The sequence below is a fragment of the Papaver somniferum genome, chromosome 1 (assembly GCF_003573695.1).
Source record: "Papaver somniferum cultivar HN1 chromosome 1, ASM357369v1, whole genome shotgun sequence".
Classification (NCBI taxonomy): Eukaryota; Viridiplantae; Streptophyta; class Magnoliopsida; order Ranunculales; family Papaveraceae; genus Papaver; species Papaver somniferum.
This window is the reverse complement of record NC_039358.1, coordinates 244,716,820-244,787,752: the sequence shown is the minus strand read 5'-3', so window position 1 is coordinate 244,787,752 and position 70,933 is coordinate 244,716,820. Positions and strand designations below refer to the sequence as shown.

General features: G+C 36.8%; 7 protein-coding genes across 11 annotated transcripts; 1 reads left to right on the top strand and 6 right to left on the bottom strand.

The window, feature by feature from the left end:
- Positions 1-3,351: 3,351 nt before the first annotated feature.
- On the bottom strand, positions 3,352-5,001 carry LOC113323246 (ubiquitin-conjugating enzyme E2 4-like). Its single transcript, XM_026571531.1, has 7 exons — positions 4,842-5,001; positions 4,624-4,671; positions 4,454-4,533; positions 4,183-4,297; positions 3,972-4,024; positions 3,727-3,855; positions 3,352-3,646 (listed from the first exon to the last, which is right to left on the bottom strand). The coding sequence occupies exons 2-7, from the start codon at positions 4,665-4,667 to the stop codon at positions 3,519-3,521; spliced, it is 549 nt and encodes a 182-aa protein (XP_026427316.1). The 5' UTR covers positions 4,668-4,671; positions 4,842-5,001; the 3' UTR covers positions 3,352-3,518.
- Positions 5,002-12,553: 7,552 nt separating this feature from the next.
- Positions 12,554-16,389, top strand: LOC113323225. 3 transcript variants are annotated; one of them, XM_026571520.1, is made up of 5 exons: positions 12,554-12,664; positions 13,000-14,095; positions 14,182-14,956; positions 15,060-15,282; positions 16,007-16,389. In XM_026571520.1, the coding sequence occupies exons 3-5, from the start codon at positions 14,348-14,350 to the stop codon at positions 16,213-16,215; spliced, it is 1,041 nt and encodes a 346-aa protein (XP_026427305.1). In that variant the 5' UTR covers positions 12,554-12,664; positions 13,000-14,095; positions 14,182-14,347; the 3' UTR covers positions 16,216-16,389. The 3 variants fall into 3 exon arrangements, with proteins under 3 accessions (XP_026427305.1, XP_026427295.1, XP_026427300.1); XM_026571510.1 differs by having other exon boundaries at positions 15,368-16,389; XM_026571515.1 differs by having other exon boundaries at positions 12,566-12,867; positions 15,368-16,389.
- Positions 16,390-20,515: 4,126 nt separating this feature from the next.
- Positions 20,516-21,843, bottom strand: LOC113275493 (pre-mRNA-splicing factor CWC22 homolog). Its single transcript, XM_026525007.1, has 4 exons — positions 21,780-21,843; positions 21,695-21,705; positions 20,920-21,493; positions 20,516-20,838 (listed from the first exon to the last, which is right to left on the bottom strand). Exons 1-4 carry the CDS (start codon positions 21,841-21,843, stop codon positions 20,516-20,518), a joined length of 972 nt encoding a protein of 323 aa, XP_026380792.1.
- A 2,727-nt stretch (positions 21,844-24,570) lies between these two features.
- Positions 24,571-25,563, bottom strand: LOC113275485 (pre-mRNA-splicing factor CWC22 homolog). Its single transcript, XM_026524992.1, has one exon. It carries the CDS (start codon positions 25,561-25,563, stop codon positions 24,571-24,573), a length of 993 nt encoding a protein of 330 aa, XP_026380777.1.
- A 3,927-nt stretch (positions 25,564-29,490) lies between these two features.
- LOC113339864 (1-aminocyclopropane-1-carboxylate oxidase homolog 11-like) lies at positions 29,491-31,469 on the bottom strand. Of its 3 annotated transcripts, none has more exons than XR_003355169.1 (3): positions 30,862-31,469; positions 30,615-30,713; positions 29,491-30,208 (listed from the first exon to the last, which is right to left on the bottom strand). XR_003355169.1 is itself a non-coding variant. In XM_026585095.1 (3 exons), the coding sequence occupies exons 1-3, from the start codon at positions 31,074-31,076 to the stop codon at positions 30,189-30,191; spliced, it is 339 nt and encodes a 112-aa protein (XP_026440880.1). In that variant the 5' UTR covers positions 31,077-31,469; the 3' UTR covers positions 29,491-30,188. The 3 variants fall into 3 exon arrangements, 2 of the variants coding, with proteins under 2 accessions (XP_026440880.1, XP_026440873.1); XM_026585095.1 differs by having other exon boundaries at positions 30,615-30,718; XM_026585088.1 differs by lacking the exon at positions 30,615-30,713.
- Positions 31,470-43,958: 12,489 nt separating this feature from the next.
- On the bottom strand, positions 43,959-44,648 carry LOC113275478 (DUF724 domain-containing protein 7-like). Its single transcript, XM_026524985.1, has one exon. The coding sequence runs from the start codon at positions 44,646-44,648 to the stop codon at positions 43,959-43,961; it is 690 nt and encodes a 229-aa protein (XP_026380770.1).
- A 5,925-nt stretch (positions 44,649-50,573) lies between these two features.
- On the bottom strand, positions 50,574-54,818 carry LOC113323217 (potassium transporter 11-like). Its single transcript, XM_026571501.1, has 8 exons — positions 53,977-54,818; positions 53,510-53,735; positions 53,144-53,389; positions 52,785-52,835; positions 52,409-52,660; positions 52,151-52,318; positions 51,802-52,056; positions 50,574-51,677 (listed from the first exon to the last, which is right to left on the bottom strand). Exons 1-8 carry the CDS (start codon positions 54,115-54,117, stop codon positions 50,623-50,625), a joined length of 2,394 nt encoding a protein of 797 aa, XP_026427286.1. The 5' UTR covers positions 54,118-54,818; the 3' UTR covers positions 50,574-50,622.
- Between the last annotated feature and the right edge of the window lie 16,115 nt (positions 54,819-70,933).

The window sequence follows — 70,933 nt, the reverse complement described above, 5'->3', positions numbered from 1 at the left end:
GATTTGTTAATCTATATATTTGATCTAGATGTGTTAGATGAATATTGCTAAAGTCAAGAAGTGTTCATGTATCTAACTACGACTAACTATTATTGAGCCAACAAGTATACACGTTTGGGTACGGTTCATCCATATCTAATTATAAGTATATTTCATTTGTGTGTAACAAGCTAAGAGCATCTAACGATGGAGATTAATTTTTTTATTTCTAAGCAGAGTTAGCTTGAATCTTAAATCAGGAGTTCATCTAACGGTGGATATCAATTGCTTTATTACTAAGATATCTTAGCATTGATTATAAGCAACCCTGATTTGAAAGATTATATAAGGGGGAACTCTAGTACTTAGGAAAACTAATCCCCACACTTCCGTGTGTTCCTAGTTGCAAACTAGAGTCGATTCTTCTTTATCCTAGGTTTTTCCAAAACCATTAGGTTAACAACTTAAAGAATTCATTGGGATTCTGAAGCCAGATCCAACTATTGTCTTTGTAGTTGCATATTCTTATCTTACTTGTTTTATCGTATCGAGTTTTATTGTAACACCCCGATTTTTTAGAATGGGGCATGCTAAAAGATGTGCCATGGCATGAGATGAAGCTTCATCTCAATCTTCATTTCTAAGTAGAAAGTTTATGATCATCATCGTCTATTCCGCATTATATTTTGTTTATATAATTGAAATATCACAGGTTGTGCGTAAGTTCAATCACAGTTGTAAAGTCCGACCTTGTTTGTCGGATAGCGACTTGATTGACACTTGGATATTGGTCTTTAGTACCATCCAAGTTATTCTCATAACAATCAGTTCATTCCTATCTGTTTGATTTACTGATTTGATTGAGAAAGAGATAAAGCTCTTTGATATTTTTCCTGATTGAGCTGAGTAACTTGGTGCTTTCAAGAATTGTATTAGAGTTTGTTCCATACAGTTTTCCGAACGAAATAGTTGGGTGTGGTTTTTGTACCCCATCATAGCATACTTAGATAAGGCATCTGCTACCCTATTACAAACTTTGGGAACAAACCTAATTTTAATCGAAGATAAACACTGAAATTTACTTAAACATTCAGATAAATGATCCTCCCATGTAACCGCATCTAGATTCTTTTGTGGCATCACTTCCATGATAATTGTTATCACCTTCTACAATTACCTTAGAGAAACATTGAAATTCAATCCATTGGGATAATTGGAGAAGAGCTATAGCTTCTGCTTGATCTACATCTCTTTCCCTTCGTGTCCAGGACGTGGCTTCCACGAAATCTCTTAAATGATTACGCACCATAAAAGATAAACCAGCACAGTTAGAATTAGGAAGAATTGAATCATCAAAGTTAAATTTTAACCATGCATGTGTAGGAGAGTTCCAATGATGTTGAAAATATATGCATGTCATAGTTCTACAATTAGGAGAATGACTTTCTCTAGTATGAATGCATATTTTATAGTCATAACAAAATATATTGATCACATGGATAGTAGTTGAAGAAGACTGAGTTTTCTGTTCAAACAACTTCAGGCATCTGCTATTTCAAATGTGCCATATTTTATTACTGCCAAATTTAGTGACTCCTTTCTAGCAGCGGAAGCTAAGTTATTCCTATCCATCCAAGAATGAATACATTCTTGAAAATTGCCAAATGGCATTTCTGCTGGAAAACAGAATTAAAGATAGATGAACAAATTATTCAAGCAAACGGGCAGTGAATCAAAAGATGAGTAGTGGTTTCTAGGCTTTGCCCACACATTATACAATGAGTATCATCCAGCGTTATTGTGTATTGAAATCTAGTAGCAACTGAAAGTATGTTTTGGAAAGTTTTCATATGAACAACATCCTCAGTTGTTGAACATAATCAGCTACTTGAGAAGTCTGCATCAAGATACACCTGTATGTGGAATTAACTGTATAATTGCCATTTTTAGTAAGATTCCATCTGAATGTATCCTCAGCAGGTTGTTGAGGAATAATAATATGCTCAATTTGCTGAAGCTGATCTGCAGAAAATATTTATTTCAGCTCTTTCATTCTCCAAGTGAGATTCACATGATCAATATAATTAGACACCTTGATGAGATTGTAGAAGATTAATCAATAGATACTGATAATCTCTATTAGCTACCTCCCCAAACCACTTTCCTTGAATATTTAAATTTGTTTCATCCTCTATCTCCCATATATGAAAATCTATTTATCCATGTAAGACACCCATGCTTTTTAATTTCCCCATAAAGATAATACGAATATCTATAATGTCTAGCTTGTAATAATTGAACCCATTTATCTTCCTTTTCCTTCAATATTTGCCAATTTAGTCTTGTTAACATGGCTTCATTAAAACATCTCATATTTTTAAAACCCAAACCTCCCAATATTTTGGGTTTATTGAGTTCTTTCCATCCAATAATATGCATCCTTGTGTTTTAGGTTTATTCCACCAGTGATTCCTTTGAAAAATTTAAAACAACTACATCAATATCTTGCTCGAGTAGTATGTGTACTTTTCAATGCCTAAAACGAGATATCAAGAAATCTTTTAAGATTGCATAATGAGCTTCATAAGTAAAAATTTTTCTTTTTCATCTTCATCATTTCTCTCGAGCTTGCAATACAACATAAACATTAGTCTCACCTCTAAGTCGATAACGATTAACAAGCCGAACCAAAGCTATGAATTCTCCAACTTCTTTTTTTTATATCATTAATTCGATAAAACAACCCAGTTGCATTGTGGTTAGTGGGATTACCAGTATCGTTGTAGAAGTTTTCAAAGATTCTGTGGATATAACACATACTCGTTAACCCATTTTGACGTCGTTTTGCACCTCTAAACAGATATAGATCTACGTAGTTTCAACAAAGCAACAAATCTTCATCGATCATAGATTCCGATGGATTAATATACGGTGGAGCCATTACTCAGAAAATTTATCGGCGTAAAAGGAATGTGTGGTTTTGAAGTTCAATTCGATTCAATTTATAGGAAAGGGATTGGTAACCTTTGGATGGACTAGTAGTTCTCAACTCAGTCTGAACTGGTACGCTCAGAAGGACGCGATGTTCGCTTCTGTTAAACCTGAGTCTTGGCTCTGTAAGAGATGCTCGGTGTTGTTAAAACCGATCGTCTCAGAGTGAGTCGACCGACTCAATCTGTGACGTGGTAAAAAAAACCTTTTATGGGAGGGTTTGTTCATCCGTTTTAATGATATACCAGTCAAACAATGCTCATTGGAGTTGCTCTAGGATAAAAGAAAAAGATGACCTTAGTGTTGGGCCTGGGCTATTGGATCATATGGTATCGTGAAATTAGTCACTTGTCAGCCCGGGTCCCCGGGAGAACATGGATGAAACAGAAGCATGTACTTGACAATGTTGCACACAAGAAAGGGAAAATATTTACAATTTTTGATTAATTCAATTGCATAAACATAGTTGATGGATATTGTCTAAATCATAAATGAAGATGATGATAATCATATTTACAGAACAATTTTTTTTCCATGATTTAAATTCATCAGAGGCCTTCAACTTCCATTTCGTCATCACTAGTCTTATAGTTTTCATAGTCATCGTCATCACTTTCCTCGTCGTCATTTTCCTTATTTTCTAAATCTTCTGCCTTAGCATACTTCAAACAGTGTTCTGTTTCAGTGTACATGTAAAATTAGTAATTGCTCATTCTTGGTTTAAAAGATGAAAAATGTTTTAGTAGATTAATTTACCTTTGACCTTCTGTTCATACACAGGACGGTCTCGCATCATCAATGCAGCAGCTTCGCCGTTCAATGGGTCTGCAGGGTTTGGGTATAGCAAGAGCTGAGGCAAAAATACCTCAAAGATGTTCACTAGATCTAAAATACAAAGCACAACAAACAAGGTATAAGCGGATCAAGTTGGTAGAGTAACATCTAAAAATTCATTTTCAAAAATCAGACGAAGAATGGGGGCGGGTTTGAGTGCAAATCACCGAACATAGGGCTCCATGTCTGGTTAATGACATCAAGACATACTGAACCAGACCTGCATTAGTTCATTTGTATAACTTAGCTTTGTTTATGTTGATCATGAGCAGTAGTGACTACAAACTAGTAGCTCGAGTGTACCCAAGAAAAATGTCAGACAACTGCAAATGCAACGAACCAGGATATTAGTACGGGTTTGGGTTTGAGTGCGCTTACATTTCATCGATGTTTGGATGATAAATGCGGTTGATGAAGCCGATTGACGGAGATTTATATGGGTAAGCATCTGGTAATTCAACTCTAACTCTCCATACTCCTCCACTATACAAACCTGTTGCAACATTTTTTTCACTTAATAATGGGGGTGTAGCTAGTAATAAGTTGGGTGTAAACATCATTAAAAGACAAGTGTAAGAAAAATCAAGATAAGTTTTGCTGCCAGAAGAAAGTCAGTTGTAAAGATTGATCAAGGAAGGAATCGGCTTACTGTCTGGAGGGCCATTGAATTCAACAAAGAATTGGGAGACGGAATCATCAACTGTTTCCACTTTGTAATCTGTCATCATTCTATCAACACAGTATATCCATATTGTTTATTTTTTTTTCCAAAGATCAAGATAATTAATGACAAAAAAAAAATACTGAAAAAGAGATTACAATTTCATGACATCCATATCCCTTCTTTTGCTTGGTGAAGACATTTTTCTGCAACAACAAACTACCATAATTAATTAATTTCTGTGGAGACATGAAAACCAGGATTTGGATGAATTCTAATTTTCTTCAGCAACTCCCATAAATGAAAATTTCTAGAAAAAATACAAATTAAACACCAGATCGTGTTTGATATAGTAAATTAAGATTAGGTGATTTACCTCTAAACTTCACAAGTGGAGAGTGGCAATAATCAAAAATTTTGAGTTCTTGAAGACAAGAAAGAAGAAATTGAATAGAGAGAAAGAAAGTGGGGATGGAGATGATGGAAATGAGAAGAAGAAGAAGAAACTGTTGGGGGAGGTGTTGGTTCAATTTCAATTCACTTTTGTGAAGAAGATGGATGGGAATGAAGTTACAATTTTACCCCTCTTTAGGTCCTATCTATTTTAGTGAATTAATTTAGGAAACTTTACAAGAAGATAAGGAATCATTCATCATTCACATGTCCCACTCGCACTCTCATACGCTGCTTGTGGATTGAACACACACCTAACCTAACCCACACACACCACGTACAAATAAATAGGAAACACATATTACTCCTACAAAATTGGTAAAATGATTAATATGATTGTTTAGTTTACACGAAAATTATGATTGTTAATATTTTTCCTTTTCTAGAAAAATATGATTGTTTAGTTTACACGAAAATTAAAAAAATCAATATTTTACCAATTTTTCCATGTTTTTCCTAATTTATCTGTGGTCGCATTCATTTAGTATTACTCCCTCCGTCTCCAAAAGATAGGTAAGTTTGTGTGTAAGTAGAAAAAAAGGAGAGATAAGTGGTCCCCTTTTTATATTAAGAAAGAAAATGAAGAGAAAAGAAGTGGTCCCTCTATGTGTAGATTAGTAAAATCATAATATTTGACTTTCCATTTATGAAAACAAGCCTATTTGTTTGACATACCCAAATAAGGAAACAAACCTATTTTTTAGAAACGGAAGGAGTAATATATTAGAGGAAGTCTAGTCCAGTCGGCCTAGTTAACTACATGTTTGGTCCTTTTTTGAAATATATATTATAGTTTGGTCTTATAAATAATGATTTGGTCCTTGGTGACGTTATGGATGATGTAATTGTCATCTTGTAGTGGCAGAAATATCATTTTGGGTCCATATATACACAAAATAAGAGAAAATATATATATTATTTTCAGATTCACTTTCTCTCTTCTTTATTTCAGATTTACATTCTCTCACTTCTTTATTTCCATATCTAGTTTTTTCTCTAACCATTTTTTTTCTCTGTTCGTGATGAAGAAGATGAAGATGATGATGAACAATGATGTTTCCGGACTCTTTTTTCTCTGCTAATATTTTTGTTGATGATGAAGACGATAAACAAGATGATGATAATGAAGTTTTTGTGTTTCTTTTTCGTTTATTGTTGGTGTTGTTGAAAACAACGAAGATGATAAATACGATGAAGATGATATTGCTGATGCCAAAGACGCTGATGATGATTTAGTTTTTGAAGAAGATGGAGTTTTTGTGTCTCTTTTTTCGTCTCTACTGTTTGATGTTGTTTTTGAAGATGATAAAGATGATGAACACGATATTGTTAGTGTTGATTTGAAGACTATGATGTTTGCTGCAGTTGTGGAAGATGAAGTTTTAAATGGACTTCATTTCTGGGATGAAGTCTGTTTTTTTAGGTGATTTCTGAAAGAAAAAATAAGTAGAAATTAACATGAGTTCATTTTGAAGAATGAAATGTTATAAAAATAATAATTAGAAATTAACACGGAAGGTTATTTTCATCCATTTAATATTTTAAATAATTACGGACCAAACAGTAACCGTATTTTCCCAAAGAAATAAACTAATTTGGGGCCACCTAAAAAAGAATTAAACGATTATTTCCCCGACAAATAATCTAGCTCAAGAAAAAAACATGATGAAAATTTTGGAACAAGGTTATATTAATAATAATAATATCCCATAATTCTTTGGTTAAGAATTAGAGATAAGAAGAGGGAGAAAACGGTAAATATAAGCTTCAAGGGAGCATGATCGAGGCTTTTGAATAACCAATGATTGGACCCAATGTATAAAAATCATGAAGAAAAAGTCTATTCGGGTTTGGCAGATTCAAAACGTTATTATTATTATTATTATTATTATTATTATTATTATGCTCATTACTTACTTGACAAAAGGGATTACGCAACTTTTGTATTTTTAATTTGATAAAGATTAGACACATAATCCGAAAATAGTTGTGAATAAAAATAAAAACGTCATCAGGTTTACCAGATTGTTAGTATGATTCAGCCAGCACATGAGCAAAGAAGACTCGAATGTTAGAATACACCGTGGAATCTTTAAATCAGCAGTAGATACCATGCTTAAGACTTTTGGAGAAGATTATAAGTTGTTTTTGCACCAATATCTACTACCATCAGCTGTGAATAATTTCTTTTTTCTTTTTTGATAAAACAGTTTTTTTATTAATTTCATCCGAAGACGTATTGCTGGATCAAAAGTTACCGATCCAAGTGGCATTGCTGACTGTCTAACATTCTTAGTAGTAGTATTAGCAACTTGAATATCATCTTGACTTACATAGATTAACCCACAAAATAAGAACTAGAGATTAAATGTTTGATATTTTTTGTTAAGTTCATATTCTCATATTGAATGAGTAAAATGGAATGAGTAAAATGCTCCCACTAATAGACTCGATGACTATTTTGGCATCTGCTTCAACTTGTATACGTGAATGTGATAGACGCATTTATATGTCTATTCTGATCTCAATTGTGTGTATTGTTAGTGTTCTATTTTGTATTTATTATGACTTTTTATATCTTTGTAGGTGTTTTTGGAGAAATGAATTTCTACAACGAAATTGGCTCGAAAAGTGGTATTTACACCCCTTGGGAGAGATTACTAGAACACCGCTACCACGGTGGAGATGGCCGACCAAAAATAAACCAAATACCGCTGTAATGGGAAATGGGACTGTAAAAGAATTTGTGATCACTGAAAAGAGAAGTAACCAATTTTTTTTCTAAAACATAAATGTTACCTTGGAGCTCTAAGTGCAATTCCTATGGCAATGAAAAAAATAATATTTGTTCATTCAAGTGGATGAACAAACACGTTTCTCCACTATGGTAAAATAGTGGGTGTTGAACACTCAGGCGCGCGCACACGCTAAAAACACTGGAGCAGGAGAGACAATTGCTGGCGTTGGAAGCATCAGCGTCGCGTCTCGGGCAAATACACCGGTGTATGTCCCAAAAGCGCCAACGGTTGACTCTCCATCGCCAACGGTCGACTCTTCCACTCTATAAATTCACTCCACAGATTTCATTTTCACTCAATCACAATTTCCTTCTTCAAAAAAATCTTCTAAAAATCTTCTAAAACACAATATATAAACATATTGAGGAGAGGGGCAAAAAGCCTAAAGAAGGCAAGAGATAGAAAAATGAAGCACTACCACGGCCTAACACGGGTGTAGATTTTTCTCTAAATCGAGAAGTATAGTTTTCTTCTCCAAATATAGTTGTTGGTCCATCATTAGTCCAGGTCATGTGTCGGGGCATCAAGATCGATCTGAGGATTATTATACAATGAGGGATGGATTTTATGAATTAAAAGATGTTTATGCTCTTCTACCCGCTGCAATCCGAAAAAGGGTTGACAGATATCCTTGGTGTGTGCTTTATACAGTGAATGTTAGAGAACATAATAACAAAATTCCAAAAACATTGATAAAAAGGTGGTGGATGACGATGCACGCATTCCGTTTTACGGATTTCAAAATTGGTAAGCTTTTTTAACTTAACTTAAATTAAAATTTTTAAATAATTGATTGGATTAATTATAATTGATATTATACTTGTAATAGGAATTACGCCCCTAGATTTGTATTTCATTTGTAGTATTCCTAGTGGAACGGGATACCCGCCACCATTCAACAAAGACGAATGGGTATCAAATAAAAAATGAGAGAATCTTTATCGCTCGTTTATGGAATCAAAAATGCATGAATATTATAAAAATTTGAAAGGAGGTGTGATTAAATGTGCAACGTTGAAGCATTTTTCTAACCTAAGCCAACACAGAAAATGTAGATGATTATCCTGAACTCGAAAGGTTTTTTATCTTATGGGTACTGGGTTATACATTCTTTCCAAAATCAACTAGTATTGCTCATGTTGGTTGGCTTGAAGCGTTAGAAGATCTTGAGAAAGCACCACACTATGACCGGGGAACTGCAATTTTAGCAGAATTGTATTGTACGCTGGATCAAGCGTCCATGGGCGGAGATAACATCGCTGATTTCTGGGACATCATAGTGGTAAATATCAAAATTATTATTTTTAAATTTATTATTATTACTAAATTCAAAATTTTAAATAATTTATGGACAAATGTGGATTATTAAGTCAAAAAAACTAAAATTTATAAAATTGCAGTATTTGTGGTACATCAACTTCCGTGTCGCTAAACCAATCCTAAAAGACGAGACACTTAGATTCCCAATGTTGAACATGTATGAAGCGAACAACATACAGAAGATAACTGGCAGCGACGTCTTAGTTTCCAGTTTTGTTCAAAGGTTTCATCAGATGACTCAGAGCCACAACAACGTAGTTGTTCGACCGTATGTTGATTTACCTCAGTATGTTGATGATGTTGGAGTAAGTATTCTTGATTACTCTATGCATAGAGTTGTTTTTAAAATCCGGAATCACAAAAACGAGTTTGGTATCAGGGAGAAAGATTGCAGTACCAACTACAAGGTATATTTGCAATTGCAATTAACCCGCCAAACAAGATGCAAACCTCTGCAACAGATTTTTGGAAGCTGAGAGTTACCTGTTGGGAGAGGTATGAACTAAAGGGGAAATATTGATGAAGCGCAGTATGTCAACTGGTACAAGTCAATTACGGAGCCTGTAGTTGGGACACAGAACATGCATGTCTACGGGTTTGATATCCCAGAGTTATCAGACCTGTATCATGATCCAAATATCGTTCCTAGCCAACCACCTCCAAGAGAGTCAAGCTTTGTGACTTATCTCAGACAGGGTGGAAGTTCTTCATCATCTTCGTCAAATATGCCTGAAATTCGTTTGGAGTTGCAAAGTATTACTTCACAAGGTGAGCCAACCACGATCCCCATTGTTTTCCAAGGTATGGACCGTGAGTATGCTTACTACAATGTCGCTGCCAGTGACGACGAGTAACTGAGGCAACTGAACGATTTGCATTGGCTTAATCAACAACTTCAGGCTACGCACTTGGAACAACCACGAAAATGGCAGACATACACAATATTTGGATTGACTCCAACTGCAGATAATAGTGAGCGACGGTCATAGTCTAATGATTCCACCAGGAGCAACAGATCATGGCACAAAGTGAGGAAATAGTGGTGGGAGAAACACAAGTACGACAGAGTTATTCACCACATATATCTCAACCACTTCGGCTTAATCCTACGTGCATTTCATCATCATTCTCTCCTTACAACCAAAATAAATGTTACACACCTCAACCACCACAACACTTCTATCGTTGATTTCTGGACGCCTTTTGTGGTCGTAGATTCACTGTTTTATACTTTTTCACTCTTTTAATCAAATTTTGAGCATCAATTATGTATTTTGAGAACATGATTAATATGAGGAGTTAAACCCCAACATTGGGATGATGGAGGAAGCCATTCTTTATGCATGTGTTAATTCTATTTAATTCTTATTTTGCACTATTCTAAATTGATTCATGATTTTTCTTGATTATTTTTGATTTTGTATGATGGTGTATGCTTAGTCTAAGAACTTTTGATGCATCATACTTATGATTTGCATCTAATATTTTACAAAATCTATTTTTGACAAAGAAAGAGTCAATATTTGTTATCATTATAAGCTATAATTGTCTAGAATTAATAGCTGAATCACATGAGTATAAAAATTGGTGGAATCACGAGTCTCAGTTTCTTGATCGTATTTTGTGTATATATGTTTATTTTTGAGTCTGAAATCGAGTCTACACAAGTCCGAGTGAACGACACTTTACTTACCACTTTAAATTTACATCAAAACGAATATGATATTAATCAAAAAGGCAATCTTACAGTTAACACAAAAGCCGTAAGATAGCAAAAAAAAAAAAATCAAACTCAAATCAAATACCAAAAGCATCCACTAAGATCAGTTAATCAAATAGAAATATCAAAAGAAGCCATCCAGTAAAATATCAACGATTCAAAGTGAAATCAACGAATAGAAATCAAGTTAATCAACTAACCCCATTATGGCAGTAATCCTACAATCATCCAAAAATGCAACTAGTTTTTAATTAATCACGGCTATTAAACTACATAAGACTATAAGATAAGACATTACCTAGGAATTGAATGGAATTAATTTTTTCCTGCTACCAGAATACATGTGAATGGAAATATGGTTGGAATGAACTTTCTTCTTCACGGCGTTCTCGAATCTCGGCTAGGGTTTATCGATAAAGGTTTTTCTTTTTTTTAGATAGTTTAAGGGAGAAGCGATAAGTTAGGAATATAATTATTAAGACTAGGAAATATTTGGATCGTTGGATAACTCGGATCGAACATGTATGTGATATGTATGACCAAAACGTAGCAACCACCAGACGTAGCAGGCCACCAAAAATATATATCCTACCACTAACCCAAAAACTCCCGTCGGCAAAAATTCGCGACCTGTGTCGTTGCCCAAGAAGCCCCATTTCATAACCGGGCCTGGCCTGAATAAAAACCCATAAGCCTGAAACTAGCTAGGTTTAGAAACACCATCGTTCCATTTCAAGAAGACTATAATAGGACGGTAGCTATCTGGACCGGGAGCTTTTTCATGTCCCAACTCTTTGATGTCTGTGACAGCCAAGAGTTGCGTGGTGTGTGTTTCCGGCTATCCACCCAATTACGAAAGCTGATTAGAAACTATATGCCTATGACTTTGATGGACTGATGGACAGATTTGGTTATGTTCTGAATGAAAGTACTCTCTCTTTATTAAGATTCTTAGAAGCAATATACATAGGGTCCAATTTTTTTCCTTCTTCTTTTTTTTGTCTATGATGGGGCTTATATAGCCTTAGAATTGTACGTGAGTCATCAGCTACGTGTTGATTTATCTCATTATCTTGACTCCACCTCCTGCTTCCCCGTGTACCACTTACCACGGGATTCTTGAGTTGATATTATCCCCCGTGTTAAAGCTGCTTCCATACTTATCTTGATTATTGCTTCTAGCTTGACCTGTCGGCTGGTTATAATGACAGCGCATATCGATCGGCCAGCGCTTCCCTTTTTTGAGTCTATCTTCTGTATCGTTGACACGTCAATGGTTGACCGTTCTTCTTGTCGACACGCGTGGTATGTGGCCTCGATTCTTGACGCTTATCTCCTGCCTGCCTGTATCGTTTTCAGTATACCTTTACGGGACTCGTTTGATGCTTTACGGGATTTGTTCGATACAATTCCTCCTTTGTTGTTACGGGTTCATTGCCGATTGATCCCGTGGTACCTCCATCGTATCTTGGGTTGTTCCTACTGCAGGTATGTGTCCTTTTTAGGATATTTTGGTATCCACATTTTGCCCCTTCTTTTCCGTTTTCCTCGTATGATAAAATGGAGAAGAAATAGCCCTTACGTGGCTTGCTTTTAATGCTATCCGACCGTTATTTTGGGGGGTAAAATCCCACGTTGCTCGCTTTAACTGCTATCCGTTACCTGCATTAAACGAAGTCGTGACACGTCTTCTCTTTCCCATTGTTTCATTGGCTGGTTTCGAGGGACGGTTATCATAACGGCTACCCTGGCTTCCTATATATTCGAAAATGTGACATTCCCTTTTGTTTTTCTTCGCAACTCTCTCTCTCTCCACTGCAACTCCTCTCTTCCTTCTGTTCTTCGTTACAGCTCTAGTTGCTGCTGCTGCTCCCCTTCTGTTTTTGCTGATCATCTTCCTTCAATCAGGTAACAATATTCGTATCTTGATCAAATTTATCATCTTGAATTCTTGATTTCTTGTTGCTGTGTTGGTTTTGATATTCTGTTTTTATATGTTGTCCTTTTTATTTGACTCCATTGTTCTTCATATGGGTGTTGCTTAATTTCTGCATCTCTTTTTCACACATGTTTAATCTTCTGCTCATGCGGTGGCTGAAAATCGTAATGATGTAAATCTCGGTTCTACTCTGACTAGAATATTTCGATCTTCCATTCTCTAGTCTTGCCATTTTTTGTTATGGATTGCCCCTGTAAACTTTTCTCCTGTTTGTGCTTGTCTTGCTTTTCCTTTTATCCTGCAGACATAAATGGGAAAAACGACGGAATCGAGTAAGGATAAAAATCCGTCTGTTCCCCGCAAAGAGATGGCGGGTTCTTCAGCTCTAAGGTCTCCTCCCCGTAGGCAATCCGTTCGTGAATCCTCTCGTCAAAGTTCGACTCAGTCTGACCTGACTCTACGGGATCTTGCCTCTATCCAGCCTGCTACGGGTAGTAGTCTTGGAGATAGTCGAGCCCGTAAGAGACGTGGTTTTCAAGATGCCCCTCCTTATCAGTCTAAGCCTTTGAAGAAGCCTCCTAAGAATTATATGCTGCCAAGTGATAGCTGGCGCCCTCTCGACTTGGAAGCTTGAAAGGAAAAGAGAGGTTTGAAGGGCTTTACTGTAAACTTTTACAATGACGAGGATGATCTGACTTACGATCTGATCTCCAACTACAAGTATGACCATATGCATTGTCTCACCACCGTTGGAGCTATTGAAGCTGGGATGCCCATCCCCTTATATCAGAAGGAGGATTCCTTCGTTTATGATGTTCTTGCCTCCCGTGACAAAGTAAAGAGTTCTGCCTGTCGCTCTGCCGTCACTTACACGGGTAACTGGTGGCGTCTACTCGAGGAGTATCGTCTTCGTCGCCGTGGTGCTACCAAGATGACCAAGTACATTCCCAATCTTGAGCAAACATCATGGTACACTCCGGATAACTTTAACTTTACTTACCATGACTTTATTAGTTCGGCGGTTCACAAAAAATGGAGTGTTGGTCCCAGTCGCCGTAAGATGTGTAGCAAGAGAGATTTCGAGAAAGGATTTTCGACTTCTTCTATCTGAAGTTGATAAAGCCAATATTTCTTGGGTTCCTGGTACGGAGGATGATGTTAATCCCATTCCATTTCCAAGGAATGAAATGGTTCGTGATGACCATGACTTCAAATGGCATCGCACTGTTATCGAAATTGTTGGCCCATGGTGTTGGGGCTGGTCTCCCGTGAATCCGGAGAAGGTTCGCGAATCTGGTCCTACAAGATACGGGGATTATACTCCTTGGATGCTCAACTTCTCTGGTTTCAAGTTCGATTATTCGCAGGAGGAGCAATATGACATGTCTTCTAGAGTGAAGGTACATTACGCTGGTTCTGAACCTCGTTCTTTGTTCTTTTCATCTTGCTATAATACTCCTGACTTTTCTACATTATATTCAATTAGGCTGCCAAGAAACCTAAGACTTCTCGAAGTTCTACTGCCGGATTTCAAGCGGAAGATTCGGGTGTTGAAACAACCAGTCTCCCCTTGGAGGAAGAGTTTGAGTCTGAGTCTGATGGTTCCGATCAAACCCTGAAGAAATCTTCTTTGCCTGGATCCCGTAAAGAAGATGATACTCCAGAATCATCTGCCCGCGGGTCTCCTCCTCAATCTCAACACGGTGAGAGTAAGGGTGTTGAACAGTTACCCCACGGGGACGAACCCGACGTTGTTTCTCCCGTGTTCTCGTTTGATGCACAAGGAGCTCATCAAGAGAAGATCCTCCAAATCGAATCTGCTGACCATGGTCATGAAAGAGTGGAAACTCACGCCTTCCCCTTTTGTTCCTACGTTTGAGGACTTGGATCCCTTGGAAAAAGATTCAGTTTCCGAAACGTTGATGGGTGATGCGGGTCCCTCTTCTGTTGCAACAACTAGGTTTTTGGTGGATCTTAATGACTTTGACCCCGAAGATGAGGAGGCTACTTTGAACTGGGACAGGGAGCGTGGATTGCTGAGTGGCTTTAGCCCTGAAGTTCCTGTCGAACGCGATTCTCCAAGTTCCATGGAAACTCGCAATCGTATGAAGCCTACTAGCTTTGAAGACGTGAGGGATGATATGCTTCGTGCTGACCGCATCTCCCAATCTTTCGTTGACGTCCCTCCTGCTAGTTTCAAAGAGATGACTTCCTGTGTTGATAGTTATACTTACTTCTTCCCGCAGTATCATCTATCTTCCGTAAGTTTTTCTCCTTGTATATATATATATATATATATATATATATTTTTTAAGATTCCGTCCTTTATTTTTCTTGACTTTCCCCCTTACCGTTATGTTACAGTTGGCTCGTCAAGTTGATTACAACTTTCAACTATATCAACTTTACAAGTTGAAAGCAACCAAGTTCCAGTCGCTTCTTCGCGATGCTCAAACCAAGGCCGGAGATCGTGAAACTGAAATTGAACAGCTAAAGGCATCTATTAGCGGCATCAGCTCAGCTGAAAAAACAGAATTGGAGAATCTGCGTGTTGAGATGACTAAACTGAAGGAGACTCATGCTGAAGGTATTAACATTTCTTCCCGTGTCCCGTTGTTTTTCTTATCGTTCTTCTTGTTTGTTCTTCTGAGTATGAGTCCCGTACTGGTCAGATGAGACCATGATTTCTCAACTTCGATCCCGTAACATCCTACTAAAAGGAGAGCTTCGCGAAAGGATTGCTGGTATCAGACGCGATGTTGATGCTTCTAGAATGAAGGAATCTAAACTTCTTGAATCAAGGAATAACTGTGTTGCTGAAATTAAGTTTCTCAAAGATGAATTATCCCGTGCTTATTCATTGATCCCGTCAAAAGATCAAGTTCAGGGTTCCCCGATTGCTAAAGAAGTTGCGAGTCTCTCTGCATATGTGAATGCACGGGATAAATTAATTTCTGACCTTCGTGAGTCTTTACTTAAAGCTGATGAAGAAAAATTGCAACGTGCTAAATTTGCTCATCATCTTCAGAAGGAAGTTGAAAAGATTTCCACCCAGAATGTTCATCTTCGACACGAGAATTCCATGCAAAGGGTTGAAATTGACGATCATATCATGAAATTGCGTAATGCCGAGGCAGATTATCAGAAACTGTCCAGTGAATATAAGATCTTGAATGAGAGTCGTGATGTTTTATTTGATGAATTTAATAAGTTGAGATAGCTTGTAGGTTGCTTAAATGGACCGTCATATGTCTCGTTATTCTTCTTTCTTTAACTCTTCCCTTATTCCGCTATTCTTGATAGTGCCACAGATGTCGAGAAACGGGAAGATAGCCTTAAGCTTGAAGTGGTGAATTTAAAGAAGCAATTGGAGGATGCGGCATCTGCAAAAATTGCAGAGTTGAAAAAGCTTCATAAAGATGCCTCGGAACATGCCCGTAGATCGATGAATAAGTTTATTGACCGTGTGAACCATGATCACAAGCAAAATATTCACAAGGCATGCGATCATGTCAAATGATTGACACTCTTCTTTCATAGTTTTTTTTTTGGCTGTTGCTTAACAGATGGATTTGTTGTTTATCACTCCTCTTTTGATGCGAACTTCCTCCATTATACTTTGTTCGTTCTATATGTGTTGCTTGTGACTTCTTATGATATGTCCCGCCCTTTTTCAATTGTCGAGTTGATAAGATCCCGTGTATCAGTATTTATTGAAATAATCCTCGCGGTTGTTCTTATGACTTGTTACTTTCACTTATCCGAAAATCTGTAAAGATGAAATTTTTGGGCAAGAAATATAATTCTGTCGATATCGATGATATCTGTAACACATGTCTAAAGGTAAACACGTGGTTTATATTCTATTTCTGAGAACAGTCATCTCCTCCTTTTCTCCCCTGCCAAGGGAGTAGGATATGCAAGATGGTTCTCTCCATTTGGGTCAATCGATTAATATGAATCGTATCACCTTATAGACGTATTACTGGGATCTAATAGAGGATGAGCGCCAACTGCAGTGTATGCAATTCGCCACTCCCTGGCTCGGGGTGCTCTAAAAGGTGTATAATATGTGCATTAATGCCAATCCCAGCTTGTCGCGCCATATATGGATTTCAATATGCGGGACTCCCGTGACATATGAATGTACAATACGGGGTTTGGACAATCTATTGTCATTTTTGGAGGAATAATCAGGTGTTTAAGAAGAATTTTGAGAGACAGTATGTATATAGCGGAAACGGTATATACACATATATATATATATTTTTTTTTTTCTGAATAAAAGCACTGAATCGTATAGAACGATTGCCTACGTACCCAGAGTGTGGGATCAAGCGCTACGTAGTTCGATTGTATATTACCTGATTACTTCCTGAATTTGCCCGTAGATGGGTTGTCTGTTTCATGGATAATATGCTTTCAGGTGAATTGCATTCCATGGGTGTCGCAGTATTTCTCCCTTCATGTTCCGTATGTAATACGATCCTGCCCCTGCTTGATCGTGAATTATGTAGGGTCCTCCCCAGATTGGTGCAAATTTTCCCATGGACCTATCCCTTTGATGTGGTGGGATTTGTCGTAAAACATATTTCCCCTCAATGAAATGTCTCGGTCTTGCTTTTTTGTTGTATTCCCTTGCTATTCTTCTCTGATAATTCTCCATTCTTTGAAGCGCACATTCTCTTCTTTCTTCTAAGTCGTCCAACTTTTCAAGCATGATATCTGTGTTTAAATTCTTCATCCATGCCTCGGTTTTTGTCGTTGGAAGTATGATTTCTGTTGGTATGACAGCTTCTGCCCCGTAGGTTAGTAGAAATGGAGATTCCCCCGTTGGTTCTCTTCTTGTTGTGCGGTACGCCCAGAGTGTATTATGTAGTTGCTCACACCAATTATGTTTGTATCCACCGAGGGTCCTTTTAATATTGAGAACTATGATTTTATTAGCTGCTTCAACCTGCCCGTTGCTTTGTGGGTAAATTGGTGTTGATTTGTGCATCTGAATTTTGAAAGTCTCCCACAGAATATTAATCTGTTTCCCTTTGAATTGAACACCATTATCTGTGATTACTTCTAATGGAATTCCAAACCTGCAGATTATATTCTGAAAAACGAACGTGAAGATGTCAGTATCTGCAATGTTTGTTGTTGCTTTTGCTTCAACCCACTTGGTGAAATAATCAACAGCTACGATGAGATATTTCCTCTTTTTAATTCCTGGAATGAATGGCCCCACTATATCTATTCCCCATTTCAAGAACGGCCATGGGCTTAACACCGAATTCAGTTCTGTCGTTGGTGCTCTGATCTTGCGAGTCCATCTCTGACATTCTTCGCATCTTTTTGACATGTCCGCAGCATCGGCATTCATTGTTGGCCAGTAGTATCCTTGTGTTTTGGCTTTTAATGCTAGTGATCTTCTTGCTGCATGATTTGCTGCGTCCCCATAGTGTATATCTTTCAATATTTCGTAGCCTTCACTTCTTGATAAGCATCGTAACAATGGCCCTAAAAAGGTCTTTTTGTACAGGATCCCATCTCGGAGTTGGTAATTAGTTGCTTTCATTGCGACTTTTCTGGCCTCCAAATATCCCGTAGGAAGTGTTTCATCTTCTAGAAAAGAGTGAATTGGTATCCGTCATTCTGATACGGGATGATAGATATGATTATTCGGGGTTATTCTTTCTTGTGCGGGATCTGGCATCTCCGTATCTGGTTCATCATGTATGTGTTCTCTGACGGCCTCATCTTCACTTTCAGCTGTAACTGCAACAAGTGGAGTTTGTTGGATTGATGGTTCGTATATCCTCCCAATTTTTATTGACTCTACTTCTGGATCTCTCAGCATGGATGATATGAATGCAAGGGCATCTGCATGTCTTTTTCTTTTCTAGATAGATGTCTAAAAGTAATGTCTTCAATTTGAGACGCAAGTTTTTGAACCATATTCATATATGCTTCCATTGTCTCGTCTAAAGTGTGGTATTGGAGGTCAATCTGTTTGATCACTAGCTGTGAATCACTAGTTAGCCGAACATTTGATATTCCTAATTCCAATATTAACTTCAGAGCATGCACTACAGCTTCATATTCAACCACGTTATTGGTGTGCTTTTCAAACTCCAGTCTGAATGCGTGAATCATTGTTTGTCCCGCTGGTGTTGTGATTACTACCCCAATCCCTGCGCCTTCATTGTTTGAGGATCCATCTACAAATACTTCCCACCTTTTGATATTGACTGGCACTAATACGTCTCCTAGATCTTCTTTATCTTTGAAGTTGGGGATGTCATCTATGCCCATTTCATCTTCAAGTGGTAAATCAGCAAGGAAATATGCCAGGATTTGAGATTCTTGGGCAGTTCTGTGCTCAAATACAATATCAAATTGTTCCAACTGGATATTCCATTTTGCTACGCGCCCAACCTTCTGAGTATGTTTGAGTACATTTTCAAGTGGAGCAACTGTTAGCACTCTGACTGTGTGAGTTAAGAAATATGTTCTCAGTTTTTGTGTTGCAAAAAGTAGTCCTAGGATTAGTTGCTCCATTTTTGTATAATTCCGCTCTGCGGGACCGAATGTTTTGCTGATGTAGTAGATCGGTATTTCTTCCCTTTCCTTGGTTCTGACTAATACGACGCTCACTGCATTGCTCGTAGCTGTGATATATAATGTTAACACTTCTTTGGGCTCGGGTCTTTGTAGTATCGGAATTGATGCCAGATATGTTTTGATCTTAGTGAATGCGTCTTCACATTTTGTTGTCCATGCGAATTTGCTTTCCTTTTTGAGTATATCAAAAAATGGTTTGCACTTGTCTGATGACCTGGCCAGAAATCTCTTTATTGCTGCTAATCTTCCATTGAGTTTTTGGACCTGTTTAAGATTTTTTGGTGATGGCATCTGTTGGATCGCCCGCACCTTTTCCGGATCAACTTCGATTCCCCGCTTTGTGACCAAATATCCTAAAAATTTTCCCGAGGTAACTCCAAAGGTACATTTTTCAAGATTTACCTTCATTTTTAGCTCCCGCATTCGATCAAATATTTCCCGAAAATCAGAGAAATGATTCTTCATTTCCTTACTTTTGACCAGCATATCATCCACATATACTTCAAGTGTTTTCCCGATGAATCTTTTGAAATTTGCATCCATGAAATCTTGATACGTTGCCCCTGCATTTTTCAATCCAAATGGCATTCTCGTGTAGCAGTATATTCCCCACGGAGTAAAGAATGCAGTATATTCTTGATCCTCCTCCGCCATTGCGATTTGGTTATATCCGGAATAACCATCCATAAATGACATCAGCTCGTGTCCCGCAGTTGCGTCCACTAGTTGATCAATACTTGGAAGGGGATAACTATCCTTTGGACAAGCTTTGTTCAGATTGGTGAAATCTATGCATATGCGTACCCGCCCATTCTTTTTTGGTACAATCACCATGTTTGAGATCCATGTTGGATATTTAACTCTTCGTATGAATCCCGCTTCCTTCAGTTTTTGTAATTCCTTTTCTACTGCTTGTTGATATTCTGGTGTTATCTTTCGTAACTTCTGCCTGTACGGGATCATTCCTGGTTTGATGGCGAGTTTGTGGCAGGCCAATTTTGGGTCAATGCCAGGCATATCACTCATTTTCCAAGCGAAAATGTCTTCATATTCTTTCAATAGCTGATGTAGCGCCCTTTCTTGTTGCTCTCCCAACAATGTTCCAACTTTGACCATCCTTGGCTCTCCTTGTGTGGCTATGTTTATCTCTTTAGTTTCCTCCAATGCTGTCAATGAGGATATTGGGGTTCCAATCTCCGGGCCTTTCTTTAATTGCTATTTTGTCGACTTTTCTTTTTCATCATTTTGAGCGTCCCTGAAAACCCCCTTCTTTTCTTGATTGCGTCGATCAAAGTGTTTTGGTGCAACTTCTTCGCCTTTCGTTCTTTATTTGAGTTTGAGCCTCTTCTCTGCTTCTCTGATCTTGATTCATTCCCGTTTGAGTTTGTGCCTCCCTCTGCAATTCTTTTCTTGATTGCGTCGATCAGAGTGTTTTGGTGCAACTTCTTCGCCATTCGTTCTTTTTTTGAGTTTGAGCCTCTTCTCTGCTTCTTTGATCTTGATTCATTCCCGTTTGAGTTTGTGCCTCCCTCTGCAATTCTTTTCTTGATTGCGTCGATCAGAGTGTTTTGGTGCAACTTCTTCGCCTTTCGTTCTTTTTTTTAGTTTGAGCCTCTTCTCTGCTTCTCTGATCTTGATTCATTCCCGTTTGAGTTTGTGCCTCTCTCTGCAATTCTTTTCTTGATTGCGTCGATCAGAGTGTTTTGGTGCAACTTCTTCGCCTTTCGTTCTTTTTTTGAGTTTGAGCCTCTTCTCTGCTTCTTAGATCTTGATTCATTCCCGTTTGAGTTTGTGCCTCCCTCTGCAATTCTTTTCTTGATTGCGTCGATCAGAGTGTTTTGGTGCAACTTCTTCGCCTTTCGTTCTTTTTTTGAGTTTGAGCCTCTTCTCTGCTTCTCTGATCTTGATTCATTCCCGTTTGAGTTTGTGCCTCCCTCTGCAATTCTTTTCTTGATTGCGTCGAGCAGAGTGTTTTGGTGCAACTTCTTCGCCTTTCGTTCTTTATTTGAGTTTGAGCATCTTCTCTGCTTCTCTGATCTTGATTCATTCCCGTTTGAGTTTGTGCCTCCCTTTGCAATTCTTTTCTTGATTGCGTCGATCAGAGTGTTTTGGTGCAACTTCTTCGCCTTTCGTTCTTTATTTGAGTTTAAGCCTCTTCTCTGCTTCTCTGATCTTGATTCATTCCCCTTTGAGTTTGTGCCTCCCTCTGCAATTCTTTTCTTCATTGCGTCGATCACAGTGTTTTGGTGCAACTTCTTCTCCTTTCTTGTTCTTTATTTGAGTTTAAGCCTCTTCTGTGCTTCTCTGATCTTGATTCATTCCCGTTTGAGTTTGTGCCTCCCTCTGCAATTCTTTTCTTGATTGCGTCGAACAGAGTGTTTTGGTGCAACTTCTTTGCCTTTCGTTCTTTATTTGAATTTGAGCCTCTTCTTTGCTTCTCTGATCTTGATCCAGTCCCGTTTGAGTTTGTGCCTCCCTCTGCAATTCTTTTCTTGATTGCGTCGATCAGAGTGTTTTGGTGCAACTTCTTCGCCATTCATTCTTTTTTTGAGTTTGAGCCTCTTCTCTGCTTCTCTGATCTTGATTCATTCACGTTTGAGTTTGTGCCTCCCTCTGCAATTCTTTTCTTGATTGCGTCGATCAGAGTGTTTTGGTGCAACTTCTTCGCCTTTCGTTCTTTATTTGAGTTTGAGCCTCTTCTCTGCTTCTCTGATCTTGATTCATTCCCGTTTGAGTTTGTGCCTCCCTCTGCAATTCTTTTCTTGATTGCGTCGATCAGAGTGTTTTGGTGCAACTTCTCCGCCTTTCGTTCTTTTTTTGAGTTTGAGCCTCTTCTCTGCTTCTCTGATCTTGATTCATTCCCGTTTGAGTTTGTGCCTCCCTCTGCAATTCTTTTCTTGATTGCGTCGATCAGAGTGTTTTGATGCAACTTCTTCGCCATTCGTTCTTTTTTTGAGTTTGAGCCTCTTCTCTGCTTCTTTGATCTTGATTCATTCCCGTTTGAGTTTGTGCCTCCCTCTGCAATTCTTTTCTTCATTGCGTCGATCACAGTGTTTTGGTGCAACTTCTTCGCCTTTCGTTCTTTTTTTGAGTTTGATCCTCTTCTCTGCTTCTCTGATCTTGATTCATTCCCGTTTGAGTTTGTGCCTCCCTCTGCAATTCTTTTCTTGATTGCGTCGATCAGAGTGTTTTGGTGCAACTTCTTCGCCTTTCGTTCTTTATTTGAGTTTGAGCATCTTCTCTGCTTCTCTGATCTTGATTCATTCCCGTTTGAGTTTGTGCCTCCCTCTGCAATTCTTTTCTTGATTGCGTCGATCAGAGTGTTTTGGTGCAACTTCTTCGCCTTTCGTTCTTTTTTTGAGTTTGAGCCTCTTCTCTGCTTCTCTTATCTTGATTCATTCCCGTTTGAGTTTGTGCCTCCCTCTGCAATTCTTTTCTTGATTGCGTCGATCACAGTGTTTTATCCCAACTTCTTCGCCTTTCGTTCTTTTTTTGAGTTTGAGCCTCTTCTCTGCTTCTCTGATCTTGATTCATTCCCGTTTGAGTTTGTGTCTCCCTCTGCAATTCTTTTCTTGATTGCTTCGATCAGAGTGTTTTGGTGCAAATTCTTCGCCTTTCGTTCTTTATTTGAGTTTGAGCCTCTTCTCTGCTTCTATGATCTTGATTCATTCCTGTTGTAATATTTCGAATTTGCGGTAAATACGGATTCGTTGCTCGGACTTGAATAGATTTAAAAACAAAAATATGTACAAAATTGTCACAAGATCAAGAGGAACCAGGACTCAGGATTCCAATGTGTTTCATATTCAAGTGGCTCAGAAAATAATCCTAGGCGATTATAGCTCAAAATAAAACAAGTATTAACTCTATCTTTGCCAAATTAGATTCCATAAAATATTACTTGTATATTATAAGCATGGCACATCAAGAATCCCTAGGACTAAGCATGTTCCATCAAACAAAATCACAAGTAATTAATTGAAATCATAAATCAATTAAAATCGGTGCAAAAAGTGAATTAAGAATTATTTAAATAACCACATGGCTGAAAAACAACTTCCTCCATCATCCCAGTATTGGGGTTTAGCTACTCATGATAATCATGTTCTCAAAATACATACTTGATGCTCAAAATATGATTAAAAGAGTGAAAAATATAATACAGTGAAACTACGACCCTCTTTAAGCGTCCATAAAAGAACGATACCTTAGTGCTGTTGTTGATAAGCGACGCTGTATTCTGCTGTTGAAGAACGACGCAGTTCTACTGCTGCTAGCACTGTTGAAGAACGACGGTCCTGGAGGGTCCGTTCTTCGTCTTTTTCTTCCTCCTCGAGCAGCAGCAGGAAGCTTTCCTGCAGCTTCCTGTTCTTCGTCTTCCAGCCTCTCTGCTGCGTCTCTGTGGTCTCTAAACTTCCCCAAACTTCTTGATAAAACTTTCTCTCACTTCCCACCAGCCTTTATATACCAATAGGGTCCAAATTACTCGATTAAATCCGAGTTTATCTCCCTTTTTTCTTCACGTGCAGTTGAGAGAGAAATCTCTTTTCTGTTGCTTTGTACGCGTCTTCTGGCAATTTCTTACGCTCCAAACTTCTCCTAATCCTTAAACAAGACTAGATACACTTTACTTCAACGTAAAACTCTCCCAGAATCTCTAAAAATATATTTGAAAACTTCACAGAGAACACGTATTCTGTTTGGACTTTGATCGCTTCTCCCAGCCATTCCAGCCCAAGTTGATCGATAAAATCACTTGCATACGATCTGTTTATTCTTAACAGGCCTAGCCCAATTGATTTCAGGGATTTAATCTCCCTCAAAACTGCCCAGAAATCCAACAGAGAATTATCAGACGTGAACTTAGTTTTCCCGCCAAATTCCATTATTTGAACTTTGAATGTGGTGTCCCCTTAACCAGACCTGGTGTCCCTTTAGCAGCTGCTTGGAAATGGGTCACCCCTTAGTAATTAGGTTACCCCTTATCCAAAATCAAGGGTCCATATAGCAAGTGTCCTCTGGGGCATTTTCCGCACTTTTTTCGGGGTTCCTCCGGGGTATTTCTGGGGTACTTCCGGTACACTTCTGGGGCGCTTCCGGCACTCTATCAACGGAGGTTCAAACGCCGCATTTTCAGCCAATTTCGCCGCAAATCCTTATTCTTCTGAAAACACCTACAAATATATAAAATAACCAAATAAGTACAAAAATGGGTGCTAACACTATATACAATTGAGATAAATTAGACACATAAATGCGTCTATCAATTCCCGTTTGAGTTTGTGCCTCCCTCTGCAATTCTTTTCTTCATTGCGTCGATCACAGTGTTTTGGTGCAACTGCTTCGTCTTTCGTTCTTTTTTTGAGTTTGAGCCTCTTCTCTGCTTCTCTGATCTTGATTCATTCCCGTTTGAGTTTGTGCCTCCCTCTGCAATTCTTTTCTTGATTGCGTCGATCAGAGTGTTTTGGTGCAACTTCTTCGCCTTTCGTTCTTTATTTGAGTTTGAGCATCTTCTCTGCTTCTCTGATCTTGATTCATTCCCGTTTGAGTTTGTGCCTCCCTCTGCAATTCTTTTCTTGATTGCGTCGATCAGAGTGTTTTGGTGCAACTTCTTCGCCTTTCGTTCTTTTTTTGAGTTTGAGCCTCTTCTCTGCTTCTCTGATCTTGATTCATTCCCGTTTGAGTTTGTGCCTCCCTCTGCAATTCTTTTCTTGATTGCGTCGAGCAGAGTGTTTTGGTGCAACTTCTTCGCCTTTCGTTCTTTATTTGAGTTTGAGCATCTTCTCTGCTTCTCTGATCTTGATTCATTCCCGTTTGAGTTTGTGCCTCCCTCTGGAATTCTTTTCTTGATTGCGTCGATCAGAGTGTTTTGGTGCAACTTCTTCGCCTTTCGTTCTTTTTTTGAGTTTGAGCCTCTTCTCTGCTTCTCTGATCTTGATTCATTCCCGTTTGAGTTTGTGCCTCCCTCTGCAATTCTTTTCTTGATTGCGTCGATCAGAGTGTTTTGGTGCAACTTCTCCGCCTTTCGTTCTTTTTTTGAGTTTGAGCCTCTTCTCTGCTTCTCTGATCTTGATTCATTCCCGTTTGAGTTTGTGCCTCCCTCTGCAATTCTTTTCTTGATTGCGTCGATCAGAGTGTTTTGATGCAACTTCTTCGCCATTCGTTCTTTTTTTGAGTTTGAGCCTCTTCTCTGCTTCTTTGATCTTGATTCATTCCCGTTTGAGTTTGTGCCTCCCTCTGCAATTCTTTTCTTCATTGCGTCGATCACAGTGTTTTGGTGCAACTTCTTCGCCTTTCGTTCTTTTTTTGAGTTTGATCCTCTTCTCTGCTTCTCTGATCTTGATTCATTCCCGTTTGAGTTTGTGCCTCCCTCTGCAATTCTTTTCTTGATTGCGTCGATCAGAGTGTTTTGGTGCAACTTCTTCTCCTTTCTTGTTCTTTATTTGAGTTTAAGCCTCTTCTGTGCTTCTCTGATCTTGATTCATTCCCGTTTGAGTTTGTGCCTCCCTCTGCAATTCTTTTCTTGATTGCGTCGAACAGAGTGTTTTGGTGCAACTTCTTTGCCTTTCGTTCTTTATTTGAATTTGAGCCTCTTCTTTGCTTCTCTGATCTTGATCCAGTCCCGTTTGAGTTTGTGCCTCCCTCTGCAATTCTTTTCTTGATTGCGTCGATCAGAGTGTTTTGGTGCAACTTCTTCGCCATTCATTCTTTTTTTGAGTTTGAGCCTCTTCTCTGCTTCTCTGATCTTGATTCATTCACGTTTGAGTTTGTGCCTCCCTCTGCAATTCTTTTCTTGATTGCGTCGATCAGAGTGTTTTGGTGCAACTTCTTCGCCTTTCGTTCTTTATTTGAGTTTGAGCCTCTTCTCTGCTTCTCTGATCTTGATTCATTCCCGTTTGAGTTTGTGCCTCCCTCTGCAGTTCTTTTCTTGATTGCGTCGATCAGAGTGTTTTAGTGCAACTTCTTCGCCTTTCTTGTTCTTTATTTGAGTTTAAGTCTCTTCTCTGCTTCTCTGATCCTGATTCACTACCGATCAGCGTGTTTTGGTGCAACTTAGCCTTTGTTGTTCTTTTTTATCAACTATGCCTTTCGCTGAGATTAGTATTAATGGAGAAGAAAGGAATCAGTTTGAAGATTCATAATTTCGGTGATATTTTTTTCACGGGCTTTGTTAAAGACGAAAACAGGGGTATATATGAAGGTATGATGGGAGGTAATTTGATCAGTATCCACAAATCAACAACTCCGAAGCGTCAACAGTTAAACCATCCACATATCCTTCGGCATTTAATGCCTGCTACTACTAATGATGATGATGGCTTCAAGAAATACCAGTTGTACAAGAATTTCGATCTAACTCTCTCTGCCTATTTGAGTAAAGACGAACAAGAAAGGCCTTTCAGGTATTTGGGCCGGAGTAAAGTTGATGGAACGGGTCCTCTTAGGCCCAATTGCAGATTCATAAACGTTTTAGAACAGCTAACAAAGGGGTTAGACGGAGCCTTCAGACTTGGTTACGCATGCGTTAACCTTGCTCCAGATACCATCACACTCAAAGTGCTTCCTGGGGACGAAGTAGTGGTGAAACTGATGAACGAATTTCGGCCTATTTAGACTGCCTACAAGGATCAGGAGAAAAGTAAGTAACAATTTTTTACTTATCCCTCTCAAATCAAATTAAATCCACCATGATATTAATCCATTTTCATTCCCAACGTAACACAGAAAAAAAAGAAGATATGAGAAAACTCCGCACCATCATTAAGAAGTTTTGTTCTGGTGCTCCTAACTGCCACGAAGCCAGAGACCTGTTTTGTAGGATGAAAGCCAAATGGTAAGTTCCTCTTCTTTTTTTTTTTCTTTGAATCCAAATAAAGAAGCATTTTTTGGGACCATGGTTTTTTTTGGGACCATGGTCTTATTAGGCCACCTTCCCCATCATTATAAGGGGTGTCATAATGTGTAGAGATGACTAACCTATCCTTAACCTAATTTGATTTAAAACTAACCTAATGACCATATATATATAAAAATTTCAATTTTTGGTAACTAATCATATGAATCATTAAGTTTTCAAAATTTTGGGAAAGTTTTTAGTGGTAGCTAATCATTATTAATCATTACTAATCATTAAATTTGGTTCTTGGTAATAAATTTGGGAAACCAAACTTTAAGTTCGGTTTGATTGTAAAAAAAAAAAAAATTGTAACCGAACTATATAGTTCGGTTTGATCGCAAGAAATTTTTTTAATCTTTTGTAACCGAACTTCTTACTGGTAACTAATCATTACTAATAATACTAATCATTAAGTTCGGTTCTTGGTAATAAATTTGGGAAACCAAACTTTAAGTTCGGTTTGATTGTAAAAATTCTGAATTTTTTTTTGTAACCGAACTACATAGTTCGGTTTGATCGCAAGAAATTTTTTTAATCTTTTCTAACCGAACTTCTTACTCGTAACTAATCATTAAGTTCGGTTCTTGGTAATAAATTTGGGAAACCGAACTTAAAGTTCGGTTTGATGTAAAAAGTCTTTAATTTTTTTTTGTAACCGAACTACATAGTTCGGTTTAATCGCAAGAATTTTTTTTAATTTTTTGTAACCGAACTTTTTACTGGTAACTAATCATTACTAATCATTAAGTTCGGTTCTTGGTAATAAATTTGGGAAACCAACTTAAACTTCGGTTTGATGTAAAAAGTCTTAAATTTTTTTTTGTAACCGAACTACATAGTTCGGTTTGATCGCAAGAAATTTTTTTAATCTTTTGTAACCGAACTTGTAACTAATCATTACTAATCATACTAATCATTAAGTTCGGTTCTTGGTAATAAATTTGGGAAACCAAACTTTAAGTTCCGTTTGATTGTAAAAATTCGGGAATTTTTTTTGTAACCGAACTATATAGTTCGGTTTGATCGCAAGAATTTTTTTTAATTTTTTGTAACCGAATTTCTTACTGGTAACTAATCATTACTAATTATACTAATCATTACTAATTATACTAATCATTAACTAATTTTTTGTAATATAGTAACTAATCATTACTAATCATTAACTAATTTTTTTGTAATAAAGTAACTAATTATTATTAATCATACTAATCATAACCTAAAACTAAATATGAGGGTAGTTTAGGTATTAAATAAATATGTAGATATGGGGTGACCTAAATTTACTTCTAATGTCTTTACCCAAAATAAAACCATGGTCCCAAAAAAACCATGGTACCCAAAAAATGCTTCCAAATAAAATACAACTTCGGCCCAAATTCAGTTACAGCCCATTAAAAATCCCTGAATCAGTGCACAGTAGTTGTTCAATTTTCATGGATTAGGGGACTAATTACATATCATTCGTTTCACAGGAAGAGGACTGTTGACGGATCACCCATCATTCAGGTGTCAGAACTTTATGAAACAGTTTTGAGCGAAAATTTCTGCAATGCCTTCTTACGTTCACCTCTTCTATCAATCAAGACCCAACCTATCTCGTGGAATTCCAAGTAATGCCTCGAGTTCATTAGACTACTGTGTGATTTTTTGGACACTCAGAAGGAAAAAATTTCTGAAAAACTTGAAGACCGCATTTGATCAAGGACTTCCTTTCCCTGGCAACACCCATTGGGACGACGAATTCGATCCCGTGCTCAAGGACTGTACTTACATAGTCGATGGCAAAATAGAAAACAATGATTATTCAACGGATAGGTTCACTGACACTCAACGGAAAAGGCTATCAATTTTGCTGAAGTACACAAGGGACCTTAACTGTCATTTTGGCAGACATAGAGCAAAATGGGTATGTGGTCAAACTCTTCCTCTGTTCCTTTCTTTTCAGTTTTTTTTCTACAAAATCTGTCTACCATTTGTGTTCGTTTATTGACAGATCTGTCTATAACAGTCGCAGGTCTTAGGCAGTGGAGACTGCTACGAGTACATCAGGAGCAAAAATCCGCAGTTTCTGATAGTCGCACACCGGACCTTTGAGGTTCAATATGCAAACCTCAGAACGAAGCTCAGTGTCACAACTGCTTGGGATGCCACCTTTCAAGATTACATTTTGTTCCAGGAGTAGATTCTTTGTTACAACATAATTTTAATCTCACACTAGCTAATTGAAAACAAGAGTTTGTTAGTATTTTTATCTATGGAAAAATTATTATTACTATTAGACTACTCATCTCTTCCAGATTTTCAATTGCTCGTACAAATTACAAAATCTAGGATAATGATGGCAAACATACAGTAGAAATCACGGTAATGGAAGAACATGCAACTCCAGTTCTTTTGATTACTCTGCAAAATGCGGCTCCTTTATATATATATTCCTGCAAATTATGCATACAAGAGCGGTTGTCACTGTTATCCAATTCATTTTGAAAGGTTTCAAAGCAAACAAACTTTTACCAGTGAAAGAAAAAGCATACAATAATCAACTAAATTCAGTCTTCCCTTTTGTATTCAGAAAGTCGACAGTAACGAAAAGTAGCATTGCCTTATTTGTTGATTGCACATCCTAGGAAGCCGTCCAACCAGGTCCGTACAACAAAACCAAGCTTTGGTGCAAGTCATGCATGGGGATGGAGTGGACGAATGAAAGTTTCATTATGAAACCTCTGGCAGCCATCCAATCCTCATCCCTATGCCTCCTTCACAAGGGCTATCTATCTATCTTGGCTCTGCATGTGACTTTCACGCTGCTTCAAGCTGCAAAACTTCAGCTTAATGCCTTTTCTTGTCTGCTATTTCCTGAACTCGTTCTTTGAGGATTCTTTGAGCCTCAAGACGCAACCTCTTTGACGGTGGCAGTGGTTTACAACTTGTATTCTGGCTTCCTCCTCTTTCACCGATGGCTTCAGAGATCCCGTAACAGCATTTCATCGATCGATCTGATGACCTGTATAAAAGTGGTGGAAACAAAATAATCAAACTTCAGGAAAACCAAGTCGGAACAATATTTACATCTTACATCAATGGCATGCCTTTCCATGTTCAAAATAAAATCTGTCCATAAGCTAGGGACCCCGTGAAGGTCGTCACGCTTGGACTGTCTTTTTCTTTGCTCAGCAAAGATAAAGATTTTATAAATCAAAAGGAAACTCTATAAAAGTGCAGACACCAAATAAAACACAAAGGGATAGGAAAGCCCAAAATGTCTCGAAGGAGACAGAACAAAGCTAATTTACAGAAAGCTAGGGAGCATCAAAAAACTTCGATCTCCAGTTAACAGTGATATCATCCAAAACAACATCGGAAAAACAATAACAGGTTTAGCCCATGAGAAGATCTTGTTTTTTGCATACAGTTATGAAGTTGTTCCTCAATAGGAAGCTTTGTAGATTTGACAAAACTGGTTGCAAAAAGTGAAGCCACAGATTTCCTTGGTCCAACCCCACTTGAAACTACTCTATGCGGCACACACACGCAAACACACATAATTTGATCAGTACATATCAGGCGCCCATGGGCGACTAACACCCCTGTGCATATGCAAATTTAACACTTCCCAAGCAAAATTTCACCTGACAAATGCTGCGTAGAGATACATACCTGCAGAAGATCACCCACGTTAATAAAGCTCCAGGGAGAGGCTTGACAGTAATCCACTGATTTTTGTAAAACACTTGGAGGCCTTCAACTTGGCCTTTGAGAAGAACAGTGAAAAAAGTTGGATCTGTATGCTTACGTGCACCCAGAGTTAGTTTTGGTTCTGGGCATGCAGGATAATACTGAGCTAGGATTGATAAGAATTTTGTACAATCCATGCCTTTGAGGTGGTCTCGTTTCAGCACAAGAGCCTCTGACAGTAACTCAGCGAGAGTATCTCCCAGTTTAGTAATATACTCTGTGTACTCAACTATTCATACCAAAACATGGATCAGTGAAACGAATTCCTCATTTCAGAGTAGGATTTTCCAGTTATGAAGTTGTTCAATCGGTGCCTTGTTTGCATAAAGTCATCCACAAGTATTGGAGCTTCAATTCCGTGACCTGCTGCACTCATCTCCGAACCGCTTAGATTTGCCGGGCATGAGAGACCAGCGTCCATAGCGATACAAGCATCCAATGGCCATTAATATCCCTTATTTGTAAACCTGGCTTACCTGAGTTAACAAGAGTTATTAAAACTTAATCGACTGGATGCTCATGATCAGAAAACATAGAAGAAGAAACACCTATGAATTAAGGATTTAATTACAAATAATGGGTATTGGAAAATTGGTATCCTAATTTCTTATTTTGCACCAGATAATTTTTATTTTACCTGTGCCTAATGCAAAAGTTGATGAGCTTAAGTGGTTACATACTAAGAATGTTGTACCTAGTGTAAAATCAGTATACATGGTATTGACTAAGGAATTAGGTGATCCAAACCCAATTTGGAAAAAAAATTATGAAATTAAAGTGTCAACCTAGAGTAAAATTATTCATTTGGAAACTTTATATTCTGATGCTTTGCATTTTAATAGTAAACTAGCAAGATATACCAAGAAAACTTCTTCCTCTTATTGTTTGTGCACTTGCGGTCAGAATGAAGATGCAATCCATCTTTTTATAAACTGTCATTTTTTTTACTGCAATGTGGTTTGGACTTGGTTTAACTCCTTTACTTGCAGTATCTAACTATACTACCATGCAGGGATGGATTTATTATCTTTTTCGGAGTTATAATGAAAGTTTGGTAGGAAAAGCAGCACATTTTATGTGGTCTGTTTATAAACATAGATGTAATGTTATATTTAAGAAACTTAGACCAAATTCAGTTATGCTTGTAAAAGATATTTCCTTCCAGCTTTCTTAAATTGAAAAAAGAGGTTCATTGATTGACAAGATGCCTGTTGCGGATAATCGTGCTGATTTGACAACGTTTATTTAGAAAGAATAAGAAAATTATACTAATTGATGCATCTTTTGATCATTTTACATGTAGATATGGATCTGCCTCAATCCTCATGGATGATAACGGGGAATGTCAACATCCAAGAGTATCGTCTGGTTTGACTACTGGACCTGAGAAGGCAAAGTGCATTGCTCTCAAGGATGCAATTGGATGGGCTTTAATATTAAAAGTTATACCTGATATCATATTTGTTGGGGATTGCATTTTTGCGTTTTAGCCACTTAAATATTTCAATATTAACTTAGGATTGAGAGGAAAGAAAATAATGAGAGTCTATCAAGCCATGTATAGCTGTTTTAGGAATTGTGTTTCTTGTTTTCTTAGTAGAGATAACATAGGGATACTAGATACTCTTACTAACGGTATTAAGAGCTCTACAGTTTCGAACTTCTCTATCTTAAATATGTCATAATGTGACAAGGATAATTTCTTTCAAGCTTTATGTAATGGGCAGTGCTTTAGTTTAATTTAATTTATAAAATCTTATTTTATTATCAAAAAAAAGTGTCCTCCATTCATGACGCACACAGAGTTATTTTTGTGGTTGGTGACCTTGGCTCCATGCATTTCAAATCTAATGACACAATCTAGTTGTTGTTCACTATATGGAAAACAGTGATAAAGACTTTGATTTATATAGAGAATGATTATATACGATTTACAATTAAGAATAACTAAAATATAGGAGTAACTTATATAATTATATTAGTCACTCATATACGTGATTATAGAAAAGATAATTGACAAGAAAATAAGGAAAAAAAAATAAGTCTAGAACTAAATAAGGAAGCATATCAAGACTAAATGATATGCTTTGACTCTATAAGTCTAATACTCCCCTTTAAATGGGCGTGGAATAAGGAAGGTCGACCACACCCAACTTGGAAATTATCCGGCGATGTACTTCAGCTCCTAGCGGCTTTGTGAAGATATCGATAAGTCTATCGATGGAGCGAAGAAATATGGTGCAATTAGTTTTGAAATTATTTTCTCTTGAATGAAGTGGAAATCCAATTCAATATGTTTAGTTCGTTCATGAAAAACTGGATTTTCGGCAATATGGATTGCAGCTTGATTGTCACAGAAATTGGTCCGGATGAGGTATACTAAGATCATTTAGGATATAATTTAACCATTGAAGTTCACACGTAAGTGTGGCAAGAGCACGATATTACGCTTCTGCAGAAGAGCGGGAAACTGTTACTTGTTTCTTACCTTTCCAAGTAATAGGACTACCACCAAGCATAGTATAATAGCCTGTGATGGATCTTCGAATTTTTACGCAACCATCCCAATCAGAATCACATTATCCACTTAAAAGAAGGGTATTACTAGAAGATAAGAAAATGCCTTTTCCAATAGTACCTTTTATATAACGGAGGATGTGATTTGCGGTATCCATGTGAGCTTTGTGAGGATTAATCATAAATCGACTCAGAGTATTAACAACATATGTGATATCTAGTCGTGTAACCGTAAGATATAATAGACGACCAATGAGGCGACGGAAGAGAGTTAGATCAGACATAGGTTGACTATCATTAGACTTTAGATAAAGTTGCTGCTTCATGGGGAAATCATAAATACGATCCCCTGTCAATCCCTCGTCTTTGAAGATATCGAGAATATATTTTCGTCGGCATAAAAATATACCACAATTTGAACGAAATAATTCAATTCCTAAAATATATTTAAAGTTTACCGAGATCTTTAATTGAAAAAGATTTTTCCAAAAATGTCTTGAGATTGGAAATCGATGTTTCGTTATTCATGGTGATAATTATATTATCCACACAAACGAGAACAAAAAGAAAAACATAACCCATTTTATATATAAAAAGATTGTTATCAGCGGTGGATTGAGTAAAACCTTGTTGTATAAGGGTCTTAGAGAATTTTGAAAACCACTATCGATAAGCTTGTTTAAGGCCATATAGTGATTCATTTAATTTGCAAGCATAATATACCCCTTACGGGAAAATTCGAGTGGCAATTTCATATAGATTTCTTCTTCAATATCACCTTGAAGAAAAACATTATTTATATATAATTGATAAAGTAACCAACCACTAGTGGAAAACAGTAGTTTCGCGACCGTCGAAGCAAGTCATAGATACAGGTTAAATGACTTGCTTTGGCAGTCGGGAAAGGATCATTTTTTGAGCGTCTTTTTCATCTATGATGTGGCTCTGTGGGTCACTCAAAATCTTATATCAACGACCGAATTTAACGGTCAAGGGATGATGACTGACCTAGGTCGGTCATAGATATAGATTTTAATATATAAAAAAAGAATTTAGATTGGTTAACTGAATCTGTCTGGCCTGAATGAATCCCAAATGAGAACCAAATAAATCTCAAATGAGAATGAAATTCAAATCAAATGAGAATGAGAATCAAATTAAACTTTCACTCATACATTCAAATAATCTTTCCATTTAACATTTATTGATTGATTAAGTTTAGATAACACTAGAAAGGATTAAAATCCTGAGTTTAAGCCAGTTAAGACCAATATAAGTCTTCATAGATAAGTAAGTTCTACGATTTGGTTACAACAAAATAAACTAATAAATGATTGATTAAACAACAAAATGATAAACTATCTGATGATGATGAACTTGACGCATACTTGAGAATGGTGTACCTTCCATCGAAAATAAGTTTTTAACATCACAACAATTGAACAACCACAATAATACTAACAAATAAGTAAACTAATAGACTATTTATGGTGGCCATATTTTCAATCACTGCCTAACATAAATATAGAATATATAAATGTCACAGACAAGGCAAGAAAGATTGTTATAATAATATGCTTTGTAAGAAGAGTCTAGAAACCTACAGAGAGTTTTTCAGTAATTAAACTGTCACATGCAAGGCAAGGAACAATAATATACACCCAAACCCTATGAGATATCAGCTAGATTATATGGATTTCAACATACATGAAATTTTCAATGCCCAACCACCCTGCATATACCCCAAGTGAACTTCCCAAGTGATTCTAAAGTTTGGACATTTGTTGGTTGATGCGGGCAGGTCATTAAAATGCGTATAAGAAAAACAACCACATGCTGTCATTCATCAACTGATAATCTGAAACACCAATGAATCATATTTACGAGAATAGATAGAAAGACTTTCTCTAACTGTGAAGTATTTTTTATGTGTGGCATCCTTAGTAAAACTAGCCATTCAACAATCATTTGTCGAATGACCGTGAAATCAATGGTACTTTCATAATTCATTGTCGCGCCTTCTAGGTGGGGGTTCCACCCCTAAATTTGGTGGAATTTGAACTTCTTCTGATAATATAACCATTTCCCAGATTTTTTTTTCCACTAGTGTATTGAGCGATGGAAGTTTAACTTCTTAGAATGCTTGTGCGTTGGATCTTCGCTTTAACCAAACTTTGGTAACTGTTCCATCTTCCTCTATGATCACGATGTCTATCTCGTTGATCATTGTAACCTCCCTTTTAACCGTTGTATCATATTTGACTACTATCTCCGTACTGATTATCTTGAATTACCTATTGAACCACTCCATATCCTTACTTGATAGTGCAACTTCTTATTTACTGGTTGTTCTCTTGTTGTCCTATATATTCTCCTTGGGAAATGTTTTCTACCATATTAATTGGTCGAGAAAGAAGACGTGAAGCACATAATTTGACTGTAGCTGGTTGTAAGATTATCTCTCTTCTTTTCCTTTAACGTGATATGTTCTTACTGATACTCGCACGATTTCTTCTTCTTTATTTTGTCATTTTTAATGAATATTTTAGTATGCAACAAGTCTGTTGCTCATAGCGCGTTTATGAATCCCAGGATCAAGTTTCTTTCAGAGATTCGCCCTGCTTGTTCGCTACACATTCTTCTTCATCGCGTTGTCAGACTTCGCAAACTCTCTCCCGATCTTTTATTCAAGTTGAAAATCGTTTATATGCCTGGTGTCAATGAAATGTTACTGATGTAGGTTTCAAGGAATGCCCTTCTTAATTGGTCGAATGACGAAATTGACCCTTCTGCTAAACCTCCAAACCATGCAAGATCCTCCCCTGTTAAGCTAGCCGGAAAATATTTGCACAATGCTGCATCATAGCCTTCCCATTGAAAGAGTGTGAGCCTTATTTTGTTGATTACGATCCCTGATCTATCAAATATATTATTATAAGTAGGTAGGGTGCACTTTAAAGGTATCTTAGCATACAAGATCTTCGATGGGAATGGAGATCGCCCTCGATCGCTTCCTCCAATTGCATTTTTTATCCTACGCCATTCTGGTTATTCATCGTTGCCCTCATATCATCTAATTCTCTTACTATTGTACGATTTAAGTTCTCAGCACCAGCTTATCTATCTCTATCGTCTTCCCTATTTTTCCTTAGTTCCTCTTGTAAAACTCGCTCTTCGCTTTTTTGCGCTGTCTCCTTGCACCAGCTTATCTACCTCTCTCGCCTTCCCTACTTTGCCTTAGTTCCTCTTGTAAAACTCGCTCTTCGCCACCCTCCCTTTTGCGATGTCTCCTTGCACCTTCATTATCATTTCTTGGCTGATTCACGTTTAGGGATTCTCTTTTACGCCCTTTTCTCTACGATGACGGTCGTAGTGATTTTCTTCTCTTCCCCCTTCGCGTGGTTGGTTAGGGAAATTTTGTCCTCTAACCTCCCAGCACACTTGGTGCAATTTTTTGTTAAATGAGCACCTCAACCTCTAATGTTATATGAGGGGAATTTCCCGATCTGCAATAGCTCACTACTTCATAATATGGGACTAAAATCAATAAACGAACACAAACATCACGCAACTTATAACACGACATATGACGTGACATCAAAAAAAACCTCCCACAATGCAAATACGTGTGTAATAGAACGGCGTATATGCCATATAATATGTCAATGGCATCCACACGACATCCCCCAGCCAGCAACACTGACTGAGCCAATACGGGTAACTCGGAATTCGAGCGCCCCTAAGGGGAACCAAATGTACAGGGATAGCACTTATCCGAGTAGTAGGCTATTCCCAATCCAATAATCGATTGTTATTCGTAGTAAGATAAAGATGGCGGGTTGAATATGTATCTTTCCTTTGTTTTAAAAACCCGATATATCGGGTTCGCCTTCTCTATAACAACCCTTTATTGCTCACTCCGCTCTTCTTTCTTTTATCACAATGAGGGTTACAACGTTCAAACAAGGTCATTCGCTCTTCTTCTCTGAGTTGCGGCGGCTGTTTACTTATAATTTGTAGAGATTAATGGGTTCTTCATCTGATGCTGCAATTGGACATTGAAGGAGGAGGAGGAGACATGAGAGATGAGCTTGATAACATGTCTCTTAATAACATTCTTGCTTCTTCTAGGAGACTCGATGACCAAACCCGTATATTCAATGTATGTTTTGGGTTTTTTAATAATTTCTTCTGGATTTGTTTATTTAGGGGTTTAATTTTGATTTTGATTTCGACTTCTAGGGCTAATATGTGTTTGTTTTTTTGTTTGGGGTTTTGAAGGATGAACCTTTGCTTAGTGAGATATTACTGGAACTACTTGCTAGACAATGAACGTGATGTCTTGAACTGCTAGCGTTTGGTGTAATCCACGATAATAACCACACATGATATCTCCAAGGTTGTTTCCAAGCTTGTGTCGTTTTGTCCGTTTTGGCCCTGGACGTATCCTGTTTCTCAGAATGCTCTAGAGAATCAGCTCATATTATCATAGGAAACGACCCACTTCCTCATTCAGATAGGTGAATTTCATCAAGAGTGTTTAATGCTACACCCCACTTCAATCTTAAATTGAAACTATAGAACTCATTAAGACTTATGAAAAAGTCATCCTCCACATGCAGTCACACTATCACGTCTACACCATAGGGAAGGGACATAGAATGAATTTCTCTGATAGTGTTTACCTTTACCCACCACAAATTAGTTTCTCATTCAAAACCTTGATCATGGGATCTCCAGTCAACAAGGTTGGGTATCCTTCATGGCAAGTTTAATATATGAGCTTAAGCCCTAACCCCTTCGATGCATTTTTAACTATCTCTTAGTACAAACCTTTCGTCAAAGGTTGCGCGATATTCTCCTTGGAATTTATCCAATCAATGGAAATAACGCCGATTAAGATTAGTTATTTCTTAGCTTTAACTATTATAGCTTGGTTAACATAATGTATAGATGTAGCTGGCACAGGCCTATGCCAGAGAGGAATGTCTTCTAAAAAGCATCTTAGGCACTCGACCCCCTCTCGTGCTCTATCTAACGCAATACTCTCAGATTCCATAATGAATTGAGCAATATTAGTTTGTCTGAAAATCTTCCAAAACCAAACCCTATTGCTAGAGTGAAAACATATTCACTCGTAGACTTAGACTCCTCTGAGTCAACTATCCAGTTTGCATCACAAAGTCCCTCAAGGACAATAAGATATCTTTCATAAATAAAAAAAAAGGTAATAGAGTATTTTAGGTACCATAATACTCTACTAAGCGCATCCCAATGCTCTTGTTCTAGACTACAAGTATATATACTTAACTTACTTACAATATAGGAAATGTCTGGACTCTTACAGCTCATTAAATTCATCAGACATCCTATAACTCTTGAGTATTCAAGTTAAGATATTCAATTACCCTAATTTTTCCTTGAGACTACAAGAATAATTATACGAAGTACAAGCAGACTTACAATCAAACTGATTGTATATCTTAAGCACAACTCAACATAATGAGAATGACTAAGACTATAAATGTTTGATTATCTTCTAATCCTTATCCCTAAGATTACATCAAAAGGTCCCAAGTCTTTCAAGTCAATTTTCTCATTCATTGCATGTTTTTAATGGAATTAATCACATCTATGTTTGTATCAAGCATATCATCAACATACAAGCATACAATCGCAGCCAAAAGGGCCTAAAAATAAACTTCTTACGCATGTACAATATTTTATTTTGTTTTAGTATGTATAGGTCCAGATCTGCTAGGGGTCGGACTTTAACTCTAATATTTTACTAAAGTTCCAGCCACGGTGCACCGCTCTGATGGCTGTAAAAACTAAAAACTTCATCTGCAGCCTGTTGCATCCAAATCTGGATGTTTTTCTTAAACATGAATGCAAAATCCGATTCTTACACAAAGAAAAGTCTTCTAACTTTGAAATTTAATATCCCACGCACACACATTTCTTTCTCCGTCCATTCCAGCCACACAACCAAAACCTAGTACTCATCATATGTCCCATTAATTCAATCTATCTAGCTACCTGCTTCCTAATTAACCATGAATTAACATCTATCCGGTAAGTAATGGTATATTACCTAGTGACCAGCAGTTCTTTGGCTCCTCCCATACAAGTGCCATTACTACCTGCATTTCATGTTGTTTCGCTCTATGTATTATCGATATTTCTACACTCACCATGGCTGGGATCCCATAGATCTCACCGTACCTCACCAAAAAAAATGTGGGACCCACCGTGGGACTCATAGCCCACCTCCTACAAGGTCCTATGAATCCCAGGGGCTATGAGACGCGGTAATTCCCACGGTTCCCAGCCCCGGTGTGCGTAGCATCACTCGTCTATATATCCTGTATACCTATGCAGTCAGTCATTTTTTTAGGCTAGATGCACAAATAGACTAGCTAGGGGACTAGACGAGAACTCAACGATAAAATCAAAGGAAAATTAAAATTTGGAGATAGTTCTTCTGTAGAGATTGAAGGGAAAGTATCAATCATATTTCAAAGCAAGACCGGAGAACAGAAGCTCGTCACAAACATCTATTACATTCCAAACTTACAGAGAAACATCCTGAGTCTGGGACAAGCTACAGAAGTTGGATGTGATGTTAGAATGCAGCGAGACTATCTAACTGTTCATGATCCCAGTGGAAGGCTTTTGGTTAGAGTCTCACGATCACAGAAAAGACTCTACAAGATAAGTCTTACGATTGAGAAACCAATGTGTCTAAACGTAAGTCTTGAAGATCAGACATGGAAGTGGCATGCAAGATTAGGACACATAAGTTTCAAAACTACAAAGGCGATGTCTCAAAACAAGATGGTTCAAGGACTGCCACAGATAAACGATGAATCAAGAATCCTTGAATCATGTCTAGTTGGGAAACAAACTCGCCAAAGTTTTCCAAAATCAACGACATTCAGAGCTTCGAAGCCATTAGAACTCCTTCACGCCGATTTATGTGGTCCCATTACACCACAGACCCTTTCAAATAACAAATACATATTTGTTATTATAGATGACTTCTCAAGATACATGTGGTCTATTGATAGACGCATTTATGTGTCTAATGTAACTCAATTGTATATATTGTTAGTGCTCGAATTTGTACTTATTTGGTTATTTTATTTATTTGTAGGTGTTTTTAGAAGAATAAGGTTTTGCGGCGAAATTGGCTGAAAATACGGCATTTGGACCTCCGTTGATAGAGTGTCGGAAGCACCCCAGAAGTGTACCAGAAGTGCCCCAGAAATACCCCGGAGCGAACCCAGAAAAAGTGCGGAAAATGTCCTAGAAGAATTGTTATACGGACCCTTGATTTTGGATAAGGGGTAACCTAATTACTAAGGGGTAACCCATTTCTAGGCAGCTGCTAAAGGGAGAACAGTACTGGCTAGGGGGCATACCTTCTTCACGTTTTAAACAGAAAATTGGCGGGAAATATTTTCTCTCTACTGCCAAAGATTTCGATCAAATTTCGATAGAGTTTTGGTGCGATTAAAGGGCTGGAAATGTTTGGGCTTACTACTTGGACTTAGAGGAAGCTAATGGGGGTGATTTGAAGGGCCAGAAGTGGCTGGAAAATCCTAGAGAAGTTATCACAGTCCAATAAGGAATATTGTGCCCTGTTTGAGTTGGAATAGAATTCCAACGTGACAAACCGAAGATAAACCTTCCTAGAGCTTCATATATATCTAAGGAAGAGTTTTAGATGAGTGGGAGAAATCGAAAACGCGTGAAACGATTTTGGGAAACAATTTCTGCCGTGACTGCCAAGGAAGAAAGAGAAGATTTCGACGCGAATTTGGAGGGATTCAATGACCCTTTGGTGTATAAATAGGTTGCTTAGGGTACATAGAAGGGTTGCGAAGAATTTAGGAGACTTTGGAGAGCCACAGAAGGAGAACAATCAATTCCAGGAACTCTGTTTTCTGCTGCTGTTGACGAGCTTCAAGAACACGAAGAAAACGCCACGGTTTCTTCATCCAAGTCGCAACGGTTTCTTCATCTTCGCAACGGGCTGTTCATCATCGCAACAGTTTCTTCAAACTGATTTGCAACAGCATAATAAGCCACAGCGCTTCACAGACCATTACCAAATCTTCTTTTGTAACGGCACAACAGCGCCTTCGCAACAGTAACTGCTGTTGCGATTTTTCTGTTGTGTTTTTTACTTCTTTTAATCAACTTTAGAGCTATAAAACATGTATTTTGAGCAAGTGATTAATATGAGAAGCTAAACACCTTAGCCAAGGCGACGGAGGAAGCCATTGTTTCATGAAAAGTGGTATAATTCTATTTTATTTATTTATTGCAATATTATTTACATGATTATTTGCATAGAACTTAAAAGAATAATTGATTTTTATTGAGTTGTTATGAGTCGTTTTGATGGAGCATGCTTAGTTTTAATACTTTTGATGTTTCATGCTTGGTGATTACAATTATTACTTCAAAAATCTATCATAGGCAAATATTAGAATCACTTTAAAAAGAAAACTTGCATGAATATTGACTAGAATTTATCACTCGATTGATCAATGGTGGAATCCAGAGTCTTGGTATGTTCTTATTATCTTTGAAATACTTTTATTCAATTTTCTAAAATCCTTCACAAGTTCGAGAGAACGACAACTTTATTTACCACTATCAAAATCACATCATTTATTCTTATGAAAGAAAAGAGTGAAGCGTTTGACAGATTTAAAGTATTCAAGAATCTGATAGAAAAGGAGTTAAAAGAGGATGTCAAAATGCTTAGAACGGATAGAGGAGGAGAGTTAGTTTTGTGAATCAAATGGAATCAAACGGCAACTCACAACACCATATATAGCACAACAAAACGGAGTGGTGGAGAGGAGAAACCGGACTCTAATGGAGATGACGAGAAGTTCATTAAAATCTATGATGGTACCTAATTATCTATGGGGAGAAGTTGTATGACACTCCACATACCTAATAAACAGGATACCTACGAAATCTCTTAACAACATGACTCCATACGAAAGTTTGCGTAAGAGAAAGCCAAACCTAGACCATTTAAGAGCGTTTGGATGCAGAGCATACGCAAAAGTTGATTCCGCAACTCTTAAGAAGCTGGATGATCGATCACAGACCCTTGTGCATCTAGGAATAAAGCATGGATCCAAAGCTTATAGGTTATACAATCCAACAACGAGGAGGAGTAATAGTGAGTCGAGAAGTTGTACGAAGAATGACCCTCCTCATCCTCCATTGAATAAAGAAATTTTTATTCTCACGTTCTCCTTCTCCTTCTCTCTTTCTCAATAAAAAAAAATTTCTCCCAAAATTTATCATCTACACAAACAAACCTTATAATTCTGAAAATTACCTTAATCACTAAACAAAAATTTTAATCACTAATCCATATTATTAACACTAATATATAAAGGGCATATTTGTCATTATAAAAAAAATTGGTTAAGAGGCTTTCTGATTTTGTTATTTGACATCCTTTTTTTTGTCTTCACTTGGTATGCCTAAAAATAACCTTCTTACACCTGTGCAATATTTTATTTTATTTTAGTATGTATAGGTCCAGATCTGCTAGGGGCCAGACTTTAACTCTAATATTTTAATAAAGTTCCAGCCACGGTGCACTGCTCCGATGGTTGTAAAAACTAAAAACTTCATCTGCAACCCGTTGCATCCAAATCTGGATGTTTTTCTTAAACATGAATGCAAAATCGGATTCTTACACAAAGAAAGTCTTCTAACTAAAATTATCTTGTATACCTATGCAGTTAGTCATTTGTTTTAGGCTAGCTGCACAAATAGACTAGCTAGGGGACTAGACGAGAAACAGGTATTTTTTAAACAGAGAAGTACTACCTACGTATGCCCGTCTGAAATCAATATACAGACTCATGTTTATAGATTTTTGACATATACAGCGGTATACATACATAGGCAGCCTGAATTGCAAAATCTCAAACCAGTTTCATTCTTATTCATCCTATCCTATGACGTTGAAATCAACCCGAAATCAGTTGAAGTTGTTCACTTCCCCTTTGTGGTTGGTTGCTGGGGAGATAATTAAGTTTGGCATCATGCATCTTCACTAGTATTACTATCATTTTGTGCACATACATTTCCAACTCTCATTCATTGTAGAAAGCAGACAACCAAAAATAAATGCCTTTATTTATTTTTCTGTGCCAATCAAACCATTTTCCCTTGTCTTCCCTCTCTCATGCAAAATTTTTCGTTTATTCTTTTGCCGGGAGTTTCCACCGGTACTCACAGTTTTACAGAGTTCAGTTGTCTAATTGATAAGAAAAATCAGAGTTTAAGAAAGAGAAATAAAAATGGAACAAAACACACACAAACCAAAACAGATTAGACATGATCATCACATTAGGATATACTTCTAATTACCCAATGCAGCTTCATTAGACAACTAATTAAGACCAAAATTAATTAGACACCTGAAATCTCTAAACTTAGTAGTCATCTCCATCACACTACCATGGAAATTTAGCTAATTTTCTAAACTCATTTTCATTCATGTTTGAAGTTTCCATAATCTTCCTCCTCTTGAAATCAATACTCTCAATTTCTGATCTCTCCATTTTTACTTCATTTCCAACTTTAGCAGTCTCTGCTGCTAACTCCAACAAAAGAAATTCCTTTTCTTCAACTTTCTCTTCTCTCTCTTTCTTTTCTTTTTCTAATTTTTCAGCTTCATCTTTTAGAGCCTTTTCCTGCTCAGCTCTTCTCTTCAGTAGATTGAATCTTTCTCTTATTTTACTTAACTCGTAACCCAGTTTTTCAAACTCGTTGAATTCTTCTGTAAATTTCTGTTCATCACTAAGAAAACTACTTGGATCAACCAAGTTGTGAAATTTCATGACCAGGTTCAAGAAAGCAATGTCACAGCCTACTTTGATTCCTTCTTTGATGTTCATGCTCCTGAAATTCTCAAGCGGGTTAAAATGAGGTGTCTGTGGTAGTGCTGTGAAAACTTGATCATAGAAAATTTTGAGTTCAGGAGACAGAAACGATGACCTATGATCATTAACTTGTGGGAGTTTCATGGTAACACCAGGAGGAGGAGACTGTGATGGTGTTGGTGGTTGTTTTGGAGAAGAAGAAGAAGATGATGGAGTCTTCAAGACTAGTCTTCCATTGATTTTGTTTGAGTTTGATGCCATTGATGTTTTTTTGGTACTAGTTAAACTGAAAATCAGTGTGATCTCAAATACAAGTATGATGAAGAAGAACAAGAAGAGATGGGGTTCAGTTGGGGTTGTTTTGAAGTACAAGTAATGGGTTCAGGGTCAACCACATTACCATTTCTGTGAAATTTGTATTTACTGAGCAATGACTTTACCATTCACTATAAATGGATAAACCAGCTAAGCTAATCATCTCTTGACAATTTTTCAATCTTTAACTGAAAGCTAAAGACAGAGCCATGCTCTGAGGAGAGAGGGATGAGGTATCTATCTAATTGTTGCCGTCCGGTTACATGGAGACGGCAGACCACCTGAAATGTACCGGAGAAACTAAAGATTAAACGGGGTGGTCAGCAGGTCAAATGGACGTGGAACTGCTTATTTTTTACATCCAATAACATAGTGACACATCAATTAGTCAAACTTTTTTGTGCCAGTCAAACCGATCTCATTTTTCTTCTCTTCTTCTCAGGCGACATTTCCCGTTTCCTCTTCCTTTTTCCGGTGGGTTATACTGAGTTTTAGAGACTTCATGTTGTCTGATTGATTAGGAAATCAGGGTTCAAGAAAGAAAAAGGTAACAAAAATAAGAACACCACACCAACCAAAAACAGATTAACATATTTTCATTCATGATCATCACATTCTAGCGCTTCTAAGTTCTAGTTACAGAATCCAGTTTGATCATTCATCTCCATCATACATTACATTACCATGGAATGGTGGAAATTCATTAGCTAATTTTCTAAACTCATTCTCATACACGTTTGATTTTTTCATCATCTTTCTCTTCTTAATATCAATTCTCTTAATCTCTGATTTCTCCAGTTTTAATTCATTTGCTACCCTTGCAGACTTCGCTTCAAGCTCCATCAAAATCAACTCCTTGATTTCAAATGTTGCTTCTCTGTGTTTCTTCTCTTCATCTAATTTGTCAATTTCATCTTTCAAATCCTTTTCCTGTTCAGCTCTTGTTTTCAGTTGATTGAATCTTTTTCTCATTTCAGTTAAATCATAACCCATTTCTTCAAACTCCATAAACTCTTTCTCATAACTCTCTACCTCACCCAGAATCAACAAAGTTCTGGAATTTCATGACTAGATTCAGAAATGTTATATCATACCCATGTTTGATTCCTTGTCTGATGAGCTTTGCAAGTGGGTTGAAGTGAGGAGTTTGAGTAAGTGCTGTGAACACTTGATCATGGAGAAGTTTAAGTTGGGGAGATAAAGAAGAAGACTTATGCTGTACTAGTGGGAATTTCAAGTTAAGAGCAGGAGGAGGAGGAGGTGTTGATGATTGTGAAGGAGAAGTTTTCAAGACCAGTTTTCCTTTTTTTGATGATCTTAGATTTAATGCCATTTGATGATGCTTCTTGGGAGGTTAATTGAAGACTGGTTTCTTTCTGATTCTCTGAAATGCAACTTTGATGAAGAAGAAGAAATGGGGTAGTTATTTTTAAATGGATGTGATGGGGTCTGACTGACCGTTAAAGCTGAACCGTGTTACCATTTCTGTGTAAGCTCTCACTCACTCACTCACTCCATCTGATGACAATAAAAACAAACAATTCTCTGTTTATATCCACTATAAGCTCTGGAATATGCGAAGAGGCTCTTTGGTTTTAATCTCTGACAAAGGAAACTCTTTGCATAAAGGAAAGCCAAAGATGCAGGTGAGCCATGTTTATTGTATGTCCATACCATACTATGATTCCTCATGGACCATCTTCTTATCTGACCGTAACAAAATAAATTATGCTTGCAAATGACATGGACTCACGGAGCCGCAGGTATGTGGTGTCTAGGAGTACTTCTTCTCGTTCTTTTTTGCAATCTCAGTAGAAATAAGTTATATGCATTTGCTAACTACTGAGGTCTAAATCGCAAATGCAAATTGACACAAGAAAGAATCGGAATGCATTCATCAGTTACTTGACTGGAGGTCTGATACGACGGCACCAGCACAAGAAACATTGAAATAAACTAGAGTATATTCACAGCCACCATCTAATAAACCCCGCTAAAATTAGGATGATCCATATTACAGAAACATTGAAATGAAATTAAGATAGTAGTACTAGCTACCTGCAAGAGGTATTCTGAAGAGTTCACCAACAGCAAACGAAAGCTTTTCATAACTATCATAAGCCTTAATATCAACTTTCCTTCCATAATGATCTTAACAAAAAAAACATTCAGCAATTTCTCTTGTTCAACTTTTCTTTTCAGGAGATTGAATTTTTGTTTTATTTTAGTTAAATCATAACCCGTATCTTCAAACTCCTTGAACTCTTGAGCATCAACAATGTTATGGAATTTCATAACTAAGTTCAAGAAAGCAATGTCATATCCTAGTTTGATTCCTTCCATGATGTTCTCACTACTTCTGATATTTGCAAGTGGGTTAAAATGTGGTGTCTGTGGTAGCCTTGTGAAAACTTGATCGTAGAAGAAGACCTATGATCATAAACTAGGGGGAATTTCATGGTAGGACCAGGAGGAGGAGGTGGTGACCCTGATGATGTTGGCTTTGAAGAAGAAGATGATGATGAAATGTTCACGACTAGTCTTCCTCTATTAGAGTTGGATGATCTTTGATTTGATGCCATTGATGCTTTTTTGGAGGGTTTTCTTAAAAAAGACTCTGTATAGACTCCTCTGAAGGCTTAGTGACCTTACTGACCTTGGCTACACTGAATGTCCTTTCACTTGGAGTAATAGAAGAATTAGTACACATCTTACTGAGCGAAGGCTTGACAGAGGCCTAGCTACTGACTTCTGGTTAGATATCTTTCTCAACTCTAACATCTCTAACCTCTCTGCTACAGAGTCTGATCATAATCCTATTCTGCTCAATACCAATCCCCATTGGAGATCTTGCCAAATCCCTTTTAAATTTTTTGGTCCTTGGCTAGATGACCAAGATTGCAGAGACATTATTGCTTAATGTTGGAAAAAGAGACACTCTGGATCTTTTGTTTTTACTTTAGCTAGAAAGATGAAAGATGTCAAAGTTAAAGTCAAGATTTGGGATAAAGTTGTCTACGGTAACATTAAAACCAACTTGGAGGAATGTATTCAATATCTAGATTGGATTACTACAAACCAGTTTGACTTCAACAGAGGCTCAGCTGTAAAAGAAGCTAAGTCCAAAATTGAGCAATGGCAAGATATTCAAGAAAGCTTCTGGAAAACCAAAAGCATGGATTAGTTCATTAAATTGGGGGATTGAAATACCAAATTTTTCCATGACTCCACCAAGAAGAGGATCAGAAGAAATATAATTGATTCAATCCAAAGGGAGGATGGTATATGGCTTCATAACTTCAAGGATATCTCTGACTGTATCACAAACCATTTTGAAACTATGGCCACTGCTGAAAACATAACCATTAACCATAACATCATCAACCTTATACCCAATACCATCACCAAATCTAAAATGAAATATTACTGCTAATCCCAGATGCTATGGAAATAAAGAGCATTCCCTTTATTATGGATGGTGATAAGAGTTCTGGTCCTAATGGTTTCCCTCCTAACTTCTTTCAAGAAAACTGGGAAGTGGTTGGCAAGGACATCATTGACATGGTTCAGAAAAAAAATCAGGCATGGCTTCATCCTAAAAGAAATGAACTCAACTTTCATATATTTCGTACCAAAAACTGACAACCATACTGCACTATCTCAGTTCAGACCCATTTCTCTATGCAACACCACATACAAGATCATCTCTAAAATCTTAGCCCAAAGACTTAAACCACTCCTTCCCAAACTCATTTCCCCCTTCCAATCTGCTTTCATTCATGGAAGATAAATCTCTGATAATATTGTTATTGCCCATGAGCTCATATATCACGTGAATACCAGAAATGGAAAGAAATGCTCTAACGGAATTTTGGGTATAAAATTAACATGGAAAAAGCTTTTGACAGAGTAAACTAGGAATTTCTGATGAGTATCATGACTCAAATGGGATTTAATGCACCTGTTGCAATATTATATATCAATTCATATCTACCACCAATTTGGATATCCTTGTTAATGGCACTCCTGGAAAATTCTTCAAAAGGCTTATTTTATTTTTCCTGGAATGCTGTCAACAAAACTAAAGAGATACGAGGTCTGGGATTCAAGAATATGAAATTCTTCAACAATGAAATGATCACCAAAATAGCTTGGAGACTTATCTTTGAGCCTCAATCCCTGTGGTCTTTCTCTACGAAGGCAACTCACTTTGATGACACTAGAATGGATACAAAACCCAAACATTCTGACTCCCTTGGATTTGAAAAGGTATCTTGGAGGGTATTGCTAATATCCAAAAGTACTATAGTTGGAAAGTTGGGAATGGTACTCAAATATATATATATATATAGGAGGAAAAATGGTTTTGGGGTCAGGATTCTAGTCTATCTAAGCCACCTATGTGTCCTCCTGATCTTATAACTGTGAATCAACTTTTCACTGACACTGGAGAATGGAACTCTCCAATCTCTTAGAAACTTGGATCTCTTATCCAAGATGCTATCCAACTCATTGAACACAACAGTGACACTGAGGATAACATCATCTGGAGTTTGTCAATCAAGAGAGATTTCACAGTCAAATCTCTTTATGACAAGCAAATTTCTGACAAGTATGCTAATGACACCTGCAATACCTCTTGGGGAGACATCTAGAAACTAGATACCTCCCCAGTTATCCATCTTTTTCTATCTGGAAATGTGCTCATGACATCTTACCTACAAATATCAAGACTTCCAGCATTCTTCACTATATTGACCCTATTTACAACTTCAGCAAGTGTGCTAAAGAGGATATCACTCATGTTTTTATGTCTTATCTTGCTGCTTCTGAAATATTGATACATCACCAAATGTTTGGAAATTCCTCCTCTTTCCATGATTGGCTCAACAAATGGTTCCAGGCCAACACTGTGATTTCAAGTTGGAATATCACTCTTGCCACTATATGCTAGTTTATCTGGAATGTGACTTTGTATTCAGAAATACCAAACCTAATACTAATACCATTGTAACCATGATAACTCAGCATCTCTGTTCGAGTGATGCAGAACCTAGGGCACATTCTAAATAATATCTAATATTAAATGGATTCTGATGACAAATGATCCGTAAGCACACACAAGGAAAAATTTGGGATTACTATCAGCATTAACATTATGGAAGTTTCCTGGCATGATGCTACTAGTGGAAAACTCCTCTACACTAAGTTTGCTTTATTGGCCATGTCTTCATCAGGGAACCGCATGGGACCAAGAAACTACAAGGACAATACCACTATAATCAACAGGGATGCAAGAGGAGCTAAACTAGCATTGGAATGGGGGAATTGAAAGAGCTTCACAAAGCCAACATACACTTTGAAGCTCAAGAAAATTCCATTCTCAAAGCAATCCAGAAGGAATATCAGCGCGTACAAGGAAGATTTCACCTAGGATTACACCAAAAGAGGGGAGGAAATGTTGAAGTTATATATTTTGTCCTTGACAACTTAACCAAAGTTGACCATCACCTAAACTTATCGACAATTAGATTGGAAAAACTTTGTATTCGGTCAGACTATCTTGAAACCCTCAACTGGAAGGGCCCTAACCTCCACCAGTTATCTCTCTTCGGTCTTTTGATGTGTCGGGTATGATGCACAATGCAAACTATCTCTCTTCAGTCTTTTGATGCGTTGGATATTATGCACAATAACTATTATGTAACGTAATTTGACCTCTCAACCTGGTGCTAGAGCTATCCCAGTGGAAGGTTTCTCTGTAACCTTAAGTTAGTTGTCCTGCTGTTTGGGCTAGCTACTCTTTTTTCTTATAAAGAAAAAAAAAGTGATAGATTACTACCGTATTACTGACCTGCGAAAAGTTTAAAATGAAGTACCAATAATACAACTATTTTTCGTCTATGAATCTTAATTTATATCATACATAGAATATTTGGCCGACGTTCAACAGACTCTCATGAGGTACATGGAATATTACACTATTCTCTCTGCAAACCCTCTTTAAGAAAGCATAAATGTAATCGATCGATATCTTCTTCAGGAATTTCGAATCTCTTCTTGCTCTTACTATCGTATTCCCAAGTATATGTACTACACCTGCATCTCTACAGCTTTTTAAATACTCCATCTCATCCAACTCCGACTGATGACTTGTCTGCCCAGCTGAACTGAAGAAATTGCTTGCAGCTATCAGTGCTGAAGCTTGCGCAGGTATAATGCCGTCGTCTCCTGATGAAGTCATAGTGCTGTCCACATTCAGAGATATCATATTTCGGTTCTCGGTTAACTGGGAATCTCCGGACCTCACTGTTTGCTGACCATATAAACTGTACTCATCTGAATCTGAACACCCTTCCATCATTGATTCCAGTCTAACGAACAAGAAGAGGTTTTCAAAGAGCTTTTTCTCAAAATCGTCGTCTTTCTTGTGGAGATCCTTATAACCATACCTGGCCACGCACCGGAACATGTGGAATTCCTTGGGTCCAATTCGCTTTACAAGGAACCGTTCTTCTTGAGGTACTGTGTAGACAGGGAGATACTTCACGCAGACAAAAATTACAACTGAGTGAATTGCAGGGAGATTTGTGATGAAGTGAGAGAAGATGTGAGGAACTCCACTTGCTAATTCAGTATACACGAGTCCAATACCTGGGACTCGTACTAAACCTAGGCTCGGTCCCAAACCGAGTATCCATGCCATTGATACTTTACTGTGCAACTCAACTTCGTAACGCTTCACTGTCCCATAATGCCACACGTACATGATGATAAAAAAAACTACAGCTATCACAAGAGGAACCCAACCGCCTTGATCTATCTTTAAAAGTACTGCTGAGAAATAAGTGCACTCAACGATTAATGATAAGACGGTGAAGATCACAACCAGAATCCAGTGACTCCGCCATACCAGTAACATTACAAGTATCATAAGAAATGTAGTAACAAGCATAACTGTAACAACTGCTGTTCCTGTTGGTGGCCAAAACAGAATATTATTCATATGTTAAATTCTGAAACCTCTGATTCCCACATGAAGGATGTTTTTCGATAAGGAGGAAAAATGCATGGAAAGAAAGGCAAAATATAAACTCACCATAAGCATTTCCGATCTGGCTTTGGTTTCTAAATCCTGCTGTAACAGCAATGCACATAAGCATAAGAATCCAATTAATATCGGGTATGTATATCTGCCCAAGGAATTTCTTTGATGTGTGAACAACTTTCACCCTTGGGAAACAACCAAGTGCAAGAGCCTGCTTGATTATTGAAAAAGTCGCAGATATAGTGGCCTGACTTGCAACAATAGCTGCTCCTGTTGCGATGATAAACACTGGCCAGTATATGCTTTCTGAAAATTACCAATCAGAGGTTAATCAGATAAGAACTTAACTTGCTGCAGGTAATTGCTTACAAAATTTCAAACACAAGAGTTTGGGAGAGACGTGGTATGGAACGGTAGAATGCATCAATCACATGGTCCTGATTTTTGATGATGTAAGCAGCCTGTCCTGTATAAGCCAATAAAAGGCAAGGGAACACGAGCATCGTGAAAGCTAGTTGAACAGCCGATACAGGAAAATGGGCTAAGTCAGCAAATAGAGCTTCTGTCCCTGCAAAGATTACGTATCTTCATTAGAATTCATCGAGTTTTTGCCTGTAAAACATATCCAGATATGTGAAGAATAGTTAAGGTTACTTACCAGTGATACTGAGCATGATTCCTCCAAGGGTTCTCCAACCTCCTCGTCTGAAGTATCTATAAATATAGACTGGAGAGAAAGCTTTTAGAACTGAGCTATCATATTTCCATATATTGAAAGCGCCAATGCCTCCAATTAAAAGAAACCAAAGTAGGACAATTGGAGCAAAGAGCCATCCAACTCTATCGGTTCCATAATGCTGCATGCTGAACAAGCCAACTAATACGACAGCCGAAACAACTATCACTACATCTGCATAGAAGAAAACCAAAACTATCACCCATCTTTCCAATGAAGAAAACAGTGATCGACGGGAATAGAAATTGCTCATCATGAAAACATGTTGTATAGTCTTAGTATCAGGATAGAAAGGTACCTCCGCTCATCTTTGGGTGATCTACCTTGATTCCTCCAACAGCCGAAAGAACTGAAAGAACAGTAGTTACTAGTTAGTATAATGAATCTTTTTGTAATTTTCTGTTTTAGAGTTGTGAAAGAGAGCTCCATTAACAAGTTCTAATAAAAGGTCATGCGACTGATTACGTAATCGGGCAGAAGAGATTTTAATCAAACATAAAGGTTACTTGCTGACACAAGGGAAGCAAAGAACGTAGAAAATGCAACTAACTGAAAGAATAAATGCTACCTTAGTGTGCTACCACTACTATGACTCATAACTGGCAATGAAATCAAACACACAAATATGTTATTGCTAATGCATCATCGGAATCAGACCTGATATGGCTGGAGTTAAGATCCCGTCTCCAATAACCATGCATGTCCCGACAAGGACAAGAATCAACAGTAAATTTCTCCTTAATGCTGTCGCTTCCAACCATCTTTTGGTCTTAGCCGCAAAAGATTTCTCATGGAATATATGACGACTGTACGTTGTTAATTGCTCATCCGTCCGGTGTTGGTTCGGAATAGTATTCACCTTTGCATGTCTACATAGTAGTGAATAAAGAGCAAATGTTCCACCTGCAACATAGTTAGACAATTTTAATCACATAACCTTTGACCCTCTCAACTCAGACTCTTTCCAAACAGAAATAATAAAAACAGCCACAGGGATATACTAGTTGATATATGAATATTCACCTTGACCATTGTCGTTCGCCCTTAACACAACAAAGACGTACTTGATGAGTGGAATAAGAGTAAGAGAATATATAATCAACGATAGTGCTCCTATAACATCCTCTGACTCCTTGATTCCATCAGGAAATGTATTATAAAAGACATACAAAGGAGATGTTCCCAAGTCTCCATAGACCACTCCAAGACTCTGGAATGCTAGTCTGAATACTAACAGCGACGAAAATTTCTGCAAAAAAGGTTATACAAAAGCACATCAACACTAAGACCAAGTTTTAGACCCCCAATTCCCAGTCTAAGACTAGTTTGCAACCCAATTTACTGATCAACAGACAAAGACCCAATGACATGAACTATGGATCAATCAAAATTTGGTGTAATTAGACTACTAATGGGATTTAGAGTGTCCACAAATGATTCTACAGAGATTAATAAAGAGGAACAAAAGGGGTTGGTGAAATGAGTGATACCTTTTCTCTGTACATATTCTTGAGCCTTCCAGCTTCTTCTTCCATGGGTTGATCAAGTTTCTGGTCTAAATCCCACATACTACCTCTATTCTCCGTACTTTCTTCATCAATAGGTGGTGGTACTGAATTTGTTGTCTCCATCACTCAAAACTTACTTAAAAATTCCCTCAAAATCCAAAATTGAATCACTACTGATTTGATGAATGAATTGAAATTGAAACTGAAGCAAACAAACCCATCTTCTTCAATTATTGATTCTCCACTGAAAATTGAATGAAATGAATAAACTTTCAACTTATTATTGTTACAGCAACACCACAAAAATACTACTCTTCTCCTGCTAGAAAACAACAGCTGAGGATAAAATCTGGGTTTTCAATTTTTCTATTTTTTCCCCAGAAATCTTAGCTTTAAATTACAAAGTGGGTCCAGCTTAAAATGGAAAAAGTATCGATTTACTAATAAAGTTAAAAATCTTAATAATTACATATCACTATTATACAGAATCCTCCATTAACAGACCTCAAAAATGAATACCCAGAATCAAAATTGAGCTAATTCACAGAAGTAAAGGATTGACCAAATCTATACATGAATCTCTGTTCAAAATCTAAAGAAAGAAAGATCGAAATCTGAGACTAGAAAAAGAAAGATGGAATCTAAGAGATTTAATAAGTAGAAGAGATTGATTGTAATAATTTAAGCGTGAAGAAAAAGAGAGGGGTTTGTTTGTTAAAACGTGTGAGTGGGGAGGAAGAAGAAGAAGAGACAAAAACTTGTTGTTGTTGTTTTGTTTCTGATGCCATTAAAAGTTGGTCAGTCTCTCTTCTTACTCTGTTGTTATTTTCATTCAAGTTTTGTTTTTTATTCTTTTTTTTATTTTTACAGTATATTCTCTTTACCACTGCATCTTTTTATTATTTATGTTTCACACACACACATACACAGAAAAGCACAACAATCGCATTATCAAAATAAAATAAAAAAATGGTTGACCGGGCTTAGCAGTGGGGCTGGCGTACCGGGCTTGGCAGTGGTCCAGCCCGGTTTGCTGTGTTTGTGTAGGGTATTAGGCCTAGTTTTCGCATTATCAAAATAAAATAAAAAAATGGTTGGCCGTTTTGGTTGGCTATAATTCTAATAGGTGAAGCACGGACACATCAGTATTGACGTCTTACCGTGTCAGACGCGCGATGGACACACGACGCATGTGAGACACCGACACGACACACATGTAGAACTTTATACTTCATTTTAGTAGTTTGGTAACTTAGTGTGTCAAGGAAATCAGTATAATAGTTAATTTTTCTATAAGTGAGCTAACCTAACGGCATAAAATTGAATTTTTTACATGTATTTTGCGTGATTAATGTATTTGATATATATTATAACACTATGATCTTAGTATATAAAAACCATTTTATTAACGTATATATAGACATGTTCGTGTCCTGATGACTTTGGATTTTTGCCGATCCCTTTGTCTGTGTCCCTTGTCAGTGTCCGTGCTTCCCAGGTTCCAATATAGCTAAGTAAAAGCCAACATCCTGGCAAACAACCATTGCAGTAGAGGTGTATTTCTTGGCCAAAAAGAAAAATTACAACCATTCTGTAATTGGCCAAAAAGAAAAATTATAGTTCCAAGAAAAAATGTTAGTGTGTCATTGGTAGTTTTGTGGGAAAATATGAAAACTTTCAAGTTATCGTGGAACAAAAAAAAAACCCTAAAACATCATCCAAAATGGAAGGAAGGAGTATTGGTTTACACAAAGTTATGGATTAGGATGTTAATTTCCGATCCTACTAATTCAGGAAGTCAATTGATAGGTAGAATTGCAATATAATTTTGTTTCATTTTGGATAACTTTTCATTTCGAAAGAAATGTATCACCTAATCTAAATGTTGAATTTAGTAAGAGGAAAACATGTTTATATCAAAATGACAGTGACGCTCCCAAAATGAATATTTCTCGACTAAGTATATGGAATAATCATCACCATGAAAAAACCAATACATTTACATTAAAAAGAAAAATGCACACATAGAACGAACGTATGGTCGAGATGTTTCTAGAAGAAGGATTGGTACGTGATAAACCGAGCAGATCGAATATGCTTGCTTAAATGCTGCTGCCAACTAGATTTGTGACGTGGCAAATCCCCGGCCCTTAATTTGATATGGACATGCCGTGGCTGAAATCATCTGTTGCCACAATTAACTCATGTGCGTAAGTAATATTGCCTTCAAATTTGACCACTATTTATTTACATAATACTGTAATTGACTATTACTGTGCTAATAATACTCGTTTAACCTGTGCCTACAAGAATAGAGTGGAAATTGATGAACTCAATTCTCTACTAGCTACACGTCTAATCTAGTTGGTATGAGAAATAATTTTATCGCTTCCCGTATATATTGAGATGATTCATCAAATCAGATAGTCGTTTATCTTCTCATCTACCCACGATGATAGATTTATTATGTAAAACTGAAATGTTTGTTCCCAGGTGATGAGGAAAACACTTTAACTAATTGGTTAAGATCATATAGCCGGCAACGAAAGAAAGAAAAAAAATGGTAGTAATATGATTAACTTTAAATAATACTTACTTGAAATGAAATTAGTGACTAGTAATTTTTTAAATGAATGATCATAACGTCAAATAATTATTAAGTAAGATTAGATTAGATTAGCTAGATAGGTTTGTCTGGGCTGGTGTTAGCATACCTAAGCCTGGATGTACGACCCTAGTAAGTAATTGTTTATTAGTCATTAATTTGATTTGTATTATTAATTGAAATTTTATAATAAGATCATGGCTAAATACTCTGGCTCCATAATTTGATTATTCTACCAGTACTTTCTCATTAGTTTTCATTAAAGAAAAAATCTAGTAAATTGGTGTATTTAAAATGAAGTGATAATAGACTAAGATCATGTTTGTTGTGTATCTGATTCGCGATCTGAATCTACGTCAACTCCTGACTCGTCGCGAGTCAGCTGCCATACGTTTGTTTTCAATGTTGAATTGCATCGGACTCGATTTCTGACTCAGGCTAGTTCATGACTCGGACCCGTTTGAATGATGTAATAAAGTACTCCTGATTCATGGAATCAAACCAATGATTCACATGTTTTTAAGTCAGTTGAGTTGGATCAGGCTCAAAACAAACATATTGAGTCAAAATTGACTTAAATCAGGTGATTTCAATCAAGTCCAGATGTCTCAGATGAGTCAGGAGTAAACAAATAAAGTGTAAGAAGGGATTCAATACATTAATAGAGTGTGTTTGTTTGTCTTATTTACCTGTTGACTCGGCGTCTGAATCTGGTTCAGCCACTGACGCGGCTTGAGTTATATGTTAAGTTGACGGGGCGTTTGAATCTGCTTCAGCCATTGACGCGGCCTAAGTTATATGTTAGACCTTGAATTTATGGTTGGAATTTAATTCCGATAAAAACCATTATTCCACCGATTCAATCGGTTCTTATTCATGCTTGTATTCATCATGTTCCGTTAATCCTTCTCTTTCTCTTGTCGGATATTGCGGTGTTGTACTAGTATGGCATGTTCTTGTTATTTTGTATTTTCTAATTTTCTAATTTAAACCCAATGTAACCTTGAATTTCTATTAATGAAAGGTTCCTTTGTTGTGGGAAAAAAAAGTTATATGTTAGACTATTTGTTTTTTAATTTTAAGTTAGATCTGACTCGCGATCTGACTCAGATCTAATTCCTGATTCAGGCCTGTTTGAGCCAGCCAGTCAGAAAATAAAATACTCCTGATTTATGAGACTAAACCAGTTACTCACATATTGTTTAGTACTCTAACTTCAAAAACAAACATATTGAGTCGGATCCAGATAAGTCACAGACGAGCCAGACTCAGACAGTTCAAATGAGTCAGGAAAAAACAAACACAATGCAGTGTAGTCAATATCGCCCATAGCGGCCGAAATATCGCTAATATTATCGATACCGGTGTTAGAGCGAAATGGAAACATCAATATCGCGATATGATTTTTTGCCTATAATATCGGCCGATATACACGAAAATGATACAACCGATTTTCCGATATGTGATAGTTTCGGAATTTGCTGTGAACATCAGGGCAATTTAGGAATTTTAAGTGAAGGGAAGGTATAAATCCCTAAATCTCATCGAATGTTCAGCAGAAATTTTTTGAGAAACCCTTCTTCTCAGCCTAAAACACTTTTCTTCTCAATGTCAATGGTGAGATTCAATTGATGGTCGGGGTGTTAACAAGAGGTTGGGGTTTTGATTATCACAGATATAAATTTAAAACCGATATTGCATTTCATATGGTGACTCTTATGTTTTGAATGAACTTGTTTTGTTTATCTAAAATCAATGATATTTTTATCTTAAGTCGATATATGAAATGAAACAATAAAAATCATAGATATAAATTTAGAACCGATATCATACCGATATTTGAAACTGAGATCTCCCCGATACAATATGTACCAGTGTATCCGATCTACATTGACACATGGTAAAATTTGAGATTATAAAACTCATTGAGTTGAAATGATTTGATCTGATTCTGATCGTGATTTTCCAAATTTGATCTAATGATAAGGATGAACGTGGGACCTAATTAAGTAAGACGAATCTTGAAAGTAGTAGTGGGCCAGTATCAATTATTAAAAGTCGTTGTGGGTCCCACTCCAACTGATCGTAAACCGTACTAACTGACCATTTAGCTGATTTCAGTAATAAGTTATTGGATTCGATTGATGATGGCAGGTGGATCATGCCATGGTCACTCTTTTCTGCACAACATTTGAATCGATTCGTTGCCACATGCATGTATCAGTTGGCACTTCAACGTCGAGATATATACTCTTATGTCCGCAATAATAATGAAGAAATTGATTATTATTGCATTTGACTTATGATAATATGATGCTCATTCTAACAAGATAATGGGTCTTGTTAGAATCAGTGGATTCAGTATCGGAACTCTTCCACTTGGTAGTTTTACCACATGGTGTAATAAAATTGACTCAAAAGATTAATCAGTTAAACTACGACCGGACAAGAATTGGGATGCATATAAGAAGTACGGCAGACGGGACCAAACTATGTGGCTTGCTAGTTTCTACCTATGCATGAGATGAGATGGCGCACTCAATCAATGTTGGAGGACCAAACTGCGTTAATTTTTTTGTGTTGCATGAAATGAAATGATTATGCAAATTAATATGATTTTGTATTGACCGTGCATACTGTTAACCCGTGAGAGTGGTCCAACCGAGTTTCATCAAAAAAGGCAAAAATGACTATCCATGCATAAAAATAGTTATACTTTTCTTTTGGTTCGGGAAAAGTTATACTTCCATCTTTTATTTTTATATAAAAATAGCATGAAAGTATCGTTTTTCTTGAAACCTAAAGAGTTGGGTGATATTACAATGATACAATCAACTATTAGAAAGAAAGAAAGAAAAAACATCTGGTGTGTGAGCAGGAAGTTTTACAACTCATTCAAAAGAATCACTTGTTATGTTTATGTCTCAAAAGTCAATTCATTCAGGGTCACACAATTATTTTTGTTTTCTCACACATTTGTCACATGGGGATGTATTTTTCAGTCGAAACACCTTTTTAAGGCTTATTCCTATGCACATGCCAAAAAAAAAAAAAACTGTTCGGCATGCCACCTAGTACGCCAAATGAGTTGCACCGCTATGGTAAAACCACTGAGCGACGAACATCTTAGCGAGCGATATTGACTATAACGCTAGCGATAAAGACTATATCGTCAGCGCTTCCATGAATATCGCTCGATATTATCTCTAGCACCTGCGGCTAGTTCTTTATCGCTTATAAATGGGTAATTTTCAAATTCAAAACTTACCCCAAATTTTTTTATACTCTAATTTATTTTTTGAAGTTTTTCCAAATGGCACCATTTCAAGCCCTACTTGATTCGGCAACGCAACTAGATTTTTCCGGAGTAGTGCTTGAAGGTGTCGCTAAGAAGATATGTGATAGTTATAAAGAAATAAGTAAGAAGTAAAGAAGTATTCAAGTTTTGGATATTAACCAAGTCAAAACCGCAACTAAGAAAAGGAAAAGAAAAGTTCAAGGAAAGGAAAATCAAAGCAAAACAAATTTGAAGCCAACGAAGAAGATGAACAAAGGAAACTCCGTTCATGAGTGCATTCATTGGAAGTTAAGTGAAATGAACAAGATTAACAAGATGAAGAACATTGTTCCAAATTTTTATTTTTAAATCTATCTTTCAAATTATTATTGTCTAGTTTTATTTTATGCCTTGTAAAATGACTATCAATGATTAATGCGAAGTTGAATTTGAAATTTTGCAAATAAAAATTGAAAATTAAGCTTAATTATATTCCTAATCCAATCTTACATTTAATTGTTTAAACAAATATTAAAACTTAATATTTGTTGTGATACTTAACATACTTTGAATAGTTTAATAGTTAACTTAAATCATAAATAAGAAACTAAAACATAAATATTAAATGGACAAATAAGAAACTAAAACATAAATATTGAACAATATTTGAAAAAGTATCTTAAAATTTCGAAACAACTTCCAAATTCGAAGTCATTTTCGTAGATGCATGCGACGATATTCCGCAAGACACATTGGTCGAAGATCCATCATGGTTTCACCACCCCTCATGTGTCGACCTTCTTTTTGAAGTAAAGCAACATGATGACTCAATTATGTAATATCACGATTGTTGAGGTTCATTAATTGTTCTTCAAATTTCACAAAAATCTTATGCCAAAATGGTTGGGGATTGAATTCATCAGTGAATAAACTCTTAGTTAAATCAACATAATTCCTGCAAATACATTCATCTTCCGCAATAGTAAACTTTGGTACTCGCCTCCTAATTATTCGAACTCGCACATTGGCACGGTTAACAACTCTTTGATTTTCGGCAGCATGTTGGTTTGCTACAAACTCAGTCATGTTCGCATTATCAACCATGCTCTTTGAGGAATTAGAAGATTAGAAAATAATTGGAGATTGAGAAATTCTAGAGAGATTTAGAAATTCTGGTGTAAGTTGAAATGAGTTTGAAATTGGGTATTTACAGGCGGGGGAAAGTATAGCCGTTGGATGAGAAACTGATAAGCTATGATAAAATCAGCAAGCGATACAATGGCTTCACTGGCGATTTAATGACCAGCGAGCGCTGCTATGACCATCGAGCGATCAAATCTCTATCGCTCGCTGGAAACTCCATCGTGTATGCCTATATGTTATTTCTGGCATATAGACATATACATTTGGCAGTTTGGCACACTAATACTAGATGCATATATGCCAAAATGTAATGTTTGCCATGTGTATAGGAATAGGCCTAACAACCATTGTGCAATAGACAATATATAATATAGGGATGATAATAAAAGCCAGTAATGGCTATAGGAAATGCAACATACTAATAAATTTGTGTGTGCCACGATATCTGGTGTGATTAAAGCCTCTTTCAAGATATTCTTTTTGGTTTGGAACAGATTAATCTCGGAAATTAAAAAGCTAAAGAATGGTATTTGCTTCTTTCAAGATGTTAATTTGCAGAGCATCACTGGACTTAGTATTTTGTGGGCTTAATCTCTTCTCGTTCTCAATCATTCCTCGTATCTGTGTTCGAGGAAAAACTTGAGAATTAAAAATCACAATACGATAAAAAAAAATCGAATAATGAAATCTTAAACATGTAAAAACTATAAAATTAAAATAGCTTGGCATGTATTATGGAGTATTTCTTACTGGTTTCCACATATTAGAAATTGCCGAACCAATACGAAGGCCCAACGTGATAGATTTTAAAGATGAACTGCTAACAATACATGTATTTTTATTCATTAATCCACATATAATTATCATAAGTAGAATATTTGGCCAGCATTCAACATTTTTTTTTCTTTTAAATCACATTTCAATTCATTCAAACCAAAATAGTGATTATATGATTGGTTACAAGATTATCAAAAACATCAAAAAAACAAAATAATCAAAACCCAACATTCGACATACTTTTATGAGGTACATGGAATATTACACTATCCTCTCTGCATACCCTCTTTAAGAAGGCGCAAATGTAGTCGATTGATATCTTTTTAAGGAATTTTACATCTCTTCTTGCTCTGACTATCGTATTCCCAATAGTTCAATTTCCTTGCAATATTTTCTCGCATCCAATAGTTCAATTGCCTTTACTTAACTCATTTATTACCTTTAGTATATGCAAATCTATATGATGGAGGACTACCATACCTTAAGTAGGTAGAAATCCTCTATAGGTCAGTATCTATATCAGTGAGCACCGATATGATACTGACACCTGATATGGCTTCGACCATCCTTCAATCTAACGGTTTAATTTCTTAAAATTACATCATAGTATGACCATACATAATGTGTATGATAAAAGTTAAAATAAAAATTATATTTAATTTTGGATTTGAGTTTCTCAAATGCCGCTCATACTGGGGCAAAAACAAAATAAAATAAGATAATAAAATCGAACCATATTTCACCAGTTTAGGGACTAATCTACAAAATGAGTTCGTCGACTAGAATGTATCTCAAATCAAGCCTACCATATACTCTCCTACCCTCTCTCCTCTCTCACGTCCCTCAACAGAAAGCTCTCTCGTCGGAAACACCACCTGCTCAGATCTGGTCTGTCTTGGACTTTTGGGACGGATCTGAGCGGGAAACTCATCTCCTTTTATTACTTTTCACTGGATCTTTGTTATAGTATGTTTATTTATGTTATTCTCTTTTCATTTGATAAGTTTTCTGCACCTTTATGGTGATTTAATCTCCTCTACTAGAGAGGTTTATCTCGGCTTTAATGGTCGTTCTTGGGTACTATGGGTTTTAAAATCACTTGAGATGCATTCCAACGATGAGATCTTCATCATTTTTGGCTCCGGCAACGGAATCTTCATCCTTGGATTGTCCGGCGACGGAATCTTTAACAATGATATTCTTGACGACGAGATGTTCATCACAAGTTTTAAGAGATTTGAGCAAATCACTCCAACTTTAGGAGCATTTCTTTATGAAGAAGAAAAACAAACTAAATGGTTGGAATTTAATTCCGATAAAAACCATTATTCCACCGATTTAATCGGTTCTTATTCATGTTTGTATTCGTCATGTTCCGTTAATCCTTCTCTTTCTTTTGTCGGATTTTTCGGTGTTGTACTAGTGTGGCATGTTCTTGTTACTTTGTATTCTCTAATTTTCCATTTAAAACCCAATGTAACCTTGAATTTCCATTAATGAAATGTTTCTTTGATATCAGGAAAAAAAAAATCAAGCCTACCACGCTATATTTGAGACTTTTATTCTTTTAGTCGGCTGCCTTAATAATTATATTAAAAAAAATGAGGGGCAGGTAGATCATATTTGGAAAGAACAAAATATATTTTTTTTGATCGGTAAAATTAATCATAGAAAAGAAAGGGAAAAATGTTCACGAAACATGAACGAAAAGTACAGACGAAATTCAAACCAAACATCCCAAAGCAACGACCAGATGAGAAAGAAATGCAAACAAAACAAAAACTACACATAAGACTCATGGAGGTTCAAACACCACATCCTTCCATTTCAACATAAAGTGCTGAAGAGTAATGCCTATGAATTGAGGTTGCTGATACACCCAATACGCGATTGTAAACTTAATCTTCTGGATGACCTTCGTTGTGGTAAAGACTTGTTTTCAAACGCGCGCCGGTTTCTTTCCTTCCATAAATTCCAAATGATTGCAGCAGGGATTGTGCTAATCACAACATCTTTTCTCGTTTTAGGTTTGTAATTAGACCAAGAGTGAATGATAGACGCATTTATGTGTCTAATATATCTCAATTGTATATAGTGTTAGTGCTCGATTCTATACTTATTTGGTTATTTTATTTATTTGTAGGTGTTTTTAGAAGAATAAGGTTTTGCGGCGAAATTGGCTGAAAATGCGGCGTTTGGACCTCCGTTGATAGAGTACCGGAAGCACCTCAGAAATACCTCGGAGGAACCCCGAAAAAGTGCGGAAAATGTCCCAGAAAACTCACTATATGGACCCTCAATTTTGGATAAGGGGTAACCTAATTACTAAGGGGTGACCCATTTCCAGACAGCTGCTAAAGGGACACCGGAGCTGGATAGGGGGGCACCCTTCTTCTTCACGTTTAAAACAGAATTTTGGCGGGAAATTGGTTTTCAACTCTGGCAGTTTAGGGTTCGAATTGTTGGACGTGTTTTATGGAGATTCAATTGCCAAACTCGATTGGGATGGACTTTAGTAGACCAAACAGGGTTTATGTGTGCGTTTGGGTCGAGCATATTGGGCTGAATCGTCGATATCAAGCAAAACAGAGGTGATGTTTTCACGGGTCTGCTGTGGAGATAATTTTGGAGATTACGTGGAGGATTAGGGAAGATATCTTCTCTTATTCGATTCCCTTATATCTTGGGAAAGTTTTGTAACAACAGAAGACGCGTACGAGAGTTTGGAAAGGGTCAGCAGCCGTGTAGAAAAGAAAAACCGTAACTTGGCAGGGAGAAAAAAAAGAAAAATATTTCTCGAGATTTATGGATCTGGGTAGTATATAAAGGAGGATACAAGTCTCATAAAGGGGGATTAAGAGTTTGGGGTCGATACAGAGCCAGGAGGAGCGAAGAAGAAGGAGTAGCAGCAATGTTCACCTGCTGCTGCTGCTGCCATTAAAAAGCTTCAAGAACACGAAGAACAGACTCTCCAGGACAGTCTTATTTTCAGCAGCTTCAGAACAGTCTTATTTTCAGCAGCTCAACAACAGAAGAGAGGTGTCGCAGTTTGCTGCAGTTTTCTGTTGTCGTTCTTTTCTGGACGTGTTTTGTGAGTCTCAGAACTACTATTTTATAACTTTTGACTCTTTTAATTACACTTTGAGCTTTGAATTAATATGTTGAGTGTGTGATTGATATGAATAGCTAAACCCCAATACTGGGATGATGGAGGAAACCATTCTTTATGCATGAGTAATTTTATTTAATTCTTTTATGACTATTTGCACTATTATGGATGGAATTATGATTTTTATTGATTATTTGTGATTTTGTCTGATGATGTATGCTTAATCCATGAGATTATTGATGCATCATGCTTATGATTTACATATAATACTTACAAAATCTATGTTTGGCAAAGTAAGAGTCGATATTTGTTATCAATATAAGCTTTAATTGTCTAGAATTAATAATTGAATCGCATGAGTATAAGAATTGGTGAAATCCTGAGTCCCAGTATCTCTTGATCCTGTGACAATTTTGTATATATTTTTGTTTTTAAATCTATTCAAGTCCGAGCATCGAATCCGTATTTACCGCAAATCGAATTACTACAACAGTGAATAGCAATTTCAATAGATGGGGGAGTAATCCATACCGGGTTGAATAACTCAATGAAAGATCTCCATATGGTGTTCGCATACGAGCAGTGAAAAAGCATATGATGTGATGTTTCTCCGTCATCGATACATAAATAGCAGTGATTCACCCAATCTCTCCATTTTCTTTTACAAAGATTGTCTTGAGTTAAGACTTTTTGATTGACAGCAAGCCAAATGAGAAAACTCACCTTTGGAGGCCGATATTTGGACCAAATCTTCTTTGGAGGGACGTAAACCGCTCCTTGCTGAGAGTTTTTCCGAGAAACCATCCACGTATAACATTTCTTAACCGAGAATTTACAAATTTCATTCCTATCCATCCAACCTCTTTCATCTGGATTGTTATTAAGTGTAGTATTGCTTTCATCCAGAGCATGCAGCAGCCTTGCAACACTTTCGATAACATGGTCTTGTATTCTTCTTGTAATGAAAGAAACTAGTTATACTTTCATAAACATATACATTTCTTGAATATAGAAACATATGACATATATATAATATAAAATCTTCCTCGAAATGATATCTTTGAGAATGAATGTGTCGATGGTTAGACTCCTTTTGATACCGTCCCAGGACCATTCGGAAATTCATCCTATACCAAGCTCACTTTGAGATTAATTTCCATGGTTGAGCTTCCTCTTAGACATAGCAGAGGGTAGGTTGAATTACACCTAGTTTAACTAGGACATTATTTTTGATTAATTTCCATGGTTGAGCTTCCTTTCAGACATAGCTGAGGGTAGGTTGAATTACACATAGTTCAACAAGGACACTATTTTTGAGAAGGAATCCAAAAGATACTCCTTTTTGAAAGAAGCTAGCCCAGTTAAATATAACGCTATTCGTGATTGCCAAATTTGGCATCCTTGTATAACATACTCCCTTCGTTTCACTATTAAGTGACCTATTTATTTTTAGGTTTTGTCCCACTATTAAGTGATCTATATCACTAAACAAGGAGATATTTATAAAATTATCATTTTAATTGATCATAAGAAATATAAAAAATATGCATAATTTGACAGGCATGTTTATATTCATTATGTAGGTGTTTTAAAATGCTTTTCAATGGTATGAAGTTTGCGAACATCCATGGTGTAGTTTGAGAGACAAATCATTTCAAAATTTCACTAATTATTATCCATAAGGATATAATTGTAAAAAATGCTTAATTATACTCTTTTCCCTTACTTGCCTTAAAAATTGTGCAAACTTGAATTAGGTCACTTAATAGTGGGGCGGAGGGAGTATATGCTAGTATAATTTAGCTTTTGCAATGTCTATTGCCAGCTAAATTATATATAGTGATGGAATTTTGTACATATGTGATCAGTTGTTAATTATTTAAGCAGTCGAATGTAAACGTTAAACTAACACTCTTTAAAGCAGTGTGCATAAAACTAAATTCATATTTGTGCGGATGCTGCTAGGTAACTTTTATGGTAGATAATGACTCTTAGAAATATAATGCTTGTATTAGTATCAAAAAGAAAAGATTACCTGTAACAAACAAAAAATAATTAAATAAAATGTGTTTGTTGGTGGAAGTAAAGCCCCTTTAATATAGAGTGTTATATACATTGTGAAAAATAAGTTTTGAAAATTTAGTTTCTTTTTCCTTAAACCATTCAATCATGTACTTGTAGAATAATTATAAATTGATTTGATCTTGTCGGGCGCAGTGGCTTCACATCGACGAAAAATACTTTCAATATGTAAGTTGTTATGAGATCTTAAGAGCGTTTCCCAAATATAATTCAATTTTTATGTTTTAATTTCTTAATTATCAACTTAAACTTAAGTGTAAGTTTTAATGTTTTTCTTACTTTATTAGTGAAAATTAAAATGTAAGTCTAAATCAAGAGTATAAGCTTAATTTTCAATAATATTTCTTGAATTCATTTAATAAGCTTAATTTTCAACAATACAAGTCAAATTTTCAAATTTATTAACAATTGTGCTTTTTTTTTGATATAAACTTCGAATTAATCATTACTAGTCATTTTACAAGATATAAAACCAGACAATAATAATTTAAAATAAGGACTTTAATAATAGAAGTCTCGGACAATCTTCTTCAATTCCCCCCCTTTTTTCATTTCACATAACTCCCGATCAATGCGCTCATGAACTGAGTTTCCCTTGTTTCAGTGACTCCTACTCTTCTTTGTCTTCAAATTTGCTTTGCCTTGATTTTCCTTATCTTGAACTCTTCTTTGCCTTTTCTTAGCTGTAAGTTTGAGTTGGTTAATATCCAAAACTTGAAGACTTCTTGTTTTTTACATATTTCTTTATAACTATCACATATCTTCTTAACAACAGCTTTAAGTACTACTCTGTAAAAATCAAGTTGGGTTGTCGAGTCAAGTAAGGTTTATAATAACGTGGCTGATTTGTCACGCCACCTGGTGTATGCCCAATTGAATCATTCTGCCATGATTCATACGTATACATATGCGTCTCTAATAAGATTTAGAGTTGGAATTAGAACTTGAACTAGTAGTAGTTTATAGAACATTAGATTAGATTAATTTTCATCATCACCTTGGAAAGAAAAGTATCACCTAATGTTCGATTTAGTAAGAGGAAAATCAAAATGACACTGACACTCCCAAAATGGATAAATCTCGACTAAGAAATTAACAATTATGGTTTAACCTTACCAAGTAGTAATCGAGAAAACCAATATTTTTTATGAGCTTCTTAAAAGAAAAATGCACAAATAAAAGACGTATGGTGGGTGGACATGTGATTCTAGAAGAGTTGATACGTAAGGGTGCATATAAACCGATCAGATGGAATATGCCGCTGCCAACTAGACTAGACAAGATTCATGGATGATATGGCAAATTCCTAGCCCTTGTCTTCTTTATTAATTGTCATGTACTAATTTGACCATCATTTATTTTCATAGTAATTTACTCGTTTAACCTGTACCTGCAAGAAAAGATTAGACATTGATGGTGCTGGGCAGGTTGACAAAATGAACTCCATATTCCCCTCCTCCTTCTCTAGCTAGTAGCCACAAGTCTAAACTAGTAGGTAAGAAATCAACACGTCCACTTGGAATATATATGTTCATGCATCCGGCCTTTTATTTTTAACTTTTAGTACACATTGCTATATGAATTTTCAAAAACTCTCGCTAAAAACCACACCAACACCAAAAATTCTAAACAAACGACCAAAAGAACAACACTAAAACACCTCTTTCACATTGGAGTGAGATTCACCCTCGAAAAACGGGATCCTGATATGTTTTTCGGTCCCGTTTTTCGGGACGGGTCCCAATCCAATATGAGAGGTGTTGTTTTAGTGTTGTTTTTTTGGTTGTTTATTTAGAATCGTTGCACCAAATCAACCAGACACAACAAAACTCATAAAACGAGATTTCCTGCTATTCTTCGCGGGGCCCACCGAGACCCACGAAAAAATTTATAAGAGAAAAAGTGGAATTTGGTTTTTACATTGTTTAGATGCTCGGTCTGTCCAGAGGCGTTGATGAATTTTTATACCTCGAAGCGGCCTTAATATTAGGTTGGAAACAAAATTTCAAAATGAATTATAAAAAGAAAACAAAGTTTTTCCTATAGCCCGTCTCCGATTTTGTGGTAAAAAAAATTAGCATAGAAAATGAACTATGATTTTAGGCATACCAAAAACTTTCAAGGCATACAAAATAGTTTTCCCATTCTAAGTGACCTTACAAGGGGTGTCTATTGGATAGTTCCATTACCCATATACCCTTGAACCTAAAATCAAAAAATAAACTATCCTAAACATCTCTTCTTCTTCCTCTAGCTAAACCACCTTCCTTTTCTCTCAGATTTTTTGTTTCATCACTGTAATTAATTATCGATTCGTGAAAATTCGATCATCGGTTAAATTGAACTATATAATGGATCGTACAAAGAAAACAACAAACTTCAGGTGTTACAAATCCTCTTCCAATCCATGAATTAAAGAAGAAGAACCAATTGAGGATGAAGGTGTAAAAACTATAATTGAACCGGAAATTGAATCGGAAATTCAACCATTTAAAGCTCCAAATACTGAAATGAGGATAAGAAGGTATTCCCTACAAACCCAATCTTTTATTTGTTGTTTTGCATGGATTGAATGGGTTAAATTGCTAAAAATTTAGGGTTTTTGACGGTTACAGTAGCGGGTTCAGCTGATAATTGAGTTGAGTTTTGAGCCGAACTGTTCTTGAAATTTCTCCCTGAAAGTGTCTTTGAACAGTTCGGATAAACCGTAAATGTCAATTTTTAGCCGAACCCCAAAATGTGTATTGAATACGTCCCAAAACAGTGTCAGGTTCGGCTAATACCTTGCAAACCTTCCCGGCCGAACCTGAGAAGTGAAATTTACCCCAGGTGGTTGTCAGGTTCGGCTAACTCGATTAGATCACTTTCAAGCCGAACCTCTCTCTGTAAACACTTCGAAAATATTGATTTGCAGGCTCTAGGTTCGGCTAGGTCGTGTTGTTGAGTTATCAGTCGAACCTTCTCTTTGCACACTCAAGTTTTTCGATCTTGTTTTGGCCATAACTTTTCCGTCCGATGTCGGAATGACCTCATTCTTTTTGCATTGTGTTTGTCTTTTCATTCTATTGAAGTTGAAGATAATATCTAATTGATTTTAATGATTTTAATATGGACCTTGGTATTCTCCATCATTAGACTTCACTTTCTTAAAATTTTTAGTAATTTCCACATTTTTTGTTTGGATCATCCTATCAAAAGGCTGCACAATAGGAAACATATGTAATAAAAATCCTAAACCCTAAATGTGTATGAATTTAAGTGTTTCATGGAAAATTAGTATCATGTTCGGCTGATGTGATTTTTTGAATATGAGCCGAACTTGGAAAAATATATAGTTCGGCTGATACGATATTTAGAGTGAGAACCGAACCTAACTCTCAGGAATAAGTTCGGCTTGTTATTAGACTTTAATATAAGCCGAACTAGGATCTTGCAAATATGTTGGAAGTTGGAAAATGAAGGTTCGGCGTATAACGTTAACAAATTCAGTTAGCCGAACTGTTCATCAATTTAGTGGGTTCAGCTTATATTTTTAAGCGAACATAGTCCTGGTTCGCCGAACCATGATGAAAAATACAATTTTTTGATGATTTCAAGCTACAAAAGTGAGATTAAACATAAAATAGAAGTGTACATGTGTGTTAGAAGCATTGGGTTCCTCATCTATGTATTCATCATATGGATTTGGCTCATAAAAATCATCATCTTGAGTTTGATTTTGAGTTTGTAAAATCATTCTCACAATCTAAGAAATCAGCAATTTCTGGATCATTGTTGTAGTTGATATGTATTTTCCTAGGTTCTTTAGATGAAGAATGAACCTCCTCATCCTCCATTGAATCAAGAAGAAAATTTTTCTCACTTTCTCCTTCTCTCCTTCTCAATAAAAACTTTGATTTTTTTTCCCCAAATTTTTTCATCTAAACAAACCTTTATAATTCTGAAA

Excerpts from the sequence above, each read along its gene's own strand:
- LOC113323246 (XM_026571531.1), bottom strand. The coding sequence starts at position 4,667 with ATGTCTTCACCAAGCAAAAGAAGGGATATGGATGTCATGAAATT. Across the intron at positions 3,856-3,971 it reads GACATGGAGCCCTATGTTCG|ATCTAGTGAACATCTTTGAG; the intron begins GTGATTTGCACT and ends TTTGTATTTTAG. Across the intron at positions 3,647-3,726 it reads GTATGAACAGAAGGTCAAAG|AACACTGTTTGAAGTATGCT; the intron begins GTAAATTAATCT and ends ACACTGAAACAG.
- LOC113323225 (XM_026571510.1), top strand. The coding sequence starts at position 14,348 with ATGATACTCCAGAATCATCTGCCCGCGGGTCTCCTCCTCAATCTCAAC. Across the intron at positions 14,957-15,059 it reads CGCAGTATCATCTATCTTCC|TTGGCTCGTCAAGTTGATTA; the intron begins GTAAGTTTTTCT and ends GTTATGTTACAG. Across the intron at positions 15,283-15,367 it reads GAAGGAGACTCATGCTGAAG|ATGAGACCATGATTTCTCAA; the intron begins GTATTAACATTT and ends CGTACTGGTCAG.
- LOC113275493 (XM_026525007.1), bottom strand. The coding sequence starts at position 21,843 with ATGGCGAAGAAGTTGCACCAAAACACTCTGATCGACGCAATCAAGAAA. Across the intron at positions 20,839-20,919 it reads ATCAGAGAAGCAGAGAAGAG|AGGGAGGCACAAACTCAAAC; the intron begins GCTCAAACTAAA and ends AAAGAATTGCAG.
- LOC113275485 (XM_026524992.1), bottom strand. The coding sequence starts at position 25,563 with ATGAAGAAAAGAATTGCAGAGGGAGGCACAAACTCAAACGGGAATGAA.
- LOC113339864 (XM_026585088.1), bottom strand. The coding sequence starts at position 31,076 with ATGGATTGTACAAAATTCTTATCAATCCTAGCTCAGTATTATCCTGCA. Across the intron at positions 30,209-30,861 it reads ACGTGGGTGATCTTCTGCAG|GTCATCAGATCGATCGATGA; the intron begins GTATGTATCTCT and ends ACTTTTATACAG.
- LOC113275478 (XM_026524985.1), bottom strand. The coding sequence starts at position 44,648 with ATGGCATCAAACTCAAACAAAATCAATGGAAGACTAGTCTTGAAGACT.
- LOC113323217 (XM_026571501.1), bottom strand. The coding sequence starts at position 54,117 with ATGGAGACAACAAATTCAGTACCACCACCTATTGATGAAGAAAGTACG. Across the intron at positions 53,736-53,976 it reads AGAATATGTACAGAGAAAAG|AAATTTTCGTCGCTGTTAGT; the intron begins GTATCACTCATT and ends CCTTTTTTGCAG. Across the intron at positions 52,057-52,150 it reads ATTCTACCGTTCCATACCAC|AAAGCATATACTGGCCAGTG; the intron begins GTCTCTCCCAAA and ends GGTAATTTTCAG.